This window comes from Eubalaena glacialis, chromosome 15 (genome assembly GCF_028564815.1).
Source record: "Eubalaena glacialis isolate mEubGla1 chromosome 15, mEubGla1.1.hap2.+ XY, whole genome shotgun sequence".
Taxonomy (NCBI): Eukaryota; Metazoa; Chordata; class Mammalia; order Artiodactyla; family Balaenidae; genus Eubalaena; species Eubalaena glacialis.
In genome coordinates, this window is record NC_083730.1 from 85,434,507 (window position 1) to 85,493,397 (window position 58,891).

The 58,891-nt window shown below is 42.9% G+C and overlaps 1 protein-coding gene across 1 annotated transcript; it reads left to right on the forward strand.

Moving 5' to 3' along the window:
- Positions 1 to 2,917: 2,917 nt before the first annotated feature.
- P2RX7 (purinergic receptor P2X 7) lies at positions 2,918 to 54,920 on the forward strand. The gene is made up of 13 exons (XM_061169401.1): positions 2,918 to 3,086; positions 23,565 to 23,733; positions 24,849 to 24,917; positions 29,275 to 29,347; positions 30,380 to 30,476; positions 35,364 to 35,444; positions 36,072 to 36,201; positions 39,743 to 39,879; positions 47,345 to 47,435; positions 48,718 to 48,783; positions 48,871 to 49,020; positions 50,793 to 50,894; positions 54,288 to 54,920. The coding sequence occupies exons 1-13, from the start codon at positions 2,962 to 2,964 to the stop codon at positions 54,783 to 54,785; spliced, it is 1,788 nt and encodes a 595-aa protein (XP_061025384.1). The 5' UTR covers positions 2,918 to 2,961; the 3' UTR covers positions 54,786 to 54,920.
- Positions 54,921 to 58,891: the final 3,971 nt, after the last annotated feature.

Consider the following 58,891-nt stretch of genomic DNA (forward strand, 5'->3'; position numbering starts at 1 on the left):
AGAGTGATTTTACTAAAGTGCAAATAAGATCATGCCACAACGCTGCTTAGAAGTCCACCTATTGTTCTCAGAATAAACTCCCAACTTCTTAAGGACAGCACAGGAGACTGAAATAGACTGGGTTTCCCCAAAGCAGACCCTGGGTGCAAATAGCTTATTTGGGGTGAGGCCAGGAAGGGGAGTGGGGAAGTGGCACAGGGAAGGAAGGGAAGGCAGCCAATACAGGAAGCAGCATGTCACTGCTGTGGGCATCTGGGGCCCAAACTCACTAGGGACCTCTGGGAGACTGCCTAGGCTGCCTTTGAATTGTCCCACCTGAGAGAGAGGGGCTGGGGTATTTAACCAGAGTCCCCCAGCCTAGGAGCCTCTATTCTCTGAGAGCCACACCTCTCTCTCTCCCTCCTTCCGTTCTTTCTTCCTCCCAGTCCTCCCTCCCCTCCCTCTCCTCATCAAGGCAGGGCCCCTGATGCTGTATTTGTTCTGTGACCCCACCCACAGCCATAGCTGATTGGACCAGAGATAAATAGCCAGAACAATCAGATTCACTCCCCTGGGATTCCGGAATTGGGCGTTGATCTGGGCTTTCACTTGAACTTTCACGTGGACATCTAACCATGATAGCCTTGTTTGGCCACATGTCCTCAGAGAAGAAGAGATGGCCAGTGTTTAGAGAGACACATTGTGGGTGGACAGAGAGACAGGCAGAGGTGGGACCTCACAGCTTCAGGCAAATTGAAAGAGCAGCCTCAGCGCGGGACGTTTTAGTTTCCTGTTCTACTCATGGGTTCTCACGATTTGGAGCCACATTTCATGCATTTGAGTTCTGTGAGATAACAGTGTTTCCTCAAAAAAACTTGCTTTTTTTCTGAAGAAAGTCACTTGATTTTCTGACCTGTAACCAGAAACACACACACACACACACACACACACACACACACACACACACACACTTGACTAAGAGAAATTCACCCAAGCCCTCCAACCTTTGTTCCATTCATGACCTGAGTTCCTACTTCACAAAGAAACAGACCACTGTTCTTGACATTCCACTTTGAACATCTTTGAACGGCTCAAATGCTTCCATCTTAACCACACGCACCAATCTTCCCTAGACTCTATGACCCCCATTAAAAATCACCCTTACCCCTCTTCTCACATAGCCAAGCTAACAGGAAAAGTAGCCCACAACTACTGTCTCCACTCTCTTGCTCTCATTAGTCCTTGCTCACACTATTATTTTATGGGAAAGTGTTCCATTTTTAAGTTGTGATTTGAAGTGTCTGCGGGATATTTAGGTCTGGAGGTTCATAGACTACAGGTATGGAGCTCAAAAGGCAGGTTTGGTCTGGAGATACGGCTTTTAAAAATCTATCAGTGTTTTTTTTTTGTTTTTTGTTTTTTTAAAGTAATGCATACATATGGTGGAGAAAACTTCATAGAAAGGTGATAAGTAAGTCTCTTGACACTGACTAATCCCCCTGTTCCCTCCCCAGAGACCACTGGATTTTTTTTTAGTATTTATTTATTTATTTGGCTGTGCTGGGTCTTAGTTGTGGCATGCAGGATTTTTGTTGCCACGTGTGGGATCTTAGTTGTGGCATGCAGGATCTTTTAGTTGTGGCATGCGGGCTGACCAGGGATGGAACCCAGGCACCCTGCATTGGGAGCGCGGAGTCTTAACCACATTCCACAGGCAGGAAGAGCAGAAATGGATAAAGTCCACAGCAGAGGGAACATGAAACAGTATTTCTGTGTAGCTGTAAGGTGATAATAGCCCCCATCTTTGAGTGAGTGACTGCTACTTTGTTACTTACTGAGAAACATCCTCCTCTAAAATCATGGACTATCACAAACTTTGCTATTTGAAATTGCATCTGTAAGAATGAAATGTTCCTGTTTTGCCTGGAGGATCTAAGTCACCTTGAAACAGAGAGGCAGCCTCCATTTGCAGTTCAGGTGCAGAGCTTCAGATAATGGGTTTCTGGAAACAACAATCAACATCTATTTTAGCCTTATTGCTTCCAAGGAAACAGGGCCCTGGGTCCACTTTGCAATCCAGATCTAAAGTTGACCGTTTTATATAAAACTGCTTTGCTCTGAACCTGTGAAAACTTGATTTCATTTAAATTTGATCTAAACTCCACCTTCCCCAGAATCTGATGATAACTCTGTCCCTTTGTTTGATGATGTATACTCCCTCACTGAATGGGTCAATAAACCTAATTTTGTTGGATGGCAGGTTTGTTTCTTAGGCTGATTGGGCTAGGTCATGAGTTGACCTCCCGGGGGAATAGAGCAGAGTGGAAAGTGGATCTTGAGGGTCAGGCAGGAAATATCCAGCATAGCAATAAAGTCCTCCCCCAAACCCATCCCCCAGCAAATCTAATTCCTTCTCTACAGACCAGAGTGTTGTGAGGACGTGAGGGAGGGAGGAGGGGGGAGACCTTCATTCATCCAGTGTTCACATACATCTGGGGCTGAATAAATGGTTGTAGAAATGAACTAATCAGTCTCTGAGTGGGGCTTGAGGCAATGGAAAGATCTAGGCTCTTTCCTAAGGCACAGTGGAAGCACTGGGTCTCCTGACATTTGAAGGGCTGCCCCTTTACCCCAACTGAAATGACCCCAAAAAAAGTGAAAGGAAAAAGGGGATAAGGCAGAATTCTTAAAATGCCTTTCCTTTGAACACCATCTTTGTGCAGGCATCCGGAGGAGGCCGGCTGGGGCAGGGACATCTGCCAGCTGGGCCTGTTGGACTTGGCTTTTCTTGTTTATTCCCAGCCACATCTTGGGCAGCTGCCAGTGCCCGCCCCGACTCTGCCATCATTGGAGGAACTCAAACTTAAAGGCTCCTGCTAAGAATAAGGACGTTTCATTTTCCTCTTACTGGTGGGTCTGCTGTGGCCGGTCTGGGAGGGTTGAGCCCTGGTCCAGCCCCGAGTGGAGAGTGAGCCTCTCACCATGACAGCCTGTTGCAGCTGGAACGATGTCTTCCAGTATGAGACATACAAAGTCATCCGGATCCAGAGCACGAATTATGGCACCATTAAATGGTTCTTCCATGTGTTGTTCTTTTCCTACATTAGGTAAGTGGGCTGTGGGGATGACCCTAAATCTCTGCAGTGGCTGGCAGCACAGAAAACCTCAAGGTCCAGCTTCTTGTGCACATCCTGAATTCCCTGTGGTTTTAAAATCTGAGACATGAGTCTCACAGCAAGCTGGGGAGGAGTGGGAGTCGGGGGAGGAAGCAGCAGGCGGGAGGAAGTAGTGCCAGTCTCCTGCAGGGAGAAGCCACGAGAAGGGAGGGTGACACTTTGGGTTCTAACCCAGGACTGCTGGGGTGAGCTGGGCAGGGCATGCCTGGGGCAGGTGGGAAAATGCAGGGCAACACCCTGGATTCCCAGGGAGGAGTCAAGGATTCAGGGCACGCCTGGTGATAATGCTGGCATCTACATGAGTCATCACCGCTTAGGGGGAGGAATAGGACCAGACCTGTAAATGTAACTTTAGGTCCTCACCAGGGTCAGCAAGACCCTCCTTGCTCTTTTTTTTGTTTAACAGCTTATTGAGATATAATTCACATACCATTCAACTCACTCATTTAAAGTGTATAATTCAGTAGTTTTTAGTATATTCAAAGAGTTGTGCAACCATCACCACAATCAATTTTAGAATATTTTCATCACCTCAAAAAAAAAAAAACCCACTCCCTCATCCCTTAACCATCACTCTCAATCCTCCTTTTCCCCTGCAGCTCCAGGCACCCACTGATCTACTTTCTGTCTCTATGGATTTGCATATTCTGGATATTTCATTATAAATGGATCATTTGTGTCTGGCTTCTTCCACTTAGCATTATGTTTTCAAGGTTCATCCATGTTGGAATATGTATCTCTACTGCATTCCTTTTTTTTTTGGCTGAGTAATACTCCATTATATGGATATACCACTTTTGGGTGGAAATTTGGGTTGTTTCCAATTTTCGGCTATGATGAGCGATGCTGCTGTGAACATTTGTGTACACATTTTTGTATGAACGTGTCTTCAGTTTTCTTGGGTATGTACCTAAAAATGGAATTGGTGGATCGCTTGGTAAACTCTAATTTTAATCTTTTGAGAAACTACCCAGTTGTTTTTCACAGTGGCTGCACCATTTCATATTCCCACCAACAATGTATGTCCAGTTCCTTCACATCCTCATCATCACTTGTTATTGTCTCTCTTTTGGATTATAGGCATCCTAGTGAGTATCTCGTTGTGATTTTGATTCATATTTCCCTAATGGCTAATGCCCCCTTGTTCTTTGTGATGGTGGTGGTGATGATGATGATAACTTGCATCTATTAGGGAGACAATGCAGTTTACCAGCTAAAAGTTAAAGCAACTTATTTCATAAACCTGGCTAAGTTTCCTTGACCAAGTCACTTAACCTCTCTGAGCCTCAGTTTCGCATCTGTTCATAGAGTTGTTGTGATAATTATACAAGAAAAGGCATGACAAGCTCTTATCAATGCCTAGCATAGGGTAAGAGCTTCACAAATGGTAGCTATTTTTTTATATTTTATTTTTTTTTAATGCTATTCTTGTCTGCTTACATTCTTTTTATGTATGTATGTATGTATGGCTGTGCTGGGTCTTCGCTTCTGTGCGAGGGCTCTCTCCAGCTGCGGCAAGCGGGGGCCACTCTTCATCGCGGTGCGCGGGCCTCTCACTATCGCGGCCTCTCTTGTTGCGGAGCACAGGCTCCAGACGCGCAGGCTCAGCAGTTGTGGCTCACGGGCCCAGCTGCTCCGCGGCATGTGGGATCCTCCCAGACCAGGGCCCGAACCCGCGTCCCCTGCACTGGCAGGCAGACTCCCAACCACCGCGCCACCAGGGAAGCCCGGTAGCTATTTTTTTAAAATAATCTTTTTGAATATAATAGGTACTTTCATATACACTCTCTCCTTTGACCCTCAAGGTAATCATGCCCAAGCTTGGGATTTCAGATCTGGAAATGTGGATTCAAAACTCCTTCACCTTTATGAGCCTTGGTTCCTCATCTGATATTATTAGGATTATCATTATTTGAGTCATATGTTTTCTATGCAACAAATATTAAATAATAAGCATGTATATTAAAATTCTAAAGACATATTACTTAGACCAGATATCACAGAATGGATAATAAAGAATATAGTTAGTAAATTCTCCCTTATGAATCAATACATAGATCATATGTCACAATTCCACATTGTGATGTGGCTTCCTGGTATTCTTGGGTCTAGCATGCAATGTCTTAAAAGAAGATTGCTGTATATATATGAACAGATTATTATGAGAACACCTTACAATGATATTTTTCTTTCATATGGTGGAATCTTTACTTACGAGCATTTAATTCCCTCAGATTCAGTTGTACATGTTCCACAGGAGCATGAAGAGAGAGCACAATTTAAACAGTGCAATGACTCAGCAATTGGGTGCCCCAGAGTAAACGTGAGATGGGGTTCCCTCAGTCAGTTTCTGTTCTCACACGCTTCTCATAGAGTGAGCATCTTGCTTCCCTACCTGTGAACATTTTCCACTCAACATGTCCCCTAAAATAAGCCAACTCCTTCACCTTCACCTTTGAGACCCACGCTTTTCAAACATACGCACCATGCAACAACACTTTGGTACACAGGAAATAGCATAGGGTGCTGGGCACGAGCAGATTTCATCTTAAGGAATGTATGGGGGCAGTACCAGCCTTGACCTACACAACAGGGACCGCTTCCTGGACCCCACACTTTAGAGATCCCACCCTGGCCCTCCGCTAGCTGCGAGCTTCCCCATGGAGTAAGGAACCTGTGGGGCTATATTAGTTTTCTGTTGCTATGTAACAAATTACCACAAACTCAGTGGCCTAAAACACCATCACTTATTAGCTCACAGTTCTGTAGATCAGCAGTTTGGGCCTGGCATGACTGGGTGCTCTGCTCAGGGTCTCACAAGGTTGAAATCAAAGTGTCAGCTGTGCTGAGTTCTCACTTTGCGACTCTGGGAGAAAATTCACTTCTAGGCTCATTCTTCCTGTTGGTAGAATTCAAGCCCATGCCATCATGGGATTCAGAGCTCTGTCAGCCAGGGGCCACTCTCAGATCCTAAAGACCACTTGCACTATTTACCATGTGGCCCCTTCCATCTTCAAGCCAGTGATGATATACAATGTTCTCATGCCTCAAATTTTTGACCTCTCTTCTGGGACCAGCCAAAGGAAATTCTCTGCTTTTAAAGGACTCATGTGTTTGGGTCAGGCCCACCCAGATGATCTTGCTAGCTTCAGGTCAACTGTATAGTATAATCTAATTGTGGAAGCATTCCCATCATACTCAAAGTTTGGGGGATTAGGCAGGGTGTGTATGCCAGGATACAGGAAATATTGGTGTCCCCTTAGAAGTCTGCTGCCTCAGGGGCAGAATGTGCCAATCCAGAGCACTGGATGCACTCCCCCCATCCCACCATGCTCGGTATGTAGGACCCCAGAATTCTCTTCCCAAATGGCCCTTAACCTTTTCCCAGATTTATCCTCTTGAGAGAAGACCACAGCGCCCAGGGGCATGCTCCTGAGATCAAGGGGTGGCCAAGGGGCAGCTGAATGCAGGTGGAGGGTGTGGAGGGGGCTTAGGCCTACAGTGCAGGGTATCCATACACAGGTGCACGGGGCCCTCACAGAGCTGGGAGGAGCCAGAGTGAGATGAGAAGGGGGGTGGGCTAAGGGCTAAGGGTCAGAGGCCTCTTCAACCAATGCTTCCAAGTTCTGGCACAGAATTCTGAGGAGTCCAAGAATTCTAAACATGAATCTGGCCTTCCAGGTTGTAATGAAGGTATGTCAGGGTAGATGAAAAAACATGTTTCATTTTAAAGTCTGTTATGACTTTTAGGGACTTCCCTGGTGGCGCAGTGGTTAAGAATCCACCTGCCAATGCAGGGGACACGGGTTTGAGCCCTGGTCTGGGAAGATCCCACATGCCGCAGAGCAACTAAGCCCGTGCACCACAACTACTGAGCCTGTGCTCTAGAGCCCGCGAGCCACAACTACTGAGCCTGCACGCCACAACTACTGAAGCCCGCATGCCTAGAGCCCACGCTCCGCAACAAGAGAAACCACCATGATGAAAAGCCCACGCACTGCCACAAAGAGTAGCCCCTGCTCACCGCAACTAGAGAAAGTCCGCATGCAGCAATGAAGACCCAACGCAGCCAAAAATAAAAATATATAAATTTATACCAAAAAAAAAAAGTCTGTTATGACTTTTAAATGTCTGAATAAGCAGTATGTGGACCTCCACTTGTTCTCTTGCCCAGTTGTCAGTTGCCTGTCACTGCTGTAACAATTAACCACAAACTTGGTAACTTAAAACAACGATTTATTCTTTCACAGTTCTAGAGACATCTAAAATCAGTATCACTGGGCCAAAATCAAGGTGTCAGCAGGGTCACGCTCCCTCCAAGGCTCCAGGGGAGAATCCTTCCTTGCCTCTTCCAGCTTCTGGGGGTGGCCTGTGTTCCTTGGCTTGTTATCACATCACTCCAATCTTCAAGGCCAGCATCCTTGACTCTGCTCCACCTTCACAAAACTTTCTCCTGTATATGTGTGTGTGTGTGTGTGTGTGTGTGTGTGTGTGCACGTGCATGAAATCTCCCTCTGTCTCTCTCTTATAAGAACACATATGATGGCATGTAGGGCCTACCTTGATAATCCAGGATAATCTCACCATCTAAAAATCCTTAACTTAATCACATCTGTAAAGACCCTTTTCCCAAATAGGGTAACAGTTATAAATTCTGGGGATTAGGACCTCATAGCTTTGGGGCATTATTCAGCCTACTATAGAAGGTGTAGCCCCAGGCATTCAGCTCATTGGGATGGCAGTGACTAAGATTCTTGCACTCATTCCCAAACATTATTGGCATGAGTTCCCACCTTAGGGTTTAGCAGTGGCTGGCCGAGTCTTTTCTCTGGAACAGTCCCTGTTCTCTGGGTGTTGTTCCTGGCTGTGTAGTGTCTCAGCAATCCTGGTTTTTGGTCCTCCAAGAGATTGTAAGAACTGCCTAATGTCCTTTAAAATCTCTTTCTTCCTTTATTTTTTAACAACTTTATTGGGGTATAAATTTATATATCATAAAATCACCCATTTTAGGCATACACTTCAATGATTTTTAGTAAATTTGCCAAGTTGTACAACCATCATCATAATCTAGTTTTAGAACATTTCATCACCCCAGTAAGATCCCTCATTCCCATTTGCAGTCACTCCGCATTCCCACCCCCTGGAACCAGGCAACCACTAATCTATTCCCTGCCTCTATAGATTTGCCTTTTCTAGACAATCTCTCTTCTTAAACTAGGCAGAGTGAACTCTGTTGTTTAGAACTAGAAACCCTGGCCAATATAATGCTAATATCCCCTAATTATAGAAGAAGAAATGATGACTCAGAAAGGCTAAGTTACTTACATAAAGTCATGTAGGTAGTAAGTGGTAGAGCCAATGTTGAACCCAAGTATCTCACCCCAGAGTCCAAGCTCCCACTAAAGTACTGCAGAGAATGGAGGAGATAAGAGTACAAACGGAGGGAGGGAGACAATTTAGGAGGCTATTGGGTCATCCAGGTGAGAGTTAATGGTGATCTGGATTGAGGAGTTGACAGTGGTAGAGGAGAGAAGTAGACTGTTTTGAATAACATTAGGAAGATAAAACAAAAAAATTTGACAATTGAATGGACGGGGGGAATGAGGGAAAGGATGAATCAGGGAGTGTGCCATGTTCTGGCTTGGGCAATTGATGAGTGGTGGAAGAACTTATGGGGATAGGAAATGTGAGGAAAAAAAGCCCATTTAGGGTGGAAGATGAATTCAGAACTGAAGGCACTGAGCTTGACATATCTATGGGACATACAAATACAGATGCTTAGTTGGATATATGAATCTGGAGCTGGAGATGTAGATTTATATATCACCAGCATACAAATGGTAACTAGAACTATGGAAGTAGCTGCAACTGACCAGCAAGAGAGGATGTAGGTGAGAAGGCAAGAGGGCTTAGAACAGACCCCTAAAGAATGCTAACCTTTAAATGATGGGAAGCACAGAGGTCTCCAAAGGATTCTCAGAAAGGGCGAATGTGGGGAACCAAAGGAAGTCAGGAGAATGTGGATTCTGGGAAGCTGAGGGAAGAAGGGGAGGCAGGGGGGTGGTGCATGGTCACTGGTGTCAAATGCTGCTGAGAATCTGACAGGTCTGTGGCGTGTCTATTGGATTTAGCGATGGTGGTGTTTTTTACTTGGCACGAGAGGCTTTATAGACGTTCTGGCGGGGGGGAGCCAGACTGGCGTGAAAAGAGGAGTGAATGGAGATGTGGAAATGGATGTGGTGACTCACTTTTTCAAGGGACTTGGCTACAAAGGAGAAGAGAGGAATCAAGTGGTAGAAGGAGAAGAATGTGGGGTCGAGGGAGGGTTTATTTTTAAATTGGGAAATGATGTTGAAATGCAGATGGAGAGGAGACTCGAGAGAAAAGGAGATGATGAGATAAATGAAAATTATCATCACGTTGTCATCGTCATCGATACCATCATCATCATCATCATCGTTGCTGTCGTCACCAACTAGCAACCACAAGGAAAGCTTGTTCTGTTCTGGGACTGTTCTAATTGTTAGACATTTCTTCCTTACATTGAACCAAAATCTATCTCCCTGTAGTTTTTCCCTTTTGATTAGAGTTCTGCCCGGTGGTCCCTTTTCTACTGGACACTTTCCAAATGACTGCAGCCTGCTATTATATTTCTCCAGTTCTCCAAACTAATAGCCCCAGTCCCTCTGGCTATGTCCCCCTAACACAGTATCCAGACCCTTTACTATCTCAGCCAAGCCCACACAACCACACTCTTGTTTGTCAAGGCTCTCTTAAAAGGTGGTGCATGCCCACTTTTTTTTATACATCTTTATTGGAGTATAATTACTTTACATTGTTGTGTTAGTTTCTGCTGTACAACAAAGTGAATCAGCTATATGCATACATATATCCCCATATCCCCTCCCTCTTAAGCCTCCCTCCCACCCTCCCTATCCCACCCCTCTAGGTCGTCACAAAGCACCGAGCTGATCTCCCTGTCCTATGCGGCTGCTTCCCACTAACTATCTATTTTACATTTGGTAGTGTATATATGTTAATGCTACTCTCTCACTACGTCCCAGCCTCCCCTTCCCCCCTGTGTCCTCAAGTCCGTTCTCAACGTCTGCATCTTTATTCCTGCCCTACCACTAGGTTCATCAGTACCATTTTTCTAGATTCCATATATATGCATTAGCATATAGTATTCGTTTTTCTCTTTCTGACTTACTTCACTCTGTATGACAGACTCTAGGTCCATCCACCTCACTACAAATAACTCAATTTCATTCCTTTTTATGGCTGAGTAATATTCCATTGTAGGTATGTGCCGCATCTTTTTTATCCATTCGTCTGTCAATGGACATTTAGGTTGTTTCCATGTCCTGGCTATTGTAAATAGTGCTGCAACGAACATTTTGGTACATGTATCTTTTTGAATTTTCTCAGAGTATATGTCCAGTAGTGGGATGGCTGGGTCATATGGTAGTTCTATTTTTCATTTTTAAGGAACCTCCATACTGTTCTCCATAGTGGCTGTATCAATTTACATTCCCACCAACAGTGCAGGAAGGCTCCCTTTTCTCTACACCCTCTCCAGCATTTATTGTTTCTAGATTTTAATGATGGCCATTCTGACCGGTGTGAGGTGATATCTCATTGTGGTTTTGATTTGCATTTCTCTAATGATTAGTGATGTTGAGCATCTTTTCATGTGTTTGTTGGCCATCTGTATGTCTTCTTTGGAGAAATGTCTATTTAGGTCTTCCGTCCATTTTTGGATTGGGTTGTGTTTTTTGTGATATTGAGCTGCATGAGCTACTTTTATATTTTGGAGATTAATCCTTTGTCAGCTGCTTCGTTTGCAAATATTTTCTCCCATTCTGAGGGTTGTGGTGCACACACTCTTGCTTTGCTGGTGAAAACATGAAGTGCTTCAAGCTTTTGTGGTTTGGCAAAATGAATCAAGATAAAAAATGTGCACATCCTTTGACCCAGAAATTTATTTTAAGGTGTAAATTTACCTCAGGTGTGAAAAGATTCTTGCGTAAATATGTGCCTGGCAACATGAAAGAGGAGAGTGGAGAGGCAATGAAGCATAGTGTTTAAGAGAACAGACTGAGGGACTTCCCTGGTGGTCCAGTGGTTAAGATCTGCGCTCCCAATGCAGGGGGCCCAGGTTCGATCCCTGGTCAGGGAACTAGATCCCACATGCCGCAACTAAGAGCCTGCATGCCGCAGCTAAAGATCCTGCATGCCACAACGAAGATCCTGCGTACCACAACTAACACCCGGCGCAGCCAAATAAATAAATGAATATTTAAAAAAAAAGAGAGAGAGAACAGACCGAGCCTCAGTGGTAAAAGACTGAGGGCTTCCCCCTGCCCCCAAAGATCAAGAACAAGACAAGGATGCCTGTTTTCACCACTGAAATGCCTGTTATTCGACACTGTACTGGACATTCTAGCTAGAACAATTAAGCAAGAAAAAGAAATAAAAGGCATCCAAATTGGAAAGGAAGACATAAACTGTACTTAGATGATAAGATCCTATACATGGAGAATCACAAAGAGTTCACAAAAAAATGTTAAAGTTAATAAACCAATCAATAAAGTTTCAAGGTACAAGATCAACACACAAAAATCAGTTGTGTTTCTATACACCAACAATGAGCAATCTAAAAAAGAAATTAAGAAAACAATTCCATTTACAATAGCACACAAAAGAGCATAAGCTGTGGAGCCAGTGTTGCTACTTACTATGTGTCTTAGTTCACTGAGGCCACTATAACAAAATGCCATAGACTGAGTAGCTTATAAACAACAGAAATTTATTTCTCATGGTTCTAGAAGCTGGAAATTCCAAGATCAATGCACCAGCAGATATGGTATCTGGTGAGAACCCACTTCCTGGTTCATAGATGGTCACCTTTTTGCTGTATCCTCACATGGCAGAAGAGGTGAAGTTTTTCTGGGGCCTCTTTTATAAGGGCACTAATCCCATTCGTAAGGGCTCCACCTTCATGACCTATTCACTTCCCAAAGGCCCCACCTCCTCATACAAACGCATAGGGGTTAGGTTTCAACTTATGAATTTTGGGGGGTCTCAAACATTCAGTCTATAGCACTATGTGAACTTGGGCACACTTTCTCTGTGCCACAGTTTGTTCAGCTATAAGGTGAGGGTAATACTATAGCTTCTTTACAGGATTATTTTGGGGGAGGTTAGGATTGAAAAGAGTTAATATTTGTTATTAATATACACTTAGAAGAGTGCTTGGCATGTAGTAAAATCTATATCAAGATTATCAAAAATGTTTATAAGTGGGAAAAATGAACAAAATTCCATTTAAATATCCATCAGTAAGAGACCAGCTGGCAAATTTTCACAATTCACTTCTTAGGCTGAACTGTATGAAATTGCCAATATTCTACTGTTTTGGTCTACAAAATGGGCAATTTCATATGTTCCAACCTGAATACTAGAATACTCTGTAACTATTCAAAGTGGTTACATATCATAGATCTATCTTTATCATACATTTATCAATACTGTTGTGGAAAGAGTTAATAACATATTATTGAGTAAAAACAGCAGGTTACATAATAGCATGTAGAGCGTGGCCATGTTTGTGTGTCTAGGTGGGGGCATAAAGAGACATCTGGAAGATACTCTCAAAGTTTCAACAGTGATAACCTCTGGGAGGGAGAACGTTGGAACCTTTTCACGTTCTTTGTGCTTTTCTGTGAAACTTCCACTTTTACAACAGCAAAAGGGATTCTCTTTAAAAATGTGGTTTATAAGACCTGAACTCGGGGCTCCTACTGCTTGCTGCCTAATTAGGGCATAGGGCATTGGCTTATCACCACCCTCAAGTGGAATATTCTACTTCTCTCACCAAAGTTTTAGACAACACTATTTTTTTTGGGTTTTGTTTTCTAGATGATATAACACAACATTGGTTAATATGGGTTTAGAGTTATTTAAAATTTTGGGCCTCTAAGATAAACCTCTGCCAATCTGGGTGGTCCATGGCCTGTATTTGCATAACTGAGTTTTGGAGCTCAATGCCTTTACATGTATCCATTATATTTCCTCTAGCTGGTAAACGTTAACTAATAGGTTAGAACTCACTCTCTGCTCTCCATACAGTAGGATGCGTAGAAAGTATTGTGTTCTGTAGTAGGCGTTTTTTGAACGAGGGAGACATAGTTTGGGAAGTATGAAAAGGAACGGTTTTCCAGGTATACTAGATGGTGGAGAAGAAGTGCAATAGTCAAAGGGTATTAGAAGGGCAGGTGATGTCTTAGCCAAGCTGTGGGTAACAAGAAACTGAACCCTCTCACTAGCTAGCTCAAGGAAAGGCGGGGCAGAGTAGAACAGGCTGAATAATGCCTCCCCGCCCTACACCAAAATCTCCATGTCCTAATCTCTGGAACTTGTGAATATGTCACCTTCTGTGGCAAAAGGAACTTTGCAGATGTGATTAAGTTCAAGGTCTCGAGATGGACAGATTATTCTTGATTATCTGAGGGGCCCCAGTGTGATCACAAGAGTCCTTATAAAGGGGAGGCAAGAGGGTCAAAATCAAAAAAAGGAGATGTGACAAGAAGAGCTGAGGTTGGAGTGATGGGGCTGTGAGCCCAGGGAGGCCAAGGCAGTCTCCAGAAGCCGGAAGAGATGAGAACAGACTCTCTAGTGGAGCTCCAGAAGGGACCAGGCCTGCCATCACCTTGATTTTAGTCCTGTAAGAATGATTTTAGGCATCTGACCCCCAAACTAAGAGAAAAAATTTTCTGTTATTTTAAGTCACTTAAGTTCATGGTGGTTTGTTACAGCAGCAATGGGAAACTAATACAACCGGCATTTAACTTGCCTTGGGGATGTAGGCTCTCCTCCACTTTCTTCTCAGTGCACCTCTGGCTGCCCCTGGCCCTTTGCTGACCTCCCCCTACAGCTGAATGGATCAGGGTTGGACATAATCAGATTCTTCTCTTGGGATTTTAAATATAAGACACAGAGGATGCAGGCTCAACTTCTCCACGAGGCGCAGAGCGTCCAGGACTAACGGTTCTCTTGGGGGCCCACGAAAATATCTATTGGCTCCAGGGGTAAGTGTCAGTTAATCAGATGGAAGGGTAGTTCACTTTCAGGTCACATCCTTTCACGCTAGTGTTACCTTTGTTCAGTGAGCTCTGTGAGGGCAAGTCAGGCTTTGCTGAGAGGCACTTCCTCCTCATGGTGCTTTGAGGACTCTCTTACCATGGCATACAGTCAATTCCCCCTGAGTTGCCAGCATACGTCTGTGAAAGCTGTTCTCATTGAAAACTCATGGATTGGGACTCTGAAGAAGCTCTTCATAGTGGGCACCTTGCTCTACATCTGGTGAGTCAGGTGCAGTGTGCCACTGAGGACTCCCCGGGCTGACCTCACTCTCCATCCTTCCCTCCTCTGCCCCTCTACAGCCCTCCTCTTCAGCCAGCCTGGCCTGTGAGGACCCAGGCTTCTATCACATTCATTCTCTTCCACCTTCCCAGACTCTTCAGCTTTCCTCTCCCCCATCTCTACTCATCCTACAAGGCCCGGCTGAATCCCCAGCTGCCCTGTTCGCTCCAGGGACCAGTGGTTTTGCCCTCTTCAGAATGCAGAGAATAGTAGCTTCTTAGAGCCAAAAGGTCATAGGGATTAGGGAGCCAGGCAGTAATCCCCTCATTCAGGGACTAAATCCATGGCCCAGAGAGGTGGAATGGCTTGTCTGAGTCACCAAGCAGGTCAGGAGAGAGCTGCTGGGACAGTCGTTAGAATGTTCTTTCCATAGAGCAGGATACTGCGAACTCTTTCTCTTCCTTTTTTTTTCCTTTGACGCATCTCTGAAGCATTTTAATTCTTAAAATGATATGTTCATTATTATATAAAGGCAAGTTTTCTGATTTATGAGAGGGTTGCATTCCATTAAGGCTGATCTATAACATGTTGTGCATTTTGGGATGAATATGAGAGACTGAGCTTCCCAAATGGAGGGCCAAACTGACCCAGCGTTATACTGGGAGGCTGTTGCAGCATCCAGCACAAAAGAACATTGCACATACATGTGCACATTGTGATGCTAGACTGAAATATATTGTTGAGTAAGTATTATCGTATTTGTCTATGGAATTACATTGAATAGCTCTGTCTCATATATGCTGATTGGATCTCAAATCTGGATCTCTGGCCCAACGTCTTTCTTTTTTAAAAAAATATATTTATTTATTTAGGCTGCACCAGGTCTTAAATGTGGCACGTGGGATCTTCGTTTCAGCATGTGGGATCTTTAGTTGCAGCATGCGGACTCTTAGTTGTGGCATGCAGACTCTTAGTTGCAGCATGCATGTGGGATCTAGTTTCCCAACCAGGGATCAAACCCAGGCCCCCTGCATTGGGAGCGTGGAGTCTTTTTTTTTTTTTTAATAAATTTATTTTTATTTAATTTTGGCTACGTTGGATCTTTGTTGCTGAGTGCAGGCTTTCTCTAGTTGCGGCAAGCGGGGGCTACTCTTTGTTGTGGTGTGCGGGCTTCTCATCGCGGTGGCTTCTCTTGTTGCGGAGCATGGGCTCTAGGCGTGCGGGCTTCAGTAGTTGTGGCTCGCGGGCTCTAGAGCACAGGCTCAGTAATTGTGGCGCATGGGCTTATTTGCTCCGCGGCATGTGGGATCTTCCCGGACCAGGGCTTGAACCCGTGTCCCCTGCATTGACAGGCGGATTCTTACCCACTGCACCACCAGGGAAGGCCCACCCAACGTCTTTCTTGATGAGCTTTCTTTTTTGATGAATGTTATAGAAATACGAAAATATATCGAGAATAATAAACACTCAGGTAGGACCATCCAACTTAATTACTAACCCAGTTTTTGCTCCCTGAAAACCTAGCCTTTATCTCATTCTCTTTCCTCTTCCCTTATAAATATGCCCCCTGAATTTGGTGTTTGTCATTCTATGTTTGTTTTAATATTTCTACAACGTATGTCTATATCTATAAAAAATATTTTTTCCTTTTTTAATTTAATTTAATTTATTTTTTAAACAGCAGGTCCTTATTAGTCATCCATTTTATACACATCAGTGTATACATGTCAATCCCAATCCCCAGTTCATCACACCAACCCCCCACCCCCCGCTGCTTTCCCCCCTTGGGGTCCATACGTTTTCTTCTCTACTTCTGTGTCTCAATTTCTGCCCTGCAAAATGGTTCATCTGTACCATTTTCTAGGTTCCACATATATGCGTTAATATATGTTATTTGTTTTTCTCTTTCTGACTTACTTCACTCTGTATGACAGTCACTAGATCCATCCACGTCTCAAAAAATGACTCAATTTCGTTCCTTTTTATGGCTGAGTAATATTCCATTTTATATATGTACCACAACTTTATCCAGTCGTCTGTCGATGGGCATTTAGGTTGCTTCCATGACCTGGCTATTGTAAATAGTGCTGCAATGAATATTGGGGTGCATGTGTCTTTTTGAATTATGGTTTTCTCTGGGTATATGCCCAGTAGTGGGATTGCTGGGTCATAGGGTACTTCTATTTTTACTTTTTTAAGGAACCTCCATACTGTTCTCCATAGTGGCTGTATCAATTTATGTTCCACCAACAGTGCAAGAGGGTTCCCTTTTCTCCACACCCTCTCCAGCAATTGTCGTTTGTAGATTTTCTGATGATGCCCATTCTAACTGGTGTGAGGTGATACCTCATTGTAGTTTTGATTTGCATTTCTCTAATGATTAGTGATGTTGAGCAGCTTTTCATGTGCTTCTTGGCCATCTGTATGTCTTCTTTGGAGAAATGTCTATTTAGGTCTTCTGCCCATTTTTGGATTGGGTTGTTTGTTTCTTTAATATTGAGCTGAATGAGCTGTTTATATATTTTGGAGATTAATCCTTTGTCCGTTGATTCGTTTGCAAATATTTTCTCCCATTCTGAGGGTTGTCTTTTCATCTTGTTTATGGTTTCCTTTGCTGTGCAAAAGCTTTGAAGTTTCATTAGGTCCCATTTGTTTATTTTTGGTTTTATTTCCATTACTCTAGGGGGTGGATCAAAAAAGATCTTGCAGTGATTTATGTCAAAGAGTGTTCTTCCTATGTTTTCCTCTAAGAGTTTTATATTGTCCAGTCTTACATTTAGGTCTCGAATCCATTTTGAGTTTATTTTTGTGTATGGTGTTAGGAAGTATTCTAATTTCATTCTTTTACATGTAGCTGTCCAGTTTTCCCAGCACCACTTATTGAAGAGACTGTCTTTTCTCCATTGTATATCTTTGCCTCCTTTGTCAAAGATTAGTTGACCATAGGTGCGTGGGTTTATCTCTGGGCTTTCTATCTTGTTCCATTGATCTATGTTTCTGTTTTTGTGCCAGTACCATATTGTCTTGATTACTGTAGCTTTGTAGTATAGTCTGAAGTCAGGGAGTCTGATTCCTCCAGCTCCGTTTTTTTCCCTCAAGAATGCTTTGGCTATTCGGGGTCTTTTGTGTCTCCATACAAATTTTAAGATGATTTGTTCTAGCTCCGTAAAAAATGCCATTGGTAATTTGATAGGGATTGCATTGAATCTGTAGATTGCTTTGGGTAGTATAGTCATTTTCACAATGTTGATTCTTCCAATCCAAGAACATGGTATATCTCTCCATCTGTTGGTATCATCTTTAATTTCTTTCATCAGTGTCTTATAGTTTTCTGCATACAGGTCTTTTGTCTCCCTAGGTAGGTTTATTCCTAGGTATTTTATTCTTTTTGTTGCAATGGTAAATGGGAGTGTTTCCATAATTTCTCTTTCAGATTTTTCATCATTAGTGTATAGGAATGCAAGAGATTTCTGTGCATTAATTTTGTATCCTGCAACTTTACCGTATTCATTAATTAGCTCTAGCAGTTTTCTGGTGGCAGTTTTAGGATTCTCTATGTATAGTATCATGTCATCTGCAAACAGTGACAGTTTTACATCTTCTTTTCCAATTTGTATTCCTTTTATTTCTTTTTCTTCTCTGATTGCCATGGCTAGGACTTCCAGAACTATGTTGAATAATAGTGGTGAGAGTGGACATCCTTGTCTCGTTCCTGATCTTAGAGGAAATGCTTTCAGTTTTTCACCATTGAGAATGATGTTTGCTGTGGGTTTGTCATATATGGCCTTTATTATGTTGAGGTAGGTTCCCTCTATGCCCACTTTCTGGAGAGTTTTTATCATAAATGGGTGTTGAATTTTGTCAAAAGCTTTTTCTGCATCTATTGAGATGATCATATGGTTTTTATTCTTCAATTTGTTAATATGGTGTACCACATTGATTGATTTGCGTATATTGAAGAATCCTTGCATCCCTGGGATAAATCCCACTTGATCGTGGTGTATGATCCTTATAATGTGTTGTTGGATTCTGTTTGCTAGTATTTTGTTGAGGATTTTTGCATCTATATTCATCAATGGTATTGGTCTATAATTTTCTTTTTTTGTACTATCTTTGTCTGGTTTTGGTATCAGGGTGATGGTGGCCTCATAGAATGAGTTTGGGAGTGTTCCTTCCTCTGCAATTTTTTGGAAGAGTTTGAGAAGGATAGGTGTTAGCTCTTCTCTAAATGTTTGATAGAATTCACCTGTGAAGCCATCTGGTCCTGGACTTTTGTTTGTTGGAAGATTTTTAATCACAGTTTCAATTACATTACTTGTGATTGGTCTGTTCATATTTTCTGTTTCTTCCTGGTTCAGTCTTGGAAGGTTATACCTTTCTAAGAATTTGTCCATTTCTTCCAGGTTCTCCATTTTATTGGCATAAAGTTGCTTGTAGTAGTCTCTTAGGATGCTTTGTATTTCTGCGGTGTCTGTTGTAACTTCTCCTTTTTCATTTCTGATTTTATTGATTTGAGTCCTCTCCCTCTTTTTCTTGATGAGTCTGGCTAATGGCTTATCAATTTTGTTTATCTTCTCAAAAAACCAGCTTTTAGTTTTATTGATCTTTGTTATTGTTTTCTTTGTTTCTATTTCATTTATTTCCACTCTGATCTTTATGATTTCTTTCCTTCTGCTAACTTTGGGTTTTGTTTGTTCTTCTTTCTCTAGTTTCTTTAGGTGTAAGGTTAGATTGTTTACTTGAGATTTTTCTTGTTTCTTTAGGTAGGCTTGTATAGCTATAAACTTCCCTCTTAGAACTGCTTTTGCTGCATCCCATAGGTTTTGGGTCGTCGTGTTTTCATTGTCATTTGTCTCTAGGTATTTTTTGATTTCCTCTTTGATTTCTTCAGTGATCTCTTGGTTATTTAGTAACGTATTGTTTAGCCTCCATGTGTTTGTGTTTTTTACGTTTTCTTCCCTGAAATTCATTTCTAATCTCATAGCATTGTGGTCAGAAAAGATGCTTGATATGATTTCAATTTTCTTAAATTTACTGAGGCTTGATTTGTGACCCAAGATGGGATCTATCCTGGAGAATGTTCCGTGCACACTTGAGAAGAACATGTAATCTGCTGTTTTTGGATGGAATGTCCTATAAATATCAATTAAATCTATCTGGTCTATTGTGTCATTTAAAGCTTCTGTTTCCTTATTTATTTTCATTTTGGATGATCTGTCCATTGGTGTAAGTGAGGTGTTAAAGTCCCCCACTATTATTGTGTTACTGTCGATTTCCTCTTTTATAGCTGTTAGCAGTTGCCTTATGTATTGAGGTGCTCCTATGTTGGGTGCATATATATTTATAATTGTTATATCTTCTTCTTGGATTGATCCCTTGATCATTATGTAGTGTCCTTCCTTGTCTCTTGTAACATTCTTTATTTTAAAGTCTATTTTATCTGATATGAGTACAGCTACTCCAGCTTTCTTTTGATTTCCATTTGCATGGAATATCTTTTTCCATCCCCTCACTTTCAGTCTGTATGTGTCCCTAGGTCTAAAGTGGGTCTCTTGTAGACAGCATATATATGGGTCTTGTTTTTGTATCCATTCAGCAAGCCTGTGTCTTTTGGTTGGAGTATTTAATCAATTCACGTTTAAGGTAATTATCGATATGTATGTTCCTATGACCATTTTCTTAATTGTTTTGGGTTTGCTTTTGTAGGTCCTTTTCTTCTCTTGTGTTTCCCACTTAGAGAAGTTCCTTTAGCATTTGTTGTAGATCTGGTTTGGTGGTGCTGAATTCTCTTAGCTTTTGCTTGTCTGTAAAGCTTTTGATTTCTCCATCAAATCTGAATGAGATCCTTGCTGGGTAGAGTAATCTTGGTTGTAGGTTCTTCCCTTTCATCACTTTAAGTATATCATGCCACTCCCTTCTGGCTTGTAGAGTTTCTGCTGAGAAATCAGCTGTTAACCTTATGGGAGTTCCCTTGTATGTTATTTGTCATTTTTCCCTTGCTGCTTTCAATAATTTTTCTTTGTCTTTAATTTTTGCCAATTTGATTACTATGTGTCTCGGCGTGTTTCTCCTTGGGTTCATCCTGTATGGGACTCGCTGCGCTTCCTGGACTTGGGTGGCTATTTCCTTTCCCATGTTAGGGAACTTTTCGACTATAATCTCTTCAAATATTTTCTCTGGTCCTTTCTCTCTCTCTTCTCCTTCTGGGACCCCTATAATGTGAATGTTGTTGCGTTTAATGTTGTCCCAGAGGTCTCTTAGGCTGTCTTCATTTGTTTTCATTCTTTTTTCTTTATTCTGTTCCACAGCAGTGAATTCCACCATTCTGTCCCCCAGGTCACTTATCTGTTCTTCTGCCTCAGTTATTCTGCTATTGATTCCTTCTTGTGTAGTTTTCATTTCAGTCATTGTATTGTTCATCTCTGTTTGTTTGTTCTTTAATTCTTCTAGGTCTTTGTTAAACATTTCTTGCATCTTCTCGATCTTTGCCTCCATTCTTTTTCCGAGGTCCTGGATCATCTTCACTATCATTATTCTGAATTCTTTTTCTGGAAGATTGCCCATGTCCACTTCATTTAGTTGTTTTTCTGGGGTTTTATCTTGTTCCTTCATCTGGTACATAGCCCTCTGCCTTTTCATCTTGTCTATCTTTCTGTGAATGTGGTTTCTGTTCCACAGGCTGCAGTATTGTAGTTCTTGCTTCTGCTGTCTGCCCTCTGGTGGATGAGGCTATCTAAGAGGCTTGTGGAAGTTTCCTGTTTTCCTTTTTTAATTGAGGTGAAATTCATAGAACATAAAAATGAACGATTTTAAAGTGAACAAGTCAGTGGCATTTAGTGCCTTCACAATGTTGTGCAACCACCACCTCTATCTAGTTCCAAAACATTTTTATCACCCAAAATGCAAACCTCATTATGCAGTTACTTCCAATTTACCCCTTCCCCCAGCCCCTGGCAGCCATCAATTCACTCTCTGTCTCAATGGATTTACCTATTCTGGACATTTCATATAAGTGGAATCATACACTAAGCGGCCTTTTGTGTCTGTCTTCTTTCACTTGGCACAATGTTTTTTGAGGTTCATCCACAGTATAGCATGTGCATCCTTTCATTCCTTTTTGTGGGTAGATAATATTCCATTGTTTGGATAGACCACACTTTGTTTATCCATTCATCTTTTAATGAACATTTTGATTGTTTCCACCTTTTGACTATTGTGAATAGTGCTGTTATGAATATGCGTGGACAGGTATTTGTTTAAGTATATAATGTTTTTTGAATTTCTTTAAACTTTATCTCATTCTGTGGCATGCTTTGTTTACTCAATATTATGTTATTTCCATATTGATACAAGCAGCTCTCCATTCATTTTCACTGTTGCAGAACATCCCATTGGATGAATCCAACAATTTATTCACCCAGTCAATGTTCAAGGACATTTAGGTTATTTCCAGTTTTCCCTATTACAAATAGTACAGCTTTATACTTTCTTGTATATGACCCCTTGGGCACATGTTTGAGGGTTTCTCTGGGGCATATACCTAAGATTGGAATTGTTGGGGCGTGGGGAATGCACTTCAAATGTACAGTACTTCATATTGCCAAATGTGACCTGTCTTTCCATGAGTGTCCCAGGGGTCCTCAACCCTGGCAGTGCATTACAATCAACTTTAGAAAAATATGTAGGTACCTGGATAACTCTCCAGACCTTCTGAATCAGAGTTTCCAGGGATAAGACTGGGGAGCTGCAATTTTGAAAGCTCCCTAAGTAATTATACTGTACAGGCAAGGTTGAGAACAGCTGGGACCAAGCCTTGGCCCACTGTGTCTTGGTTTCCCAAGGTCAGCTCATAGAGGGCAGCCATTGGCTTAGACTTCCTAATATCATTCAGACATCAGAGGCTGAGCAGAGGGAAGAGACCAAAATAGGTACCTACCAAATGAATAAACAAAGCATTTAAAATAAACTCTTAAGGGACTTTCCTGGCAGTCCAGTGGTTAAGACTCCACGCTTCCACTGCATGGGGGTGTGGGTTCGATCCCTGGTCAGGGAACTAGGATCCCATGTGCCACGCGGCATGGCCAAAAAAACCAAAAAATAAAAAATAAAATAAACTCAATTATTCAGGGCAATGGGAGATGGGAAAATAGATAAATGGGGATGGAATCTACCATTTTTAGTTATCAATTCCACTTTCTCCCTCTCTTCCCCCACCATATAATTTAGATTCATATTCTAAAGAAGATTTTAATAGCTAATGAATGGATCAAAAGGCAGGAAACCAGAGGCAGAGCCACATCATGCATGAACAAGTAGAGTACATGGTTAAAAGGTCTGGCTCTGGTTTATAAGGTAGACCAATCAAGGACCTCAGTCCTGCCACTGACTACCTGTGTGACCTTGGGCAAGTTCCTTCACCTCTCTGAGCCCATTCCCTCATCTACAAAAGGGTGATGATTACAGTAACTATCTCCTATTGCTGTTGTGAGCATTAAAGGAGATGATGCATACAGAGCACGTGGCATGTACTAAGTGCTCAATCAAGGGTAGCTGCTATTATCAATATTATTTATAAATCAGGTGGGTGTTTCTGGAAAACAGGAGGCTGACCTGCTGGACACACTGTTAAAAAGATGCTAATGTGTTACTGAGCCCCAAAACAAAGCTGGTGGACCACCCTGGGGTGGACTTTGGTATTTGAGAAGGCAACCTATAAATTAGGGTGTATATTAGGCAATATTAGAGGTTGGTATTGGGGCCAATAGTTTCTATGTAGTGAAAGCTCACTATGCGCCAGATATAGTGCTAAGGAGTTTGCATGCATATCTCGTTGCATCCTCACAACAACCCTATGAGGTAGGTATGGCTATTCTTCCCATTTTACAGGTAAGGAAAATGAGTCACAGAGAAGGCAAGTCACTTGCCCAAAGTCACCCAGCAAAGCTAGGATTTTAATGGAGGTGACTTTCGGAACCTGCATCCAAAACCACTGCACTGTGCCTCCCTTGAGAAAACCATTGATGCTTTTCTGTGTTTGCCATTTAGCTTTGCTTTGGTGAATGACAAGCGGTACCAATGGAAAGAACCTGTTATCAGTTCTGTGCATGCCAAGGTGAAAGGGATGGCAGAGGTGAAAAAGGAGATTATGGAGAACGGAGTGAAGAAGGTAGTGTGGAATGTCTTCGACACGGCAGATTACACTGTCCCCTTGCAGGTGAGCACTTATCAGCATCCTCCCAGGACTCGTCCCTGGTCGCTGTCCTCAGGTCCTCGCACCCCTCCCCGGGACCTAGAGCCTCACTCCAGAAAAACATTGGCCCCATTTTAAAAGCTCTGTGAAAATCCCAACTGAGAAAACCTAAAAATTGCAAAATTGGGTCAGATCCAGCAACTCGAAGGAGATGATTCTTTGCTTTATCAAGTCCTACAGGGTTTCTCAAAATAGCAGTGTGTCCTGGTGCATTGAAAACATGATTTGATTCACTCACACCTGATTTATACGCAGTTTTTCAGAAGCAGGGCCATCAAGTCAGCAAACTTTGCCTAGATCCAGAAAGGTAAAGAACTTTCTGCCTAGAGGGGATCAGCCCTTCTATATTGTTTGTGTGACATTTTATCAACAAAAATGTCTCCAGAAAAACACTCTTGGGTACAGTTTTGCACAAGGGAAAGGAAGGGTGTGGCCCACAGAGAAAGGCATGAGATTGTCTCAATTTGCAAGAAGAGAAAATGAAAGAATTCTCAAAAGGGAAAAACTGAAGTGGGGTTGAGAACAAAAAAGAACAGATAGGGGGCGGGAGGGACAAAAGGGCACGTTGGCAGCCCTTGGGAGCTGGAAAGCTTTTCGAAACCATAAAAGCCAAGCTGCTATCCGTTTTTGTCTCTAACAGTGGGTCATTAAAACCTCCAGCTATTTCCCAGGTGGTGGGATGCCCTACTGCCCTTTCATTAAAGTCCTGGATAATCTGAACAGCGCTCTGATGGAGGTGACACCTCCACCTCCGCCTCCCCAGGTCTCTTGAATTTCAACTTAATGGGATTTTATAGTGTCCAAAAAATGAAAAGGCTGCTTTTGAGGCTGGAATGGAAAACCAATGCTCAATCAATATGAACTGTTCCTCTGCTCTCCCTCGACTCAGCAGGGCGGCTCATCCAGCTTTGATATTAAGCCCTCAGGGTTGTCGAGTTGCTTCCAGACCCTGATTTCTAGACTGAAACTTAGAAGAGTGGAAAGGTTCACCCCCAGGCACTTAGCCAGCTGGATTACTATGATTAAGTAGTTCTGTTCTCAACGGCTTTACATTTGCCTTCTCTCCTTTTTCTCCGCAGGGGAACTCCTTTTTTGTGATGACAAACTTTCTCAAGATAGAAGGTCAAGAGCAAGGGTTGTGTCCCGAGGTAAGGTGTGATGGGTGATAAGAGTTCCTGGAGGAGACACAGGTCAGAGGAAATGGAAATTGACACCAGGCGTGTTTTGGAGCCTGCAAATATTTACTGAGCCTCTGCTTGCTACAAAGCAGGGGTGTAGATCTGGGCTGGGTGGAAAGGGTGAGAAGATGTTGTAGTTCTCCCTCTGTAACCACCAGATCTTGGTCTGTCCCCCTGGGTCTTCAACTCCAGCACTAGGAGCCTGTGCAGCTCAAGGCCTGCTTTCTCCATTGCTCACTCCCTGTGCAGCTCATGACAACAGGGATCCTTGGCCTTTGCACAGCACCTCATGTTTCAGTGGAGCCTCACTTCAACTTTAGGGGGGTAACAGCATTCCCAGCCCCATTTTACAGGTCAGCACAAAGATCAGAGAGGTTCAGTGACCTCCCAATGTCACGCAGCTTGCTGGAGGCAGAGCCAAGCTTAGAATCCAGTTGTCCTCATTCACAGCTTCTGCCACGGTCCACTGTGAACTGCCTGCAGGGCCAGCCTGGGAATCAAGTTTGATTTTTCATCCCACTTCTTAGAGTTTTAGGCTCTATATCAGGTAGGAATGCTCCCATGTCTCCCGCCGTCACCACTACCACCCATGCAGTCTTTCCCAGACTGCATGGGTGGTAGTGGTGACGGCGGGAGACATGGCTAGTGGGTAGTGGTGAAGGCGGGAGTGGGCAGTGGTGAAGGCGGGAGTGGGTAGTGGTGAAGGCGGGAGTGGGTAGTGGTGAAGGCGGGAGTGGGTAGTGGTGACGGTGGGAGACATGGGAGCATTGCCCTCTCCGTACTCTCCACCTTCCCCTACTTTTTCTGGAAAACTTTCTTCCCTATCAAAACATACTGGTCCTATTCTGTCCCATCCCAGTCCTGCTCTCTGCTCTGTAAACTGATAACTAGCTCTTCTGATAAGTTTGTCTATAGCAAAATTTGTCTAGGCAACACACTCCTGCTGTTCCCCTCTCGAGTAACACACCCGCGCTGTACCAGGGGCCGTCCCAACTGAGGGGTGCAACGTTGTGGCAATATTGAGCGGGTCCCCAGCCTGTGGGGAAGACCAGCCTTGCCTGTGGGTCTTGCTCGTCAGCCTACTCTGGTGACAAGGCCTAGATTTCTGAGTGTCTGAGAGATCAGGGTGGATAAGCTCTATCTCATTACAGTCTTTGGCCTCATTTCTACCTAAACTTGGAAACAAGCTAACATTCCCTTGGTGTCTATCTCAATAACGTTCCCCTAAAAGGAGACCTCTCTATGTTTATCTTGCCCCCATCTTCCCTTAAATGTTCCTGCTACTCTAATGAAGTAGCGGGCGCCAGTCCAACTAAACACTCCGTCCCACCTCCCTTCCCAGCAGCATCCAAAATTGTATCCAGTTGGGGGCCCTTGCTTCCCTTTTGTCCCATACTCTGGAATTGCTACTCACTCTCCACCCCTGTGGTACTTTGCACAGATGCTTTTCTTTTCTTTTCTTTTTTTGGCCGCGCTGCAGCTTGTGGGATTTTCGTTCCCCGACCAGGGGTTGAACCCGTGCCCTCAGCAGTGAGAGCTCGGAGTCCTAACCACTTGACCGCCAGGAAAGTCCCTCACAGCGCTTTTCAAGTTACTGAGACTGGTAAGGAAGAGAGTTAGGGTAGCCCAGAGCCTGGATTTAGGAGCTAGACTGTAAATGGTTTAATACTTGACGTATTAGCTTTGTGACTTTGGGCAGGTAACTTCACCACTCTGTGCCTTGATATGTTCATTTGCAAAATGGGGCTAATTACAAAACCTAGCTCTTAGGATTTTTGAAACAAATGAGCCAATCTCTGTGACAGGCTGGAAACAAGGCATGATACATTGTAAGCACTCGATAAATGAGAGCTGTGATGATTCAAATGACAAGTTACTCTTTCTCAGACAGGATGTCACTCAGACTGGCTGGAACTCAAAGAGCAGCCCAGAGAACACTATGTAACTCTTGGGATTTTAACCTGTGACCCAAGCTGGTTTGGGTTGCTCTAATGGGATATTCACCTCCTCTCTTTGCATACTGACACCCACCCTAACTCTGATCAGGAGGTGGAAGTCAAGGACAGAGCTTGACTCAGTAAATATGGCCAAACCCCAGCTGTACACCAAAATGAAGAGACATTGGTTATAATTATCAATCGCTGCATAACAAACTACCCTGAACCTGGTGGACTTAAAGCAACAAGCATTTTACGAGCTCTCATAGTTCAGTGGTTGACTGAGCTTAGCTGGGCAGTTCTGCTGATCTTGGGATCTGCATGGGATCTCTCACGGCGCTGCAGTCGGATAGCGGCTGGGGCTAGCACCATTCAGAGGCTCAGCTGGGGTACCGGGATGGCTGGCCTTCTCTTCCTCTCCGGGGACTCTCAAGGCTTCTCCTCCTTTCCGAGTCTCTCCGCATAGTCTTTCTAAACTTCCTCATAGCAGCTCAGGTTCCCCCAAACCAAAAGAAGCTTCCAGGCCTCCCAGGCTCAGTTCAGTACTAGAGCTGACACAGCATTACTTCCACTGCCTTCTGTTGGTTATTTGGTCAGAGTCAGCCCAGCTTCAAAGGGAAGGGGAAACCCTCTACCTCCCAATGGCAAGAGTGAAAAAGAATTTGTGGCCATCGTCAACGCATGTGACAACCACAAAAAGAGATGATTAAAATGTCTTTTTAAAAAATATATTTATTTATTTGGTTGCACTGGGTCTTAGTTGCGGCTTGCCAGCTCCTGAGTTGCGGCATGCAAACTCTTAGTTGCAGCATGCATGTGGGATCTAGTTCCCTGACCAGGGATCGAACCCGGGCCCCCTGCATTGGGAGTGCAGTCTTATCCACTGTGCCACCAGGGAAGTCCCACGTCTTTATTTTCTTTTAATTTTGGAATTTCTTTTGGAGAGTAAAATAGAGTCAGTTTATCTTCTTTCCTGAGATTTCTTTCCAGTCAATAATCAAAATAACATAGCTTCCCATGAGCCACAGTAAATGATCATTTGTTCATTCATTCATTCATTCCACATTCATCAAGACCCACTATGTGTCAGACATTCAGACTACAAAGATATGACCCAGGCCTCGTATTCAAAGGGTTCATAGTGTAGTTGGGGGTCACAAGGGCAGCAAACCAAGGACATGCTGGGTAACAGGAAGAAAGCAACTTGGGAAGAAAAGAGAACATGAAAGAGATTGAAAACTATAGGAAACATTCACTGAGCAAGAGCCATGTGCTAAACCCTTTCTCATCATAATTCATTTAATTTTCACAACAGCCATATAAGACAAATCTGTTCATTCCCCTTTTACAGGTAAGGAAACTGAGGCTCAGAGAGGCAAAGTTACTTGGCTGAGGCCACTCAGCTAGAAAATGGTGCAGCTATTGCCGAACCTGGTTGTACCTGGGTCCAAGCCTGGGGCCTCCCCTGAATCTCTGTAAAATTGCACAGAAGAGGCTATTTTCACAGAGGTTCTGGTTTCCCCAAGACGGGCCGGTAAACCTGGTCCCTGAAAAATGGGAAGCCGAGTATGCATAAACCAAGTCATCTCATTTTTCTTTTCCTCATTCTGTCCTCAGCTCTTATTGAAAGCTGATTGACCTCATTTTCTTAGGCCAGGAGAGAGTGCTGGCTGGAGTCCTTTATTTCCACACTTCCTGCTGAGACTTTGTGCCTGTCTGCTTCACTTGGTTCTGCAGCCACAGGGCTGCTTGCACCAGGCCCCCTGCTCTCCAACACAAGGGCTGCCCCCGAAAGTGGCCCCTGGCATACGCTTCTTAGATGTTCATTAATTTTTATTTTTTATCGAGATATAATTCACATACCATAAAATTCACCATTCTAAAGTGTACAATTTAGCGGTTTTTAGTATATTCACCGAGCTGTGCAGCCATCATCACTATCAGTTTCCAGAACATTTTCATTATTCCAAAATGAAACCTCATACCCATTAGCAGTCACTCCCATTCCCGCTTCCCTCAGCCCCTGCGACCACTGATCACCCTTTTGTCCATGGATTTGCCTGTTCTGAACATTTCATATACACAGAATCATACAATATGTGGTCTTTCATATCTGGCTTCTTTCACTTAGCATCCATCATGTTTCAAGTTTCATCTACATTGTAGCATGTATCAGTACATCATTCATTCCTATTTGTGGCCAGCCAAATAACATTCCATTGGATGAATGTACTAGATTTTTGTTGTCCATTCATCTACTGGTGGATATTTGGGCTGTTCCCTTTTTTTGGCATTATGTGCAAGTTTTTGTGTGGACATAGACATCTGCCCTTCTGTATCGTAGGGACACACGATGCTTATTCCCCACTACCTTGTCCTTCTCTCTGCAGTATCCCACCCGCAGGACGCTCTGTTCCTCTGACCAGGGTTGTAAAAAGGGACGGATGGGCCCAAAGAGCAAAGGTATGTTCTGTTTCTTTTCCTGAGACCCCGTGGGTGGATGGTCTGGAATCTTGGTGACATTCGAGATGCCCAGATTTTTAGCCTCTGGCTCTCAGCTGCCTTCGTCCACCCTCCCCAGGCCATGGATGAGCCTGTACCTGCCCCGTGCCTCGACTCTGAACCCAGAGGACCAGCTGCTGACTATGAATGCGACTCTAATTCCCAGTGAGAGCAGCTCCTGAAAACCTCGCAGAATTAGCCCCTTCAGGGTTCTCACTGATAGAAAAACTGAATGGCCCATAGCATCATCTGAGTGTTCTAAGTGTTTCCTCCTGAATTTCCCCAAAGGTTGAAAAGGATGAATGTGTACCCCCAGGACACCTGGGGACAATATTAACCTGCAGAATTTCCAAAGCTCTTGTTTTAACTTAAGGCACATAATTAAAAAATTACCACAAAAAAGAAAAAAAAAAAAGAAAAAGTAAAAACCATCATTGTTTATAACACACATGTACACAAAAAGGCATATGGATATTCAATTCCATCCCATAATACATATGCATTTGAGTTGGTGGAGAGGTCATTAATATTATTTACTATTTAACTTTCCCCTCAAAAATTGTTAATGACACTGATACTCCAGGAAGATGTGCCATGCTTACCCCATGGCTCTGTACATCCTGGTACGTGCTGTATACACCTAGAGGGACTCAGATGCCTGTTTACAAGCCAAGTTCTAGTCCATTTATACGAGGCAAAAGAATATACCCTGTTCAGCTCCCCCCTCAGCCATCTTTTCTTGCAAAGAAACCAAAAAAAATCCAACGGCATCCATGGTCTTTCTGTGTTCTCTTTGATCCTTTTTTGAAAAGCTTACCGTTCTATGTGTTGCTTGCTTGATTTTTCTCATGTAAGTTTGTGGTTTGGATGGGTTTCACGGAAACAGAAACTGCTTGGGTTGAAAAACATAAATAGTCTCTTGCTTGAGCTGAGTGGCGTTTCCTCCCCCCGTTCTTTCACACCTGTGCTTCTACGACCCCTTGACCCCCACAGGAATCCAGACCGGCAGGTGTATAGAGTATAAAGGGAAGCAGAAGACCTGTGAAGTCTCCGCCTGGTGTCCCGTCGAGGCAGTGGAAAAGGCCCCAGAGTGAGTTGTAGGGAGGGGACAGACACGGTGGCCCTCAGCTTTGATAAGATGAGGCTCTGCCAGGCACTGTTCCGACTTCCCTTCTCAGCACCGTCCCCCCAAGTCCCAGGTCTTACTGGCTTGGTGGCTCCTGTGCCAGGCACACTAGTGGTCTCTGGGAGGCCCCTGATAGGTGTTAAAATACTGAAATCATTCTATACCAACTGGTAAATAGCTAATACCTTCAGCACCCTTGGGTGCCCCTGTCCCTTGGCTGTCCCAGTACCTTCCAGGGCACCCCCAGATACCTCCTCCAGTGCTACAGCAGGATCCTTTCGGACTGCCAGTGACTGTACTGAGTGATTAAGGGAGAGAAGGTGGGAGGGAGGGAGGGGAGAAAGGAAAAAGGAAGGAAGAGGAAGGGAAGGGAGAAGAAAAGGAAGGAAAAGGAATGGAAGGGGAGGGAAGTTTTCTTAAGTTAAATGTTCATAGTGACATACAGATTTGGTGGTCCCCTGTATTGACTCTTCTCTTTAACACAAAAGGTCAGGCCCAGAAGGCAGAACTTGATGTTAAATCTCAGAAACCACTGGGAGGGCTGCATTTCAGCAGAGAATAAGGAGAGCTGGATTCAAATCCTGGCTTTAACACATCCTTGCTGTGTGACCTTGAACAAGTGGCTTAACCTCTTTGAGCTTCAGTTTCCTTGCCTTTAAAATGAGGGTAATAGGACTTCCCTGGCGGTCCAGTGGTTAAGACTCCGAGCTTCCAATGCAGGGGGCACGGGTTTGATCCCTGGTTGGGGAACTAAGATCCCACGTGCCGCTCGGCGTGGCCAAAAAATTAAAAAATAAAATGAGGATAATAATTGCACCTACTTCACTGGGCTGTTGTGAGAATTAAATGAGATGATACTTGTACAGTGATTGCAAAGTGAGCCCTGTGCTTGGCACACAGTAAGTGCCCAATAACACACACACAAATGATCTGCCCCTAGACATGTGGTGGTTCTAGACCAGCACTGTCCAATGGAACTTTCCGCAATGATGGAAAGGTTCTGTACCTGCACCATCCAATATGGTAGCCACTAGCTACATGTGGCTATTAAGCACCTGAAATGTGGTTACCACAACTGAACTGAATTTTTACTTTAATTTAAATAGTCACACATGCCACAAATGCCTAGGAGATGTTGGACTATATTGGACAGTGCAGCTCAAGACAAATGTGACTCAGGGCCACACTATCAGCATCTATGGGGCAAAGAGAAGACTTCCCCAAACTGACTTTTTAGAAGGTTCAGGCGAAAGTTTCCTACGTCCGGAGGGCTTCCCTGGTGGCGCAGTGGTTGAGAATCTGCCTGCCAATGCAGGGGACACGGGTTCGAGCCCTGGTCTGGGAAGATCCCACATGCCGCAGAGCAACTAGGCCCATGAGCCACAATTACTGAGCCTGCGCGTCTGGAGCCTGTGCTCCGCAACAAGAGAGGCCGCGATAATGAGAGGCCCGCGCACCGCGATGAAGAGTGGCCCCCACTTGCCGCAACTAGAGAAAAGCCCTCGCACAGAAACGAAGACCCAACACAGCCATAAATAATAAATAAATAAATAAATAAAATTAAAAAAAAAAAGTTTCCTGTGTCCGGATGGGAAGCACTAGGCAGTATCAGCCCATCTGGCCCTCAATCATTAATGGCACCACCCTGGTTCATTTGTAGGTCAGGGAAGTTTCTTTGTCACAGAATGAATGTCCAGGACCTGGGTGGGACATCAGCCTACATTCAAGGAGTCCCTAGTTCAAGGCAAGAGGCTTCTTGATTGCCTGTGGTTTTCAGTCCCGGCTCTGCCACCATTCATTCATCAGATAAATACTGTGCATCTCTAATGTTCTGGGCCCTGGGCTGCAATTTTACATGACCCTGGGCAAGTAACTCCCTGAACTTCAGTTTCTTATATGTTATACGAATGGATTACTAAGATGATTCATTTAATTGTTCGTCCAACACATCCATTACCATGTAGTAGGTGTTAGATATTTATTTTACATGTAACCATACACAAGGGAGACAGTGCTAAATTTTTTGTAAAATACAAGGAGACCCAGATATGGAGCAGGTCCCAAGGCTCTTGCAATCTAATATTGGGTTGGCCAAAAAGTTTGTTCGGGTATTTCGTAACATCTTACAGAAAAACCCGAACGAACTTTTGGGCCAACCCAATAGAAGAGATAAGACACATGTACAGAGGGTTGTAATTCAGAATAGAAAATTATAAGTGTCATGAAAGAGGAATAAAGGGGCTCCTGTAGTCCTTTGATTCTTAGAGTATTGCCCAGGAAGTGTGGGGTTTAGAATGTTCTAAAGGCAAAGGGTCTGGCTTATAGCAGGCATCTGTCGTAAATAAGATTTTTTGTGTGTGCAAGTGACAAATATAACTTTAACTGGGGGGCTTCCCTGGTGGCGCAGTGGTTAAGAATCCGCCTGCCAATGCAGGGGACATGGGTTCAAGCCCTGGTCCGGGAAGAACCCACATGCCGTGGAGCAACTAAGCCCGTGCACCACAACTACTGAGCCTGAGCTCTAGAGCCCACGAGCCACAGCTACTGAAGCCCACGTGCCTAGAGCCTGTGCTCCTCAACAAGAGAAGCCACCGCAATGGGAAGCCCGCGCACCTCAACGAAGAGTAGCCCCCGCTCGCCGCAACTAGAGAAAGCCCGCGCACAGCAACGAAGACCCAATGCAGCCAAAAATAAACAAATTTTAAAAAAAGCTTAAGTATAAAAAAAAAAAAAACTTTAACAGGCTTCAGAAAAAAAGGACTGTTAATTTTTGGCTTGTGTTTTTGACTCATGTAAATGAGAAGTCCAGAAATACTAGCTTCAGGCATGGCTTGATCGAGGCTTTCAAATGATGTCTTAAGATTTTCTCTCTCTCTTCCTCCACCTTCCTCCTCTCCCCAGCTGCTAACTATTCTTTCTTCCGTTCTGGCTCTCCTCACACTGTGGTCTGGGGCACTCCAGGTTTATACTGTCTTTGCTACTAATAATCCTAGAGAAAATGAGTTTTTCTTTCCCAACAGTTCCCACAAAAATCCTGTAATGTTCTCAATGGCCTAAGACATGTGACAATCTATGAACCGATCACTGCAGCCAAGGGGATTGGATTACACTGTTTAACCAGCTCTGGATCACTTGCCCACCCTGGGAGCTGTAGGGATGGGCAGGAGATGAGAGCGGGCTGAGAGTGGAAGAGACCTGGCTTCCCCAAAGGGAGAAAATTGAGGTGCTACTGCCAAAGGGGGAATTGTTGCTGGACAGGCAAAAATTACAGTGTTCTCTATAGTTATATCTCCAATAGAGCCAAAGTTGGGCTCTGGAAGTCCTGGAATAAAAAGCAGATCATTCTTTTTTTTTTTTTGGCTGCGTTGGGTCTTCGTTGCTGCACGTGGGCTTTCTCTGGTTGCAGTGAGCGGGGGCTACTCTTCATTGCAGTGCGCGGGCTTCTCATTGCGGTGGCTTCTCTTGTTGCGGAGCACTGGCTCTAGGTGCATGGGCTTCAGTAGTTGTGGCTCGCGGGCTTAGTTGCTCCGCGGCATGTGGGATCTTCCCGGACCGGGGATCAAACCCATGTCCCCTTCATTGGCAGGCAGATTCTTAACCACTGTGCCACCAGGGAAGTCCTTTTCTTTTTCTTTTTAATATTTATTTATTTATTTAGGTTGCGCTGGGTCTTAGTTGCGGCGAGCGGGCTCCTTAGTTGCGGCATGTATGTGGGATCTAGTTCCCTGACCAGGGATCGAACCAGGGCCCCCTGCATTGGGAGTGCGGAGTCTTAACCACTATGCCACTAGGGAAGTCCCCAAAAGCAGATCATTCTTGATGTCCCCTTCCAAATACCCTCCACCTTTAGCCTGTGCTTCTCCCAATATACATCTACCACCTACTCAGGCATGTCAGGCAACAGTGGTATCTTTTTATGGAGCCAGTTCTCTCCATCTTTAACAGATTGTCAACCCCACAAGGACAAAAACCTCGACTGTCTTGTTCATCACTACATCCCTAGTGCTCAGCCCCATGCCCAGTACAATAAATATTTGTTGAATGAATGAATGCATGGATGGTGGGTGGACCTTCCAGCAGTCGAGAATTTGGGCTCCTCTCACTCATGGAGAATTTTACACTACTCAGAGCATCTAGAGTGTGAATGATAGAGTCAATTATATATGTGTGGCCCTGTGCTAAAGGCTGAGGATGCCAAGATGAGAAAATTGTCTCAGCCCTGCAGGATCACAAAGCCTATTGTGAAAGATACAAACAGGAGTGTGCTGGAGCTGGCTTGTACCAGCTCTGAGCCGTTTCTGCTCATCCCTTCCCAACTCCAAGTTCACTGATGTTCTATTGGTAGCTTGAAATCAGCTAGGGTGGGAGTATTTATACCACAATAATCAGTAACTCCTACAATATCAGGGCTTTTTGTTTTCCTGGAGAGCTGGTTATTAAACGTTTACCAACATACCACTGTGCATACCTAAACATATAATTATATCAGAGTGAGAAGTATTACAGTAAATGCCACGGGGTCTCTTTTGTTTTTTGTGTTTTTTTTGGCCATGCCACGTGGCTTGCGGGATCTTAGTTCCCTGACCAGGGATTGAACCCGTGCCCCCTGCAATGGAAGTGCAGAGTCCTAACCACTGGACCACCAGGGAATTCCTTCCACAGGGGTCTTAAGAAGGGAGAAATTCTTCCTGGAGAAGCTGGAGAATTTTGGAAGGCTTTTCCCACTGGATTGCATTTCTCTTCATCCATCATATTGACCCAAGCAAGAAACCAGAGCCTCTGGTCCATTGGCCCACTGACTCCTTTGGTTCCTGTAGTCACTGATCCCCGTTTTTCATTTCTCTCTTTCAGGCCTGCGCTCTTGGGCAGTGCTGAAAACTTCACTGTGCTCATCAAGAATAATATCGACTTCCCCAGCCACAACTACACCACGTAAGCACCCAGAATGTCTGGCTATATTAGTTATCTACTGCTGTGTAACAAACCACCCCAACACTTAGAAACTAAAAGCAACAAACTTTAATTTTCTCACATAGTTTCTGTGTGTCCCAGAATGACATCTGGGTATGACTTCACTGGGCGGTTCTGGCTCAGGGTCTCTCAGGTTGCAGTCAAGCTCTCATCTCCAGACTGGACTGGGGCTGGAGAATACTCTTCCAAGATCACTCACACAACGGTCAGCAGGAGGGCTCAGTACTTCATCATGTGGACCTCTCCTTCAGACTGCTTGAGCGTCCTTAGGACACGGTGGCCGGCTTTCCCAGAGCAAGAGATCCAAGCCAAAGAGCAAGCAAGCGAGACAGTAACCAAGATGAAAGCCACTGTATTTTATAATCTAATCTCAGAAGAGACACACTATCACTTCTGTCGTATACTATTGGTCACAGAGACCAGCACTGCACGATATGAGAGGGGAACACACAAGGGTGTAAATCCCAGGAGGCAGGATCATTGGAGGCCCTCATGGTGCCCAGGTACCACATTGGTTCACTCATATGAAAGAGATGGATCCCAGTTTTCAATAGAGATGTTTGTCTGTTTGCTTTCCATTATGGGCAGGAGAAACATCTTGCCGGATTTAAACGTCACTTGCACCTTTCACAAGACTCAGAATCCACAGTGTCCCATTTTCCGACTAGGAGATATCTTCCGAGAAACAGGAGATAATTTTTCAGATGTGGCAATTCAGGTTGGTGACGTCTTTGTACAGTGGGATGTGGGGGGGGGGGGCGGGTCAAGGGATGGAGGATGACAAATGGCCAAGAGGCTGGACCACTGGGTCTTAATAATATGCTCATATTTATGAGCATTTTGTAAATCCATGCACGGTGACAAGGACTTTTCCTGCATCACCTCATCTAATCCCACAACAACCCTATGAGAGACACTCAGTGTATTCGTTTCCTGTGCCTGCTATAACAAATTACCACAAATTTTGTGGCTTAAAACAACACATTTTTTTTTTATACTACTGGAGGTCAGAAGTCCAAAATGAGTCTCACTGGGCCAAAATCAAGATATCAGCAGAGACATGCTCCCTCCGGAGGCTCTAGGGGAGAATCCATTTCCTTGCCTTTTCCACCTTTTAGAACCATGTTCCTTGCATTTCTTGGCTCACAGCCCCTTCTTCCCGCTTCGAAGCCAGCAGCACAGCATCTTGCTTCAGTGGTCACATTGATTTCTTATTCTGTGTCAAATCTTGCTCTGCCTCCCTCTTATAAAGACCAGTGTGTCTTCACAGGGCCCACCCAGATAATCCAGGATAATTTCCTCATCTCAAGATCCTTATTTAATCACATCTGCGGTCTCTTTTGCCATTTAAGGTAACATATTCAGAGGTCCAGGGATTAGGACCTAGGATTAGGAATATTTGGGGGACCATCACTCAGACTACCACACTTGGATTAGTCAGGATTCTTCTAGTTGCAAGTTACAGAAATCCAACTCAAATGATGTAAGCAAAAAATAAATTAAAAAGTAATTTGGGGGCAAATAATAGAAACCAAACTCAAGTGGCTTAAGCAAAAAAGGAACCATATTAACTTGTGTAAAAAGACCAGGGGAAATGAACATTCTAGTATACCCAAGGCATCTTCCTACCTTGGGAGTTTTCTCTTGCTGTTCCCCTCTGCCTGCAACAGTCTGTCCCAGACATAGCATTAGCTGCCTCCTACACCTACTTCCAATATTTACTCAAATATAACCTCAGTGAAGCTTTCCCTTACCGCTACATTTAAAGCGACAACTCCCACCTCTATCCCAGCATGCCCTATGGCCCTTTCCATGTTTATTTTTATCCCTGGCACCTAGCATTATCTGACATACTATATATTTTACATACCCATTTGTCTGTTGTCTATTTTCCCTGACTAGAATGTAAGTTCCATGATGGTAGGGACATTTAGCTTTTTTTTGGGGGGGGGTTCATTTTTGTGTAATGTTCAGCCCATAATGGACACTCAATAAATATTTGTTGATTGAATGAAGAGTATGATAGATTTAGGCATAGCTGCCTCCAGGAACTCAAATGATGTCTTTGGGAATCTGACTCCTTTCATCTCTTGATTGTTTCCTTAATGATGATGTCATTCTCAGGCATATTCTCCACATGTCAAGGCAAAGCCACCAAAGCTCTAGCACTGTGCTATCCAATATGGTAGCCACAAGTCACATTAAGTGACTTAAACTTAATTAAAATTAAATAAAATTAAAATTTTATTTCCTTGGTTATACCAGCCTCATTTCAAGCGTTCAATAACCACTGGCTATTGTACTATACAGCATGAATATAGAAATCATCACAGAAAATCCAATTAGACAATGCTGCTTTAGACTTTCACACTCTATAGCTAGTGGTCCCAGCCAGTAGAGGACCTCTTTTCCTATGGTTCTGGCAAAATGTCTCAGGAAGAGCTCTGATTGGTCTACCTTGGGCCACATATCTATCCTGAATCAATCGCCAGGTCCAGAAGGGAGCACTGTCCTGACTGGCCAGGCCTGCGTCATGTGCCCACTCCTGGGGCTTGGCGAGGACATAGCCCCATTCAAACCACTGAGAGTTGGGAAAGGTGTTTCCCAAAGGAAATTCCAGGTAGTTTTCCCAGAAGAAGGCAAATTGGATGCCAAGTGACAAAGGCATTAGATATTCACTGTAATACGTAGAGTGCTTGGCTTAGTGCCTGACAAAAAAATGGCAGTTGTGATTATTCTGTATTATTTTCCCTTTCTCCAAGTCAGAGCCTCCTTGCTACTCATTTCTGTATCCTCAGCATCTAGCATACTGTCTTGAAATGCCTAATTTCATTGATTCAAAGACATACCTTTTTTTCACTTTTAATAGTTTCAAAATCAGGAAGTGCTTTCAGTTGATGGAGTCTCACAGTTTAATTGACAGCATTTTTTCCTTAGAGGAACATTAAAAAAAAAAAACCCTATGTGTCTTACAAGCAATGGTGTCTAAGATTCAGTGAAATATGATAGTCAGTACTCAAAAAAATGTTTGTAGAAAAAAAGAAGTACCAAGTATAGGTAAGAGATTAACAGATTCTTTAGAAGTTTAGAGAAGAGAAAGGTCACCATGAATTGAGGAGCACAGGGGTGGCTGAGTGGGTGGGGAAAGATGTTTGCTGGGTCTTGAAGGATGAAGAGGATTTAGCTAGAGAGGTGACTGGGAGAAACATTTCATTGGGAGAAAAGGTCAAAGGCCAAGATTTAAAAATTCAAAGCATACCGAGCAACTCCACTCCTAAGTATGTACCCACGAAAAATGACAACATATGTTCACACAAAAACTTGTACATAAATGTTCACAGCAGCTTATTCATAATAGCCAACAGGTGGAAACAACCCAAGTGTCCATCAAAGGATGAATGGATAAACAAAATGTAGTATACTCAATCAATGGAATATTCTTCCACCACAGTAAGGAATGAAGTACTGACACATGCTACAACATGAATGAACTTTAAAAGCATCATGCTAAGTGAAAGAAGCCAGACATAAAAGATCATATATTATATGATTTCATTCATATGAAAGTTCAGAATAAGGAACTCTATAGAGACAAAAAGTAGATTAGTGGTTGCTTAGTGCTTGAGAGAGGGGTGGTAACTAAAGTTTACATGTTTTCTTTTGGAGGTAATGAAAATGTTGTAAAATTGATTGTGGTGGCAGTTGCACATATACGTGAATATACTAAAAAACTGTTAAATGCACATGTTATGTGGGCGAACTGTATGTGAACTGTATCTCAATAAAGCTGTTTTTAAAAAAAGAAATGAAAATGCAAAGTGTGTTTAGGGAAAAGCATAGAGAGTTCGGAATAAGAGCTTTCTCCAGGGGTGTATTGGGAGATAAGCAGAGAAGATGTGATGGAGCACGATGAATTCCAGTCTAACAAGTTTCAACTTAAACTTTAATGGGGGGTGGACATTAAAGGTGTCTGATTACAGGAGTGGTTTGTTGAAAGTTATATTTTAGGAAAATAAATTTAACGATGGTGTGTTCCAGGTGGGAGGAGGAGCAGGGAGGTGCGTTTGTAGCTGCCACAGTAGTAGTTGTCTGAGTTAGATAGGGCTGCACCTATGGCTCGGAAATTTTTAATCAGCATTTTTTTTTCCCTCAAAAGCCAACTTTTCCTTCAGTGATCATCACTATGCAGGGAGATGTCTGATGGCTGCATAACCCACGTCCAGCGGGACTTAGACATTGTCTCTCGTTGTCTTCCCCAGGGAGGAATCATGGGCATTGAGATCTACTGGGACTGCAATCTGGACAGGTGGTTCCATCACTGCCGTCCAAAGTACAGTTTCCGTCGCCTTGACGACAAGACTGCCAAGGAGTCCTTGTACCCTGGCTACAACTTCAGGTAACAGTGCTCCAGGTCAGACTTGCCCAGTGACTGGCCACCCTTGGATCCCCAGGGACCTTCCAGGCCTGGCTGAATTGTATCCCCAGCAGCCAGCAAGACTAGTTTTGGTTCCCAAGGCAACGAGAGGAAAGTAAAAGACTTCCTCTAAGAGCTAGGCAGTGACTGAATTTTTGTATGAATTATTAAAGAATTGCACACTCTTTGTAAGATAAAAACAAAACTTGGGAAACAGAGAAAAGTATAGAGAAGAGGATAAAAATCACCCATAATTCCTCTATCCTGAGATAACTGAAGATAACCTTGTGGTGAATGTTCCTTCGTCTAACCAATTGTTTTGTGAGGCTTATATGAGATCATATCACATTTGTAATTTGGTATTCTGTGGGGGTTTTTCATATGCCAGGTCACTCAAAATTCTTTGTGACCATCACATTAATTATCATCGTATTCCATTGTGAGTGTAATGATAACATTAGCTACAACTTAGGGAGGGTCTTCTATATACCAGGCATTTATATCACCATCACTAAACCTCACAACCACCCTGGAAGGTAGATATTAGTGTCCCGGGGAAAGCTGAGAAAGGTGAAATGATCTCCCCTAGATCCACAGCTAATAATAGAAGCTCCATAATCCTAACCTAGATCACTAAGACCTCAAAACACACCCTTTCCCTTCCATCTCATGATTTTCTCACCATTCTGCCATCATTGGATATTTGGGGTATTTCTGATTTTTCTTTATAAATAAATCTGTAGTGTATATCTCTGTACATATGTCTTTGTTTGAATCCCAGATTATTCCCTTAGGATAAATTTCTAGAAGCAGAATTATTGGATCAAAGGTTATGAGCATTTTACCATACGCTTTCAGGTTTAAAAAAAACTATATGGCTATTATTTTTCATTTCTTGGATTTATATTCAGTTCTTTTTCAAAGCCATCTATTATTGTTTCAGTGAGATCCATTCTTAGCTTATGGATCCTACTCCTTTTGTCCAATCTACTGTATAACCCCTTTCACACTGAACTGTAGCAACTTGGATGGGATTTCTCTTTGTGGGGCTTTGGAATATTTGTTGGTGGACTTCGGCAGAAATGATCTTGTGCAAAGTTTTGTGTGTGCTATGGGATATGGAGACATTCCTCTGGGGTGATAATTTAATTTTGTAGTTGTTCCTGCCAGGACTGTATGGCATCTATCAGATACAAACCAGTTTTTGGTTTAATTTCTTGGTGCTGGATGTCTTCACTCCACTGGAAGTATCCCATCCCTGCTTCCTTCCTAAGTAGGGCATCTGCAGCCTCAGCTCCTTTCCCAAGAAGTATGTTAAGACTCTAGCTGCTCAGATACAAATCTGATCTGGTACTCCTAGGGTTCACGTGGCTTTAGTCCCCACTTACCACTCATCTCTAGCACCTGCCCTTCCTTGTCTTGAGCGCAATAATATATTGATATGACTTTAAAAAATATTTTATCTTGCACTTCTTTGTGTAAGTGCAGTGGGGTGGGAGGTGGTGGTGGAGGTGGTGGAGGTGGTGAGGCAGCCTGCCATCTTGATTGGAAATCCTTTTGGTGAGAACATCTTTTTTTTTTTCTTAATAAATTTATTTATTTTTGGCTGCGTCAGGTCTTCGTTGCGGTGCGCGGACTTCTCATTGTTGTGGCTTCTCTTGTTGTGAAGCACGGGCTCTAGGCACGCGGGCTTCAGTAGTTGTGACTCGCGGGCTCTAGAGTGCAGGCTCAGTAGTTGTGGCGCACGGGCTTAGTTGCTCCGTGGCATGTGCGATCTTCCCGGACCAGGGCTCGAACCGTGTCCCCTGTATTGGCAGGCGGATTCTTAACCACTGCGCCACCAGGGAAGCCCGGTAAGAACACCTTAAAGACTCCTGATACCTTGGGTAACATTGCTTCCTCACTGCAGTTTTGTCTAATTTTTAAGGTTCTTTGTAGTACATCGCCTATGCTTCTAGCTTCTGGACTTCAACCCTATGAATTCACTAGAATTCTGGTTCATTTTCACTCTTAAGCCGGCTAGTGCTGGTTTTGTGCTGATCTATTCTTGTTTTGATGCTCTGCACAGTTCAGTCCTCTGCTCCTGACTTTTTCCCATTGGTGATCTTGTGCCCCTAACTTAGTTTCCACGTTACCTCCTACGTCTGGATAATTTTTTCAGCTTGTCCCTACAACACTGGACCAGCAGTAACTTGGCCTCTCAGTTTGAGGCTTATAACACAGTCTCCATGACCTTTCATTTCCTGTGCGAGGAGCCAGGCAGGGTTCTGTGACTGTGGTTATGGCTGGTCATTTTGTGCTCTGGTTCCAGACACAAAGCAGGCCTTTGCTGTTTCCTTTTCAGAGAGAGTTGCTGAGTATATCCCTTGGTTATACAATTTGCTTAAGAAGCTGGTAGGATGTTGATACTGGCATTCTTCATTCACTAAATATATATTGAAGAAAAAAATATTTGTTGCCCCAATGGGTATACATTGGTAAACAAAATAGACAAGTTACCGCTTAGCATATATCCTAATAGGACATGACTATACATATAAGACAAAAATATAAGTAAATAAAAAACTCCAAGTCAACATCATTAGTCACCAGGGAAAGGCAAATTTAAACCACAATGAAATATAATGACATGCCCACCAGAATGACTAAAATTAAAAACACTGGAAATTCCAAAGGTTGGCAAGGAGGAGGAGCAACTGGAATTCTCCTACTTTCCTGGTGGGAGTGTAAAATGGTACAACCACATTAGAGAATTGTTGGGAAGTTTCTTATAAAGGTAAACATACATCTATCCTCTAAACCAGAAATCCCACTCTTAGGTATTTACCAAAGAGAAAGGAAACATATCTCCACAAAAAGATTCGCACATGAATGTTCACAGCATCCTTACTCATAATAGCCAAAACCCAGAAAGAACCCAAATGTGCAATAACAGGTGAATGGAGAAATAAATTGTGATATATTTATATAATAAAACACTACTTAACATAAATAAAAATGGAAGAAATTACTGATACACACATCAACATTGATGAATCCCACAGACGTTACATTGAGTGAAAGAAGCCAGACCTGAACGAGTACATTCTATGATGCCATTTATATGAAGTACAAGAACAGGCAAACTTATCTGTGATGATAAAAGATAGAACAATGGCTGCTGGGCTGGGGTTTGGGTGTAGAAAGGAGAAGTAGGAACCGATTGGAAGGGAGCACAAGAGTTTTCTGGGGTAATGGAATGTTCTAGATGTTGCTAGGGATCTAGGTTACATAGAGTATTCATTTGTCAAAACTCATTGAATTGAACCCTTAGGACTTGTGCATTTTATTATTATATGTTAGTTATACCTCAATAGAACAAACAAATCCAACAAAACCATTTCAGATGATGATAAATGCTTCAAAGAAAATCAAACAAGATAGTGTGATGGGGGTGCAGGGAAGTGCAACCAGAAAGGCCTCTCCAAGCACAGGATAGGACCCCCATAGGCATCATGCACTTTCCTGAGGACTGAGCTTTCCTGTTAAGAAGAGAAACTGCACACATAGGAGTCCATGTTAGGGAATCAACTTGCAAACATATTAGCTTCTCTGAATACTTTTAGTACTAATGGTCTGGACCAGTGGTTCTCAAAGTGCAGGTCCCCATATCAGCATCATGTGGTATCTTGTTAGAAATGCAAATTCTCAGGCTCTACCCCAGACCTACTGAATCAGACACTCTGGGGATTGTCTTCATAAGCCTTCCAGGTTATTCTAATGCAAACTTAAGTTTGAGAATCACTAATCTAGACCCTTGATACTCAGATGTGATCCTGGAACCAGCAACATGGGCCTCACCTGGGAGCTTGTTATGATGTACAATCTCAGCCCCCACTCTCAATTTACTGAGTCAAAATCTGCATCTTAAGATTCCCAGGAGATTCATGTGCACATTAAAATTTGAGAAGCACTGGTCTAGACTATATTATCTAGCATCCTAAACATACTTTCTTCTTAGATGATTCATCTGACTATATTTTCTTTCTACAACCAGGTTGCTAGCTGCCTGGGAGAATGAATAAAATAAAGTGTCTACTTAATCTGAGCATGCAAGTACAGGCCAAAGTACACGTGCACGTGCAAACACACACATACACATTCACTGCTTCCTAACCCTTCTGCTAGCACTCTTATTGAGTTCTGGAGGGGTCCACTTAAGCAAATGGCTCTATTTATATTTTACTTAAAGCAGCATCATTAACTGGCAAGCAGGCTTCAAATTTTGTTTTTGTTTTTGGCCTCCACAATGTTTTGAAAGTTGAGGCATTCTACATAAAAATATGGACTTCTTACTTTTTTTGAAAATTAAACTATTTGAAAAAAATCAAACCGTTTGACAACACTGGCTTCATATTCCACAGGGAGCACTCGGCTAGAGCTGAGTATCAGTGGTTCCCTTTAGAAAGGGCATGTGGCTCTTGGTTTGCCACGGTCCTCACCACTCCTTATTGCCTCTTACCTGGCTGCATCACTCATTTCTGTTATCTGGCCCCTATAGGCATTTGCATTTGAGACCCTTGGCTAAAGGCTGGCTGAGATCAAGACGTAAGAGGATTTTGCCTTCTCCGGGTCAGTGCAATTTCATCCAGGGCCCTGAAACCAGCTCCTAGTTTAGGTAATGTTTTGATCATTCCCAGCTGCTCTACTGAATTGGCTTGTGGCCATTAGCAAAAAGAGAGGCCTGGATCAGTGGTCCCCGACTGCCCTCACAGGCTGTTTTTTCAGCAATCAGCAGACGCATGCAGGGCAATGTACCAATCAGATGTTAGCAAATGTCCTTCAAGTCACTGAGCTAAGCCTAAGAACATTAGCTCCTGGAGAGATCTGAGCTTTCTGAAGAACTGGTTGTGATGTTAATATTCTTTTAGAACAAAGTTTTAGAGCATTGGTTCTCTGGAATAAGCACCAGAAGAAATCTTTAGCCAAAAATAAAATGTCAAGATCTGACGGGTAACTGGACAAGTTATTTTCAAATAGCCACACAAAAGGGAAGTTAGAGGTTATATGAGGTTTATGAGAAAATATAACTTTCTAAAACATAGGAAGTTGAAGGAATTGATCACGTTGCAGAATTCTGTCCTTTATCAAAAGATCCATGGCAAAAGATCCTTTTTCAATTATTCAGTTTATTTACAAGATGTGTAAAGCAGGGAAGACCCACACAGAATAGAATGCCTGATGTCCTTCTCTGCTTCTCAGAATGTGTGTGTGTGTATTCATTTCCTATGGCCGCTATAACAAATTACCACAAACTTGATGGCTTTAAACAACAGAAATTTATCTCTCACAGTTCTGGAGGCCAGAAGTCCAAAATCAAGGTGTCAGCAGGGACATACTCCCTCTAAAGTCTCTAAGGGAGGATCTTTCCTTGCCTCTTCTAGCTTCTGATGGCTCTAGGTGGTCCTTAACTTGTGGCTGCATCCCTCCAGTATCTGCCTCCGTCTTTACATGGCCTTCTCCTCTGTGTTTCTGTTTCAACTCTCCCTTTCCTTTTTCTTATAAGGATACAGCCATTGGATTTAAGACGCACCCTAAATCCAGGATGATCTCATCTTGAGATCCTTAACTCATTTACATCTGCAAAGATCCTATTTCCAAATAAGGTCACATTCACAGGTGCAGGGGTTAGGCACTTGGACTTATCTTTTTGGGGGGCCATTATTCAACCCACTACAGAGTGTAAAAACATCCTTGCCCAGGGCCTGGTGTTCTGAGTGTGGCCCACTGATCACCTGCATCAGAACCACCTGGTACCTTTCCTGGAAATACAGATTCCTAGAAACACCTCACACCTTTTGAAACCACCCTTTGGGGGTGAGGCCCAGGAATCTGCCTTTTGAACACACTTCCCAAGTGATTCTTGCCCTCAGTTTGAGAACCACTGTACCAAGACCTTGAAAGCAGAAATTCAAGTATTTACTATACAATGTTAACCTTCCAGCAAAACAGCTTGCATAGAGAGATAATGCAACCCTGGGGCATGGAGTGGTGATGCATGCTTGCTTTGTATTTTAAAAAACAAATCAATTAATAGAGCAGAAGAAAGTACTGTCATGGAATGAGAACAATCAGATGCAAAGAAACTGAAACCCCTTTGGCCAGAAACAGGCACTGAAGCGCCTGAGAATATCTAACTGATCTCAATGTCAGATTGAGAGTTTAAAAAGAATAAGAATTTCAGATGTTCCATACTATATTCTGGCAGAGCATCCGTTTTCTGTTTTCTTCTCTCCCCATACCTGTAAATAGATTATGAATTAATAACTCAAAGAAAATATATGTCCTTACCTAAAAACAACCACCAAAAGTGGTAAGAGGGAGAGTCAGATTTAAAAGTTTTGTGAGGCATGTGGCTTAAGCCTTCCTAATTATTCATGAAAAACAAAACATGCCACTTTCCCTGACTGTAGCACTGATGAGGGTTGCATATTTGGGGTGACTGTGATTTGTGCCCAGGTCTTAATTTATAAAGGTGACTGAGTGATAACGCAGAGAAGTCAATGCCCTTGAAAGAAGAATTTCCCGAGAGGTGGGGCACACCAGGCCACACAGGGCCACAGGGGGAAGCACCAGGTTTGGTCAGGGGTTAGCAGGAGAAAGGGGAAAGCACAGCCCAGAGCCTTTACTGTGTTTTCTGTGGGAAAGGCAAGGCAGGGCAGGGGAAACAGCTTAGGATTGGCTAGTTTGAGTAGTTGGTGGGCTCTGGGCTACAGGGGTGGTCTCTGGTTGTCTGGTACCTGGCCCTGGGCAAGTTAGGGCAGGGGAAATGTTGGCTGGGTGTGTGAAAGTTAGATACAGGTGGTGGCTGGAGATATGGACTCAGGATTGGTCAGAGGGTTTGTAACATGATTTTCACATACTCGCAAAAGCTGGATTGCAGGGGGCATGTAAACAACATTGTCTGCTACTTTGGCCCTGGTTATAATGGATGCCAAACAGACAAATACAGAATCTTAAGAAAACACAGAGCAGATTGCTGAGGGGCACCTGTTCCCAATCCATTAATTAGTATCTAAGATTCATCCTCCCCCTCTTTGTTCTAGAAGCTAAACTTTTCCCTCAGAGAATGATCCGAGTGCTTGAAGTTATTTTTTTTAATTTCTCTTGTTGTTAACCCTGTACTGGTTAAAAACTGTTCATTTTAATCTTAAACTAAAACACAGACTTTCCATCATCCTGTGATGCTGGAAGTAGAGAAGGTGAGGTGGGGAAGTGGTGCCTTGGTTCCAGGTGAAGAGAGAGAGATTTTCATGGGTTTGGATTGTGTTCTTCCCTTTGCCAACCACAGCAGAGCTAGAGGATGGACAAAGAAGACTAGATCGACTACTGCTTCGGTTTTTCTTTTCATAAAATACCAGCACTTCCAGATAGATCTTTATAAATATGTATCCTTTTCCTCCTACAGATACGCCAAGTACTATAAGGAAAATAATATCGAAAAGCGGACCCTGATAAAAGCCTTTGGGATCCGTTTTGACATCCTGGTTTTTGGCACCGTAAGTCTCTTCTCTGCTCTCAGCCACTGGCATCTCCGTTCCTATGACTGTGTCTTAATTATTGCTGTAGTGTCTCAAAGGGTGAACGTTTTGGTCATAGTCGTTAGCTGGCACTGTGCATCTTGCATGTGGGATCAGAGAGGGGGAAGAAATGTCCTTGTTCATGGACAAGTCATCTAATGAGAACAAGAGTGGGCTTGGGGAAAAAACCTAATACTCAATTTTCAATATACTCTGATGCTTAAAAAAGAGAGAGAAAGAAATCCCTCTGCAAAATACTTTGTAAGGAATCCAATTCAAATGGGCTTAGGAAAAAAGAAGTCTTTTTTTTTTTTTAGTTCACATAACTGAAAAATCCAGAGGCAATTTTCAGGCTTCGGGCATCATTGAATCCAGATGTCTTAACAACATCATCAGGAACCTGCCTCCCTCCATCTCTTACATTTGTTCTCCTCTGTTTTGGTGTCATTCACAGCGGGTCATCACTATGCAGTGGTGTCAGCAGCTACTTATACCTTAGCAATTTAGCAACCTCAGTGAAAAGAGAACATCTCAGCAAAAGCCTCAGCATATGCCACTGGCTTTGACTGGCCCAATATGGGCCAGATGCTCACTTCTGAACTAATTACTGGGACCAGGGTCACTCACAATGGCTGGTCTTAGACCAGCCCTGAACCAGCCCCTTCCCCGCAAACTACATGGACTGAGTATGGACACAAACGGTTCTCCAAAACGGGCATGCTGTCTCCAGAAGGAGGGGATGCTGGGTCTGCAAAAATCAACAGATGCCCACATACCTTGTCTGACAGCGTTATTATTTATGTAACATGGTGATAAGCAGCACAAGAATCGATGAGATATAGTGAGAGGATACAAAGACACTGAGAATAAAAACCACAAGGACATCTACGGGAAGAGTTTGTGCAGACATTCCTTCCCTCTGTTTCCAAAGTAATCTCAAATCACTTTTAGGGAAAGCTCTTTTGAAACCCTCACCTTGAATAGAAAAACAAACTTTCAATGGTTCTCCTCTCAATGTGTGAGTTCCAGTGCTTATTTGTTTAAAACATCCATGTTTTCAAGCACATCCTGAAAGGCAGAAGCAGGAGGAATGGGATTCATATTTTGTCTCCTTAATCTTTGTTGCCGTGAACACTTTGGATGCATCTGTCAAATTCACGGCACTAGACTCCCTCCTCTGCTGGAACTTACAATTACATGTTAGAGCAAAAGAGCATTGCTCTGAAGTTCAACCGGGTAACCTTTTGTACTCTGTTTCCAGGGAGGAAAATTTGACATTATCCAGCTGATCGTGTACATCGGTTCAAACCTCTCTTACTTTGGTTTGGTAAGGGATTCTCTTTCTCACATTTTATGAAAATGATTTGGCAAAAGGAAGTTTCACTGACATGGTGCTTGTCTGGGTTTTTCCCAGGCCACTGTGTTCATTGACTTTCTCATCAACACTTACTCAAATAAATGCTGTCGATCCCGTATTTATCCCTGTTGCAAGTGCTGTGAACCCTGTGCAGTCAATGAATACTACTACAGGAAGACGTGTGAATCCATTGTGGAGCCAAAGCAGGTAAGGCTTGCTGTGTCTATGGGATGTTAAAACACCTGTATGGCCCATTGGATCGCAGAGAAGTATGCAAAAATAAGGCCAAAATCATAGGTGTAATCAATCCCATGGTGGATAATTCTCTGGACTCTACCCCAATCCACCATCTCTCAGATGAATCCTTTAGTTTTAGTGAAGAATAGACACAAAAATGGAGAAGCAAGATATAGGGAAAACAAATTTTTATGTTCCAGGATTTGTCAGTTTTGTCAGATTTATTAAATTGGTTGTGCAAAAAAAGTATAATGACTTTGGAGAACAATTTGTAAATCTAGTAACATTTAAATGGGACATACTTTACAGCCTGGCATTTCCACTTCTCTATACCTGCCTTAGAGAAACACTCACATGGGTACCCAAGTAGCACACATGTACAAGATGTCCATCACAGTGCTGTTTGTGACAGTGAAGAGGAGCATCTGCCCAAATGTCCAATAGGTGAAAGGTGAAATAAACTATGATAAATCCATAGTAAGGAATGCCTGGCACCAGTTTTTAAAAATGAGGTAGATTATTATAAAAGCAAACGTTTACGTAGCATTTCCAATGCTACGTAAACGTTAACTCACTGAATCTTCACACAACCCTACAGGTAGGTTTATGGGATTATGATTATTAGCAGAACTCTAGATAGGTGCTACTATTATCTCTTTCTATAGATGAGGAAATTGAGGCACAGGAAGGTTAAATAATTTGCCCAAAGTCATACAGTTAGTAAGTGGCAGAGCTGAAATTCCAACTCAGGCAGGCTGGTTTCAGAATCCATGTTTATAACCACTACGTTATAGGTACTGGCATGAGCAAATATCCAAGACGTTTGTTGACAGGAAAAAAGCAAACTATGGAACAATATATATGGTATGATATATAGGTTAAAAAGCAACAATACACATAAACTAATTCTATGTTTTTTCTATATGTATATTATGTATGTCCATTTATATACACACACATATAGATTCTGTATATTTTCTACATGTATTATACACACACACATATAAATGTGTGTGGGGAGGTAATAGATGTATAAAAAAAGGTACTGGACACTCATAAAAGTGATAACAGTGATTGCTTCTGGAAAGGAGCCTAGGATGGGGGAGTGGTCAGAGTGGTCAAATTTTAGTTCATCTGTATGGTTTTGATTTGATTAATTTGGAATTTACTACATTGACTCCATGATTTCCTCCAATCAAAGAGAAATCTCTAGTATTTAAAAACAACAGACGGTTTCTTTCTTTTATCCAAGAACATTGCTGTCCTTTTTTAGCAGCTGAATGCACAATTCATTGTTCATTGTACATGTATTTGCAATTAAAGTAAAAGTTCATCTTTGCAACTAAAATTAATCACCATTTCATGGCCCAAGATGGGATGAAATTTAATGAAAATATAATTTAAGATTCAGTAGTATAACTTTCTGGAGATATTCAACCTAGAGTAACTGAAATTGAGGGAACACAACAAAGGAATTTTACATAGCACTTGGGGGACCTAGAGATATTAGGCAGTAAGCTGTGGATACTCTAAATCTACAAATTAAGGTGCTTGGGGCTCCATTTCTGATTTACCTTTAGACTCGGAATCATTCTTTCTTCGTTAGCAAGAGTTTTTGGTTAGCTTGTGTAACAGATTGTCATTTGGAAATAGGAATAACAGTTGCCTTTAGATATGTTCAGATATGCAATTCGTGATAATTCTGAACTAAAATTGGTAATCTTTTAATCTTTATTTCCTAGACATTAAAATATGTGTCCTTTGTGGATGAACCCCACATTAGGATGGTAAACCAAAGGCTACTTGGGAGAAGTCTGCAAGATGTTGAAGGTGAAGAAGTGCCAGTAAGTTATTTTGTCTTTTTTTTTTTCTCGGTCACGCCGCACAGCATGCAGGATCTTAGTTCCCCAATCAGGGATCGAACCCGTGCCCCTGCAGTGGAAGCGCAGAGTCCTAACCACTGGACCGCCAGCAAATTCCTGTTAGTCTTTTTTCCTTTTTTAAGAGAAAACTTACTATTATTTATTTATTTATTTATTTATTTTTGGCTGCATTGGGTCTTCGTTGCTGCGTGCTGGCTTTCTCTAGTTGCGGCGAGCGGGGGCTGCTCTTCGTTGCGGTGCGTGGGCTTCTCACTGTGGTGGCTTCTCCTGCTGCGGAGCACGGGCTCTAGGCACACGGGCCTCAGTAGTTGTGGCACACGGGCTTAGTTGCTCCGCGGCATGTGGGATCCTCCGGACCAGGGCTCGAACCCGTGTCCCCTGCACTGGCCGGCGGATTCCTAACCACTGTGCCACCAGGGAAGCCCAAAGCTTACTATTAAATATAAATATATCTAGAAATGTGTATAAATCACAATTGATGACTTGACAAAGTAAACCACATGTAACACATGTAACAAGCACCCAGATTTAAAAAGTGACTATTACTAGCAGAAGTCCCTTTTATGCCTCCAAATTACTACCTTCCCTTAAAAGTAGTCATTATCCTGTATTCAAGGTTAGTTTTACCTCTTCTAGAATTTTTTTATTTAAAAAATATTTTATTTTATTTTTTTTATTTTTAGAATTTTTAAAAAATTTTAATCCTATAGTATGTATTCATTACACACTCTGTTGAGTGTCTGGCTTCCTTCCCTCAATATTATTTTTGTGAGAGTCATCCATGATGTTGTGTATAGCAATGGTTCATTCTCATTGTTGTATAATTTCCGTTTTATAAACATTCAATTTATTTATCCATTCTATTGTTGAATGAACTACCTATTTGGGTAGCTTCCACTTTGGGGTTCATGCCAATGATGCTGCTACAGTAAACGTATGGCACCTAAGAGTGGAACTGCTAAGTCATAAGGCAGGTGTGTGTTCAGCTTTAGTAGATACTACTTAACAGTTCTCTGAAGTGAGTGTTCTAATTCACACTCCCCCCAGCAGTTTCGGCTGCTGGACATCTTCATTAACTGCATTAGTTTTCTACAACTGCCATAATAAATGACCACAAACTAGGTAGCTTGGAACAACAGAAATTTATTCTCTCACAGTTCTGGAGGCCAGAATTCTGAAATCAAAGTCTGAAATCAAGGTGTCAGCAGGGCTGTGCTCCCTTTGAAGGCTCTAGGGGTGGTTCCTTTCTTGCTTCTTCCAGCTCTAGGAGCTTATTACACCTGTTAGGATGTCCAATACAATACTGAATAGAAGTGATAAGACCAAGCATCTTTGTCTCATTCCCTATCTCAGGAAGAAAGTTTTTTATTTCACTATAGTACTTGCTGTAGGTCTTTTTTTTTTCCGGCCTCGCCCCACGTCTTGCGGGATCCTAGTTCCCAGACCAGGGATTGAACCCGGCCCACCACAGTGAAAGCGCCACGTCCTAACCACTGGACCGCCAGGGAAGTCCCTGCTGTAGGTTTTTAAAGAATGCTCTATCAGATTAAGAAAATTCCCCTCTGCTCCTAGTTTACTAAGAATTTTTATCATGAATGGATACTGAGTTTTAAAATAACGTGTTTTTTCTGCTTCTTTCCAAATCAATGAGTTTTCTTTTCTTCTGTCATGTGGTGCATTACACTGACTGGTTTTCAAATATTAAGCCAACCTTGCAGGAATCTGCAATAACATCAGTTTGAGCGCGATGTATGATTCTTTGTATTTACTGCTGGATTCAATTCACTAATATTTAAGAATTTTACATCCCTTCTTGAGAGAGTCTGGCCAAAATTCTGCCACTCTTGTAAAGTTTTTATCAGATCTGGGTATAAAGTGAACTCCTGTGTGTGGGGGTGGGGGTAGTAATATACACATAACCTAAGATTTACCATTTTAATCATTTTAAAGTGTGAAGTTCAGGGACTTCCCTGGTGATCCAGTGGTTGGGACTCCGTGCTCCCAATGTGGGGGGCCCGGGTTTGATCCCTGGTCGGGGAGATGTATCCCACATGCTGCAACTGGAAGAGCCCACGTGCCGCAACTAAAGATCCTGCATGCTGCAGCGAGGATCCTGCGCACAGCGGTAAGGATCCCCTGTGCTGCGGCTGGGAGCCGGCATAGCCAAATAAATGAATAAATACATAATTTTTTTAAAGAGGAAAAAAAAATAAAGTGTACAGTTCAGTGACATTTAGTATATCCACAATGCTGTGCAACCATCACCACTATCTAGCTCCAGAGCCTTTTCACACCCCAAAAGGAAACCTTGTATCCATTCAGCAGCCACTACTCAGTCACTTCTCCCCAGCCCCTGGCAACCACTAATCTGCTTTCTGTAGATTTCTGTATACATGGATTTACCTATTTTGGACATTTCATGTAAATTGAATCAAACAATATTTGTCCTCTTATGTCTGGCTTCTTTCATTTAGCATAATGTCAAGGTTCCATCCATGTTTAGCTAAACATCCATGTTTAGCATTTGTCAGCACTTCATTCCTTTTTATAGCTGAATAATAGTCCATTGTATGAACATAACATTTTTTTAATCCATTCATCCATTGATGGACACTTAGGTTATTTTCACCCTTTGGCTATTATAATAGTGCTGCTGTGAACATTCATGTACAAGAACCATTCAATTTTAATGTACTTAACTCAGACTTTCTTTGTCTGGTGAATGAAGGTATATGTCACAAAGAATAGACATAAATGATGGCAATTATGGCAACTTCCACTGGAGGATAACAAATGGATTTTTTCAGAAAAGGGAGCATGGTGAGAAAGGAGAAAGCAGAGCTAAGTCAACAAATATTTACTGTCTACTATGTGTGGGCACTGTCCTAGGCATTGGGAATACAGGCAGTAAACAAAGCAAACAGGGCCCCTGCTTTCATGTGGAAGAAGAATCATTAAGTAAACATATCAATTCATAAGATCATTTCCTCATAACAAACATAGAACATCATTATGTGATAAGAGAATGACCTGGGAGGAGCGGAACTACCTAGATCAGGTGGTCAAGGCAAGACGGTCTCTCCGAAGAGATTTATGTATTGAGGCCTGGCTTTTCTGAATTTCACTTTCCAAATCTGTAAAATGGAGATCAGAACACATATCTCACGAGGTTCTCCGAGACCTTAAATGAGGCAATGCTTGCGAAACACAGTCCTGATATATACATTTAGTAAATGATAGCTACTAGTATTGATGTAATATTAAATGTAATTTTATAAGTTAATAATAAAATTAAAGAACCTAGAACCCTAGGGGTTGTCGGTGCTGATGGGTTTGGAAACTTGCCTTTTTCAGAGACCCCCGATGGACTTCACAGACTTGTCCAGGCTGCCTCTGTCTCTTCACGAGCCACCCCCCACTCCTGGACAACCAGAGGCTATCCAGCTGCTCAGTGAAGGGGCAACCCCTAGATCCAGTGACTGCCCGAATTGGTGCCAGTGCGGAAAGTGCCTCCCATCCCAACTCCCTGAGAGACAAAGATGCTTGGAGGAGCTGTGCTGTCGGAAAAAGCTGGGTGCCTGTATCACCACCTCAGAGCCGTTCAAGAAGCTTATCCTGTCCAGACAGGTCCTGCAGTTCCTCCTGCACTACCAGGAGCCCCTGCTGGTGCTGGATGCAGATTCTACCGACAGCCAGCTGCGGCACTGCGCCTACAGGTGCTATACTACGTGGCGCTTTGGCTCCCAGGACCTGGCTGACTTTGCCATCCTGCCCAGCTGCTGCCGCTGGAGGATCCGGAGAGAGTTTCCCAAGAGGGAAGGCCAGTACAGTGGCTTCAAGAGTCCTTACTGATGTGCTGAGCAGTCATATAACATTGCCTTTGCTTGCACCTTGAGCTTCACCTGCAAAGATGTGTGTCCCGATTTTCAGCCAACGGGAAATGTGCTTTCCTCCTCCCCCAGCTCTGTATGTGTCAGAGAGCAAAGTGACCAGGGTAAACAAACAGCAAATAAACTAGAATCCCTCAGCATGGACTGAGAGTCAAGAGATTCAGATTTATATCTCCATTCTATCCCTAGGAAGTTGTGTGATCCTAGGCCTTTAACCTCTGTACCTCAGTTGCCTTATTATCCAACCTATTGTTTCACAGGGATATTAGGAGAGCAAATTGAGACAGTGTACACAAACTCTCTTATTAACGCATAAAGAGCTACATGAATATGAAGCAGCTCATTTTGAGGTGAGACTAGGACAATGTCCAACTATCAACAAACCCTTGGGTCCTGGTTAAAGAATGGGGAGGATTAAAAGTTTTGGCACAAATTTTTTGGCATTTGTCCTATAGGACCTGAGGGGTTATATCTCCTCCCCTTGTGTCTTGGCAGCTCTGATCACTTTATCCAATGATAAAGTGATGCTGTGTCAGGTTCAGGGTCTTGGTCTTAAGATGCTGTCAGCTTCCACTTCCTGTCCCTTGAAACTCTTGCTGTGAAGGAAGCAAGCTCCCATGTAAAAATCTGCCTATCCTGAGTCCACCCTGCTGTGAAGAAGCCCAAGCAGCCATGTGAAGAGGAGACATGCCCCCAGCATTCAAGCCATCCAAGCCCATGGGAGAGAAGAAGCCTTCAGATGATTCCAGATCCTGCTAACATATGACTGCAACTGCATCAGACAACCCAAGTGATAGCTACCCAGTGAACCCACAGAACAAAAATTGTTATTTTAAACCACTATGTTTTGGGTTGTCTGTTACATAGCGACAGATAACTGGGACAGAGAGCAAGCCTGATTCATGGGATGTAGACTCAGCCCACATCTTCTCTGGGTCTAAGACATGTGTCCAGATTTTCAGCCAAAAAATCCCTGGAGCCCCTCGGGGGCTTGGGTTTCTATTTGGCTGTTCTAGAAGAGCTGCAGACCAAATCAGGTAACTCACCAGACCAGCCCTGGAATCCATCAAATCTAACTGCTGAGCTACCCAATACATTTCAATCCACGTCACATTTCTATGACTGGAAGTAAGTATTGCTGTTAAAAACTGGAATAAGCCACCTTTATGCCTTTAACATCCTGTACTTTGCAGCCAATTACAATGGATGCAGTCTGGATGCTACTTAAAAAGCAACTCACACTCAAACCTTTTACCATTTCTATACGTCAACTGCTAAGAGTATAAAAATGAATAGCAGGTTTTAGGATCCTCCTGCAGGATTTCCATTTCAAGGTTTTGGCACTAGAACGGACTATTTCTAAACGACAACTATTTTAAAGAATAAATAGAGAACACTATTCAAAACGGTGACTAATGAAGGATCTGTGAGTTTTTAATACATACTCTAAGATTTACCATTTTGACACTTTTTAGAAGTCATCAGCTTTCTACTGTTTTAATGTAAGATAATATGAACAAAAACCTTCTTTTTTGGTCCCAGGATTTCACCTGGCTTTAAACTCAGGAATCAAGTTAACTGGGCCAGATTTAACTCTCATTTTTACTACCTTTCAGAGATATTTTTGAAAAGTGAATTATATATGACTTCTTCAGAACTGAAATTTTTTACTCTGAGAATGCTATGTAACTGCTACAGATTTCCATTCTGATATAGCCTCTGAGCCTTCATATGTTATTTTTTGATGCCTTCCCCCTAGTGTGTTTCTGTCACCTTGTGGAGACCCCAGATGGAGTCAGCATTTGGAATGACAAATAATCACTGGATCCACCTGTCGTTTTCATCTTTCCCAGATGCTCTGGGTGAGAAGGTGAGAGGGTGATGTGTTACATCAACTACGTGCAAAACGCCTGACACTTCCTACAACAGCATGCATCATATTTATAGTCTTAGTTTTGGTCTACAGTAGAAAATAGTGTCATCGCCAAAGGCATCCCAAGGAAAGTCACATTTTGTAGGATCTGTTTTTTGTACTTAATTCCATTCTCCTGTTATAGTAATTGCACACTATTCACTGCTTCATCTCTGTATTGGAGATCTGCTTTCTTGTAACACTGCCTGATTTCATGTAGCATTGGTTATGGACTTGCATTCCTCTCTTTAGAGGGAACCATTTTTAAAACCCTTCCTAATTCTAGCTTGGCAATGTAGATGTCTTAATAGTTTTGATAATAAAAAAAATAATGTGTAATTCGCGTTTACCGAAGTATTCCTTTTACTTTCTTTTCTCAGAAGATCCCCAAATCAGTTAGCTCATTCATTGACACATTCATTCAACATATACGCACTGAGGCACTTTGACATACAAAGATATGTTTTTAGTCTCTGCCCCCAGTTCCTAACACAGAGCTCCTAAATCCCCTGGAATTTAGAACTGTCTTGTGTTCTAATGAGGCCACTCTTGGTGGGTTCCTGGATAACTTCAGGAAGGGGGCTGGTCACCAGAAAGACCAAGCCATGATTAGAAGCTTAGAACTTTCAGTCCTACCACCTTATCCTCTAGAGTGGGGAGGGGTTGGAAATTGAGTTAATAATCGATTTTGACTATGTGATAAAGCCTCCATAAGAACCCCTACACTGTGGGGTTAAGAAAGCTTCCATATTGATGAATACATCCACATTTGGGGAGGGTGGTACACCCCCAACTCCACAAGGACAAAAGCTTCTGCACTCAGGACCCTTCTGGCCCTCACTCCATGTAACTCTTCATCTGGCTGTTCATCTGTATCTTTTAACATATCCTTTATAATAAATGGGTAAATATAAGTGTTTCCCTGAGTTATATGAGCCACTACAGCAAATTACTGAACCTGAAGAGGGGGTTATAGGAACCCCCAATTTATAACCAGTTGGTCAGAAGTACAGGTGACAACCCTGGACATGACTGGTGTCTGAAGTGGGGGACAATCTTGTAGGACTGAACCCTTAACCTGTGGGGTCTATGCTAACTCCAGGTGATTGATGTCATAGTTGAATTGCAAGACACCCAGTTGGTGTCTGGAGAGTTGGAGAATTGGTTGGTGTGGGAAAACCCAACACATTTGGTGTCAGAAGTGTTACGAGTAGAGTATAGGTAAACAGGAGTTTTCTTTTAGGCACTTACTAGAGATCAATGATAAATAAGGTTGCCACTCCCATGGAGATGTGAGGAGATGGACATTAATCAAATAATTCAAACAAATATAAACTTGTAACTTATGATGAGTATCATGATGAAGAAGGTAAAAGATGTTCTGAGAGCCTATAATAGGGGAACTTGACCTATTTGGGGATATCAGAGAAATCTTCCCTGAGGAAGGAGCTCTTCAGCTGAAATTTGAAGGATAAGTTCTAGATAACTATGTGAGTTGGGGAGGAAAGAGCATTCTAGGCCAAGACAATAGCATGTGCAAAGGTCCTGGGGCTGACAAAAAGCATAGAAGGTTTGCAGAATTTAAAGGAGACCTGTATGCCTGCTCCATAAATAGTATGGGGAAGTAAGGAATGAGATAAGACTGTACAGGCAGGGGTTGGACTGCACAGAGCCTTGAAGGTCATGGCAAGGAGTTCTGTCTTTATATTAAGAAAGACCAATGGAGACCCATTGAAGGGTTTTAAGTAGGAGCCTGGTAAGATTATATTTCATTTTTAAAAGATCATTCTGATCGCCAAGAGTGGTGGTAGATATAGTTTTAATTTTCATTTCAGTCTTTCCCTACTCTGTGAAACACGTGTCCCAAATATGCAGCAAAATGGACTGATTCTCTTTTCTCTCCTGCTCTTCCTCTCCCGGCAGTGAGAGCACCGAGTCCTAACCACTGGAACACCAGGGAATTCCCATTACGCCTTGATTTTTAGAATATCTCCTGTCCCAAGTTGGTGGGCATGAGAACACTCGTTGAGCTTTGGGTCAGGGTCAAGAATGTACCAAATCTAGAGACAAGGGGCAGTCAACAGAGCCTACAGATGCATTCCACCCTGTGGTGTAAGGCCTAAAATCAAGGTCTAATATTACATGCTGCCTTAACA

What these genes read in the sequence shown, in the direction of transcription:
- P2RX7 (XM_061169401.1), top strand. Translation starts at nt 2,962, where the DNA reads ATGACAGCCTGTTGCAGCTGGAACGATGTCTTCCAGTATGAGACATAC. An exon ending in CCCAGCCACAACTACACCAC is followed by an intron (nt 35,445 to 36,071) that starts GTAAGCACCCAG and finishes CATTATGGGCAG; the next exon opens with GAGAAACATCTTGCCGGATT. An exon ending in ACATCCTGGTTTTTGGCACC is followed by an intron (nt 47,436 to 48,717) that starts GTAAGTCTCTTC and finishes CTCTGTTTCCAG; the next exon opens with GGAGGAAAATTTGACATTAT.